Below are 60,948 nucleotides of genomic sequence, written 5' to 3' on the forward strand. Positions count from 1 at the left end.
TTTCTTTTTAGACACTCCTAACATTGTGAAAGAGTACAATCTTCTCCTAAAAATGACATCTCCCTGAGGTGGCTTCACCCACAAGTGGAAAAAGTAGCATCACCTCGAGACGTGATGTTGGAAAGTTGAGTGAATATGTTGGACCTTCACTCAATCAGTCAAATTTGATTGTAAAATCCAACTTTTGCGGCTGTTTTGCATCAATTCATGAAGTATTGATGATGCCACATACATAATAGGGTGAATTACCATTTCATGAGCTGAATTTGAAGAATTTACGATTTTGGCTCACTCTTCATTTTAATTATCAAAATGTGAACGGTAACAAAATAGTCACTTTGAACCTGCGAAATTGTCATCTTTAAACCTTCAAATTCATTGCCGTTCATGTTTTTGTAATTAAAATGAACAGTGAATTGGAATCATAAATTCTTCAAAAGTTGATCACTTTTTCGTAAATATCCTTACGTAATACATTTGAGTGTTGTGATTTAGACCCATGTAGAACAATCAAAATACTTGGTAAATCTTTGGAATACAGTGCCAACAATTTGTGTCAAACTATATGGCCCATATACTTTGACATGTCTCTAAAGCTATCATTGCTCGTGTTTAGGGCTAAGCCCCCACGACTAATTTTCATTGACTGCGGAATTAAGAGGAGTGGTAAGTTCAATTATGCCAAGTTCCCTTGTTATAAGGTCATGGGGCGACGCATCACTAGTAGTGGTTCCACATAAAAGGGGCATTGGGTTAAGTTCCGAGCAGTCCCTATTGGCACTCAACAAATTCTTGGGCACGAGCAGTCCTCTGCCTCCTTATGCACCAGTTAATTTCTGGAGTAAATCCCTAAGAGTGGTTCCTACGGGGCAATTCAAACTCAAGTTGATGTGGTTATGTTAACCCTTCGCGGTTTATTAGCACTCATGTTGATGTGGTTATGGGCATTCTTACAAAGGGCTTGAGGGATTGTCTTTAGGAACGAAGTGTCCATTTTCTTGGATACATTATGGTGGACTGTAAATATTGAAATACGAAAGTTCTAAAAGAGAGCACGTTACGTTTTTTTGGCACTAAAATAGCTATGTACTTTCCGTAAGGCAAGACTAGGCCAGTCGTGTAATCCATGGAGATGTACAAAGGAAAACTTTTAGTACAACATGTTGTGCCCAGTTGATGGGGGACTTAGAAAGATGTTCTCGAGCATTCCACTTACCCTTGATGAGGGAAAGGATTGGAGATATGAACCCTCATGGGTATAGTTGTCGTTCTAACTCGAGCAGATAAGGTGGGATGTCGCGGACTTATACCTTGGTGACATCCTGAGTAAGATGCCTCCCCTCATGGATTCAATATTTTAGGTCTTCAAATCTAGGCCAAGGGACTGTTTACGTACCCCGGCCTCTTTTGTTATCTTATGTTTATACGAATAATGAAGATCTGAATATTATAGTTCTTCAATTCTAGATCTAATGCTTAATCTTAAAGTGAGTACACAATATACCAATATCCCATCTCATAGAAACTTGAAGATTGTGCTAGGGATTTGATTTCAATGAATCGGGTCATTTTGTAGATAAACTAATGCTAAAGATGAGATCTTTGATTTTTATAAAACAAATGGATTGATGAAAAGATCTATTATTTTGGGATCAATCAAATTCTAAAATCAAATCTTAACTATTGAAATGGATAAAACACTAGGGAGCTCATGGTTTTAAAGCTTGGTTACATGTCTCGTCTCGTTCCTACCTGATACCGAGTTGTCTTGTTCACCAATGAGACAATGGTTTTAGACCATTTAAAAAATCTAAATTTTTTTTTTGAAAACCTTCTTCGATTTCATCTTGATTTAGAGGAGGAAGATGAAGTTTTTTATTAAATCCTTTTGTTTTCTGTTTCACTTGGTTAAGAAGAGGATAAAAAATTGATTTGGAGGTGAAAATGATAGGTTTTGAAGATGAAAATTGATATATTTCGTTTATCTCGCGAGATCCTGCAAAAATCAAAAAACACGTCCGTTCGTCTTGTTGTTGGGCAATACCAAGATGACTTGAGCGATACGTCTTGGTCTCGGATGAGTTTTGAAACCATGAAGGAGCTGGATTTGACTAGAACATGGCCTTAGACATGAATGAAAATTATTTTTGTTGTTTGAATAGCATAAAAATAAATATAGAAAAACAAAATTATTTTTATTCGAACTTGGTGATAATTATATTAAAATAATGATAAAATCTTTTTTTTTGGAAAAAATTTGAATTATTACACCTCAATTTCTTAAATTATTAGAGAACTATCATTGGCACCACAAATTTTTAGAGAGCTACTATTAGCACCATACAATTTAATTATTCCACCCTAGTTTCTTAAAATATTTATCACCCCAATTAAATATTAAAACATATTCTTCAAACATTACAAAGGATTTGTCTCAAATTATAATCTCAATATTATAACACTCGTTCAAAGAATTTTAATAGTTATATAATCATAAACTTAAAAAATAGATCAAATCTTGTAAATAATGAAATAGTTTCTTTTGATATCCCAATTTTTACTTATTATTTCCGTTTTTTATTTGGGGTGTATACAATCAAATTTGGGATGCCAATAGCAACTCTCTAATTTTATTTATAAAATAAATATTGATGTAATTTAAAATTAATAAGAAATTAGAAATTTACATACAAAAAAAAAGGATTGATTTAGATAATTAATTTTTTTGATAAAATAATTATTTTTTAATAATTTAAATATTTATTTTAGAGAGCTACAATTGACACACCACCTTTTACTAATGCCACACCAATTCTTTTATTATAAATCACCAAATTTCACACAATTGGTGTGGCGTTAGTAAAAATTGGTGTGGTAATAGCAACTATCTTATTTAATAAAAAAATTACTATTTTGTTTATTTTATTTTTTGTGTGCATTTTTTTATTTTTAAACTTTATTTATAAAATAAATATTGATTTTTTTGATTTGACGTGTCCAAGCAAATCATTTTCCAAGGTAAGGGGTAAGAAAATGATTTGTCGAAGAAAAATCAAAGGTGTTGACAAATCGTTTCTTATGCAAATTTAAAGTTTTTTATGCATTAAATATTGGAAAATTATTATTTTTCCCAGAATTTTAATTTTCTCCTAATTTTCTGTGCAATCAAATATACTGTATACGATTCAAATATGAAAATTCTTTGTTCTTCAATAGTCTTGATGAATCAGGATCACCTTATTTCGTCAATCTAAGGTTCTACTTGAGACAAATTATTGTCGCAATAACAAATAAGCTGATTAGTGATTAAATATCAGAAAATTCTTTTAACACCCCTTCAATCATAGGTTTTTCAATATGAAAAAAATGGAAAATAGATATTTCAGCATTTTAGAATTGATTTGTTGGTAAATTACACTTTGGCCCCCCTGTGATTTGGCATAATTTCATCTTGACCTCTTAACATTTTAACAATTACACTTACCTCTCCTCTCACACATGAATTAAAGTTCAAATGTTATTTTACTATTTTACCCTCTTATTTTATATAAAATAAGTAAATTTATTTGATACAGAGTATTTTTATTTATAAAAAAATAACATTTAAAAAAGATAAAATGATTTTTATTAAAATTTTAAAAAAATCATTTCTTTAACCGTTTGATTGACGGCAAGTTGATGGAAGAGGGTTAATTAAACTCATTAGATAACTATATGGGAGGTAAGTATAATTGTCAAAAAGTAAGGGGGTCAGCTTAGAATTATGCCAAATAGAAAGGGGTGAACGTATAATTTAACCTTCTTTTTTTTTTTTCATAAATCCATTTCTTTGCTAATTACAAAAATGTCTCTCTAAAAAATTATATTAATCATTAAAAAAAAAAAACTGATATTTAAGAAAATTTTCTCTCTTTTTGTTTTGGTCAGAATCGTGGATTAACTCTATAACAAGACAGCTGACAACAACTACACTCTCCCGGAATTAATGGACCTCCATATCCTTCGTCTTTCTCTAACGTGTCTCTTTCTTTTCCAACTTATTTGGTGGAAGATACTATTCAGGGTAATTCCGTAATTTCAAATAATGTAACGCAAGTGTCAGATTCCGTCATTGGTGACTCCGTTCTAACGGGAGTAGTAATTACGAAATAGGGAGGAACTGTGTAGGGTTGGGCCCACACCAACCTCCTCGTTCTCTGTTTATCGATCAAATGGATTAGTCAAGTGTGTCGGCCTATGCCACCAACTCAGAATCTTCCCCCATATATATATATATGAACTCCCTCATTCCTCCAAAAGCCAGCATTCCAAAGCTCGCTCTCTCTCTCTCTCTCTCTCTCTACTTCCAGGAATTTGAGAAAGAAAAAAAAAAAAAAGAGAGCCTTTTTAAGAGATTTTCTGAAGAATTGAGCTTTGTTATTTGAGTCTCCAACAACCCAATCTCTCTCTCTCTCTCTCTCTCTAGTTCTACACAAAGAGAAGTATGTCTCTTATGTTCACCTATCTATTTTTCATAATTGTGTTTTATCTCTAAGAGTTCTATGAACATGTAATTGGTGCATAGTTTTAAAACTCGGGTCGATTCAAAGTCGACTAGAATGAGTCAGAATGGGCTCATGAGGGCACCATATATGCAAGTTTGCCAAGGTGAATTAGGCCAAAACTCGATTCAAATCCACCATACACATATGTATGTGGTTTGGATTAGTTTTGGTGCCATATAATAGATATGGCACCTAACAATCAAATTTGCCAAAAATGTGAATCAATATCAATTTTCACTAGGCCAAAACTTGATTCAAATTCATCATTTTTTTTGCATAACGACTCAGTTAGCACGCTGAGTCAACCGGTTCAGATTGGGTTCTTAAAATTGTTTTATTTTTATTTTTTTCAGTTTTATTTAGAGAAAAAAGATGGAGGTATCAGAGAAAGTGTGGGATTCAGCAAGGCGAACGAGTCGGAATTTGGGTAAAAGTATAAGCAGGAATATGAGCAAGAGCAATTGGGGCATTGAGGATGCATTGCAGAGGTCCATGGCATCGAGGCGAAGTGCTAGTGTCCATGAAGATGAAGAAGCTCTTATATGGGCTGCTTTGGAGAAATTACCAACTTATGATCGGTTAAGGACTGGTATTATGAAATCTTTTGGGGAAATGGAGAATCAGGAAAATCGATTCTTGCACAAAGAAGTCGATGTAAGGAAGCTCGATACGAATGATCGACAAGAATTCATCGATAGAATATTTAAGGTTGCAGAAGAAGATATTGAGAAGTTCTTGAGAAAGTTTAGAAAAAGAGTTGACAAGTAAGTTATCTACTCTTTTCTTCATTTAGTTGTTTTTTTTCAGAGTTTGCTAGTTAAAAATATTACTTGGAAATTATTTTTATAAAATATCATTTTATCTATTTTGATTTTCTCAAGTCCACCCAAAGAACAAATCTTTGTATTAGTTTTTTTAATTGAGCAAATGGGCACAATTAATCTACTTTAAGTTGAGATTAATTTATTATCATTGCTTGCATTAGTGGATTTGCTTGATTTGTTGTGGTCCTTGTTTTTAAATGTTATCTCACTTATTGGACTTGGTACTTTTTAGATATATAATTACGAAAAAATAATCAACTTTTGACAAATTTACAATTCCGGCTCATTATTCATTTTAATTACCAAAACGTTAACAAATTTAGAGGTTTTTAAAGTGACTATTTCATAGGTTTAAAATGATAATTTCAATTTAAACCTATAAAATAGTCACTTTGTTCTAATTTTTTTTATACATAATGAAAACGTGATTATTCACATTTTGATAAATAAAAGGAACAGTGAGCCGGAATTAAAAATAACTTATTTTCATTTCATGAAATAGTAATTCATCTTACTTTTTATTGTCACTGCATGCCTAATTTTGTGAGTCATTCTTTTGACTCATTTGAAAGTCGAGTCTACTCAACTCATTTGATATGTATTTTTATTTTTTAATAAGTAAGCAAGTTAGTGACTGGTAATTAATAGGTGAAGGCAGGTTTTAAACTGGATCATGATATCAACACTCATAAACTTTAATACAAGTAATTAACATAAAACATAATTCTATTTTGTATAACTCATATTAAGAGACGATGAAATTTTTGAATCGAATATCAACCTAATGTAATCGTGAATATTTTTTGATTTTAGGGTCGGGATTACCCTTCCAACGGTAGAAGTTAGGTTTGAGCATCTAAAAGTTGAAGCAGATTGCTATATTGGTACTAGAGCTCTTCCATCCCTTCTCAACAGTGCAAGAAACATTGGAGAATCAGTCTTGGGCTTGATAGGACTCAGATTGGCTAAAAGAACAAATCTTACCATCCTCAAAGATGCCTCTGGGATCATAAAACCATCAAGGTAACTTCATAGATTCTCCTATGTAATTCTCTTGTTAAAATTAAAATTACATAAAACAATGTTAATTTATCTAATTTTTTGAGGATTTTGTTTTTAGAATGACACTCCTATTAGGTCCTCCATCGTCCGGGAAGACATCTTTATTGCTCGCTTTGGCAGGGAAGCTAGACCCGAGCTTGAAGGTTTGTAGCTATATATGCTCCATGTCTAAGACCCCTCGTCCGATGTAGGTTGAGTTTGAGTCCCACTCGATTGTCACTAATTATGACTCGAGCGAGTCAAACTCCTCTACGTCACTTCTAGTTAAAACCCAAAATTGACCCAATGGTATAACAATTTTATTCATGACTTGATTTTTGTTTTATATAAAATTTATATGGATCAGGTTAAAGGAGAAATCACATATAATGGACATAAACTCAACGAATTTGTACCCCAGAAGACATCAGCGTACATTAGTCAGAACGATGTTCATATAGGAGAAATGACAGTGAAAGAAACCCTAGATTTCTCAGCGAGGTGCCAAGGGGTTGGGCCAAGATACGGTAATTAATTAACTTAAATTTCATCATAATTTTTCACTATTAATTTTTTATTTTTTATAATAAATATTTAAGAAATTATTTCTCAGATCTTTTGGCCGAGCTTGCAAGGAGAGAAAAGGATGCCGGGATATTCCCTGAGGCAGAAGTCGATCTTTTCATGAAGGTGAGTAAAAAAAAAAAAAAAAAAAAATTCTACAATTCTTGGAACAAAATAAACATATATTTCTATTGTCATATTATTTATTCATTTATTTTATGGAACTTTTATTTTCAGGCAACTGCAATGGAAGGGGTTGAAAGCAATCTTATTACTGATTATACTCTAAGGGTGAGTTTGATTTTAAATTACCATACATTTAGTTAAAAAGAAAATTTTAATGTAAAATGATTTAAAAGATAGAAAGTAAAATTAAATAAAGGGTGGTAATGTGGACATAAGAATTAATAGAAGATACAATTTTAGATAAAATAGATTCTATATTCCATGTAAAGTGGAACTCTAGACTCCCAAACTCGATCATTTCCATATTATAAGAAATTCATATAAATTTATTATTAATAATTGAAAAAAATACGAGCCAAGTCGATGCCCTTGGGCCCTTCATTGAGCGACCTTTGTTTGTTAGGCCGAAGACTTTGTAAGTGGAGTTTCGTCATGTTCTGTTTCATAACCAAAATAAATTAGTTTGTATTGTTCATCTAACGTATGTTAAATTTTTTTAGATAAGATTTTGATGACGAAGATGATGATGATGTGTCACAATGATTTAAATTATTTTTTAATTTTTTTAAAAAGTATCCTTGTTAGAGCATCTTTCCGAGTTTGGAACCATAGTAGGTTTTGACAATTTCACAACTAGTTGGTAGAATTTTGTCCAAATCACACCAACCAATTCTCCCATAAGACTTCCATGATTCCACCTACCACCAATATATGTACCGAAAGTGAGTTGTTGAAAGGGCCCTATTTATGTCGGCTTAAGCTGGTGAACATCTTTATCTTTCTTAAATAATTTTTGTAAAAAAATTATAAACTTAGTTAATAGAAATTTGATTAAAATATTAAAATCCATTAATTGATTAAAGCCTTTTATGTTTTAATATGGAGCAGATACTTGGGCTTGATGTGTGTAAGGACACAATCGTCGGAAATCCCATGCTACGAGGAATATCGGGTGGTCAGAAAAAGCGCGTGACCACAGGTTAAATCATTTTCTTTTGTTTAGTGTACAATTGGTTTTCCTTCTCACAATTCTTGAATTTTGTAAGGGTAATTTGGTCTTAAAAAATTGAATTTTATAATATAAATTAATCTTAATTAATTGATTTATTTTTCATTTGCGACCTCTTCTATTGATTTGATTGTCTAATTGTTTAAAAAAGAAATTAAAATAAACAAAGGAGTGAGTGAGAAGTGATCATTATTTTAGTGTAATAGAAAAGGGAGAAAAATTCAACATTTTCAAACTCCAATTTGAGATCGAAATGTATCTTCTTTTTTTTTTGTATAAAAAAATAAACAAATCTTTCTCCACTCATTGAATCACAATTCACACACAAAACATTTTTATTCCTTCAAAAGTCAGGGCCGCCTTTTATTAATATTTAATTATTTATGGTCAATCACCAAACCATTGTACCTATTCCCACTTCACCTAAATGAGACCAATCCCACCATCAAGAGTTAGTTATCATGAATAGGACAGTCTATGGGCCGGGTCGGCCAAGAAATCTTAGCCCAAACGCAGACCCCATCTACTAGTTGAGTGGGGCCAAATAAAAAAGATTAATAATTTTCTAACATACGCTCCCATACGCCTCGGGATATGCAGAATCATAAATCTTTTATTGTGTATGCCGAGGAAAATGATCTATGGTTCTGTGGTGGGGGCGTATGTAAGAGGGGGGCTTCAGATTATCACGATTCATAAAAATAAAAATAAAAATAAATAACCTTTTCCAAGCTTGGCCTTGCCTGAAATTTTCTTATATATGGGCCTGATCGGGAAACATAAATTGGGCCTATTTTGGCCCATCTCCATAACTAAATGCTCCACAGTCCTAATCGTGGGCCCACCTAAAGACCCTTTTAAGTAGAAGTGATATTTTTGGGGGTGACGGTGAGTTTTAGTGTTTGGTGAGATCATCCTCACGAAAAGATGAGCTCTTTTTATCTTCACGTGGGCCTTATGCAAAAATTCAAAACAAATGATCCAGTAGTTCACTGTTGTTCTGTGTGTCATCCACTTGTCACCATCTAATCATATCCAATTATTTTTATTCATGCAGGAGAGATGATTGTTGGGCCTACAAAGACACTGTTTATGGATGAGATATCAACGGGCCTAGATAGCTCTACAACATTTCAGATAGTAAAGTGTTTACAACAAATTGTCCATCTGACTGAAGCCACTATATTGATGTCCCTACTCCAGCCAGCTCCTGAGACGTTCGATCTTTTCGATGACATCATCCTCCTCTCTGATGGCCAGATCATATACCAGGGTCCACGAGAACACGTCCTCGAATTCTTTGAGAGCTGTGGTTTTCGATGTCCCGAGAGGAAGGGCACCGCTGATTTCTTACAAGAGGTATGTATTATTTTAGTTTTGCTAGCTCATAATGTACCAAATCATACCTCAAAAGCCGCTTTTGAGCCATGCACTGTTGATATAGTCCATGGGCTTTTGTTTCTAATAGTGGTCTTTACTTGGGCTCATCCTGATCTGAACCTGGCCCATTAACATGTTTGATTGCTATAAAAGAAAAGAAAACCCATGGTTTAAAACTCGAAATTTTACTGAGTCAAGATTCAACTCGGGCCAGTCAAATAATATAAATTTTAAAATTTTAAAATTAGAATTAACGTTCATATTTTTCCACTCCAGTTGACTTCAAGGAAGGATCAAGAGCAATACTGGGCAGACAAGAACATACCGTACCGTTACATGTCGGTAACAGAATTCGCAAACCGATTCAAGAGGTTCCATGTCGGACTACGTATCGAGAACGAGCTATCGATCCCATACAACAAGAACGAAAGCCACAAAGCAGCTCTAGTCTACACCAAAAACTCAGTCCCAACAATGGAGCTCCTTAAGGCGAATTTCGCTAAGGAATGGCTCCTCATCAAAAGAAACTCGTTCGTATACATATTCAAGACAGTTCAAATCATCATCGTAGCTATTATCACGTGCACCATGTTCTTGAGGACGGAAATGCACACTAGAAATGAACAAGATGGTGCACTTTACATTGGTGCACTTCTCTTTGCCATGATCATCAACATGTTTAATGGTTTTGCGGAGCTTTCGCTAACCATCGTAAGGCTTCCCGTGTTTTATAAGCAAAGAGACCTATTGTTCTATCCGACTTGGACTTATACTCTACCAAATTTCCTACTTCGGATTCCGATTTCAGTTGTTGAATCACTAGTTTGGATGGTCATGACTTATTACACCATCGGATTCGCTCCACAAGCTAGCAGGTAATTTTAGTTAATTACAATGCATTTTGAGCTTAATTTTTGTGCAATTCGAACGAGTTGGTTGAAATTCAAGAAAATATGAATCTTTGTAGCACATTTCTCATGTCTCTACCATTGTTCTTGCTTCTTATTTATAGACTTTGTGGGTAGACAACTAGGGGTCAATGTAGAAATACTATACATCTTAAGTTTAGGAAGTGTGTTTCTTTACTTATTAATTGTGTGAATTCTTCTTGGAGAGGAGGTGTTCATGGATATATGAGACTTCTGAGAAAGTTGAGTTTCGGGTTTTTGGGGTGTGGATTGGAAAAAGAAAAAAAGGACTAATATTCTGTTGTGTTTTCCTCTTTGCAGGTTTTTCAAGCAATTCTTGTTGATATTCTTGATCCAACAAATGGCTGCTGGGATATTTAGGGTCAGCGCTGGTGTGTGTAGATCTATGATCGTTGCCAACACTGGTGGATCTCTCACTGTCCTTATGTTGTTCATGCTTGGTGGTTTCCTCCTTCCTCGAGGTGAAATTCCAAAATGGTGGATATGGGGTTATTGGGTTTCGCCTCTGTCATATGGTTTCAATGCCATGGCCGTTAATGAGATGTTCGATCCAAGATGGATGAACCGACTGGTACGTTGCATTTATTATTATTATTCTTTTTATTAATGATGAACATTCTTGCTATCTTCATTACAAGAAACAGAGTGGCCCTGTTTTTGTGATGCTTAGAATTAAAGGAGCCCATTTTCTTGATATAATAAGTGAGTTTCTAACAAAGATTTCCATTGAATTTTCAGGCATCAGATAATGTTACGAAGTTGGGTGTTGCAGTTCTAAAGAACTTTGATGTCTACCCAAAGAGTTACTGGTTTTGGATTGGTTGTGCGGCCCTTTTGGGTTTCACCGTACTCTTCAATGTCTTCTTCACCCTCTCACTCATGTTCCTAAATCGTAAGTGTATCGATTTTATTTCTTGATCTAGATGGAAACTACACTTATTTGTTTGATTTGGAGCATAAATCATTAAAATTTTATCTTATTTCCAACTTTTATAATAGCTCTTGGAAATCGACAAGCAATTATGTCCGAAGAAACAGCGAATGAGATAGATGCCGACCAGGAAGAAACAAAGGAAGAACCAAGGCTCAAAACATTTGGGTCGAAGAGAGATACTATCCCTCAATCTTTATCAGCTGCTGATGGAAACAATACTAGTAAGAATTTTGACAATATACCCATTTTCAATCTTGTCCGAATGATGAAAAAAATATAGATTTTCTAATACAATGATTCGAATTGAAATCTTCTAGGAGAGATGGAAATCCGAAGAATTAGTAGTCGAGCTAATTCGAATGGACTTAGCCGAGCTGATTCGGTTCTAGAGGTAGCAAACGGTGTTGCTCCAAGGCGAGGAATGGTCCTTCCGTTTTCGCCTCTAGCCATGTCCTTTAACGACGTAAATTACTATGTCGACATGCCTCCCGTAAGTTCTCTTACCCACATCTTACTCATTTAAAGTGAAACACTTATTGAAAATTTATAATAATTTAGGACTAAAGAAAATTTATTGGAAATTTAACAGGAAATGAAGGCTCAAGGGGTGCCAGAGGACAGACTCCAGTTGTTAAGGGAAGTGACTGGATCCTTCAGGCCTGGAGTTCTAACTGCATTGATGGGAGTCAGTGGAGCCGGAAAAACGACTCTTATGGATGTTCTTGCAGGAAGAAAGACGGGAGGATACATCGAAGGAGATATTAGAATATCCGGGTTCCCAAAAATCCAAGAGACCTTTGCGAGAATTTCAGGCTACTGTGAACAGACTGATATCCACTCACCACAAGTCACTATTAGAGAATCTTTGATCTACTCGGCCTTCCTCCGTCTTCCTAAGGAAGTCGGCAAAGAAGAAAAGATGGTATAATTATGATGATCCTTTATATTACTCACTTCTACCGTTCTACATGCTTTGAAACTGGTTTGTGAGTGTTATATATAACATATTGTATTGATCTGTTCTACAGATTTTTGTTGATGAAGTGATGGACCTAGTAGAGCTTGATAACCTCAAAGATGCTATAGTTGGTCTTCCGGGGATTACGGGGCTATCAACTGAACAAAGAAAGAGGTTGACGATAGCCGTGGAGCTTGTCGCTAATCCTTCAATCATTTTCATGGATGAACCGACATCAGGTCTTGATGCAAGGGCAGCTGCCATTGTCATGAGGACTGTGAGGAACACTGTCGATACAGGAAGAACAGTTGTCTGCACAATTCATCAACCTAGCATAGATATATTCGAAGCTTTTGATGAGGTAATTAGTCCCTCTATCTCTCTCTCTAATTATATATATAATTCTAATGGCGGAAGTTATATATTAATATGATTTTGATAACCAGCTTCTACTGATGAAAAGAGGAGGACAAGTTATCTACTCGGGACCCTTGGGTCGTAATTCTCACAAGATCATTGAATACTTTGAGGTACAATTTTTTTTTTTTCATTTTGGTTAATAAGGATTTATAGAAGTAGGGCTTGTGGCTTACTAAGAAAAGGAGAAACAATTTTTTAGGGAATCCCTGGTGTCACGAAAATCAAAGAAAAATACAACCCAGCAACGTGGATGCTGGAAGCTAGTTCAATTTCTTCAGAAGTTCGACTTGGAATTGATTTTGCAGAGGCCTACAAATCATCACATTTGCTTCAGTAAGTCAAAATAGTTAATAATAGTTATTTCCGTGAGTGAGTTTGATTGGCTTGAGTTGACATATGGTTTGTTTTGATCAAAATCAGGCGAAACAAGGCACTTGTTAAGGAGCTGAGCACACCGGCCACAGGAGCGAAAGATCTCTATTTCGATACACAATACTCTCAATCATTATGGGGGCAATTTAAATCTTGCCTTTGGAAACAATGGTGGACTTATTGGAGAAGCCCCGATTACAACCTCGTTAGATATTTCTTCACCTTAGCTGCCGCGCTCATGCTCGGGACAATTTTTTGGAAGGTTGGCACTAAGAGGTCAGTTTCAATTCTCCTACTCAAGTGATAAAATTTCAATATTCAGTTTTGATATAATTTGATCTAAAAGCATGTTGTTGTCTATGATTCAGAGAATCCGCAAGCGATTTGTCGATCATAATTGGAGCCATGTATGCTTCTGTCCTGTTTGTTGGTATCAACAACTGCTCGACCGTGCAACCGATTGTTTCAGTTGAAAGAACAGTGTTTTATCGAGAAAGAGCTGCTGGGATGTATTCAGCCTTGCCATATGCCATTGCACAGGTGAGAAGAATGGGTTTTACCAAGTAATATATATAGATAATGAAAGCTAATGTTTATTAGTAATTAAATTTGGTTTGTAAAGCTTTAGTTATTAAACATTTTTTGGTGCAATGTAGGTGGTAACTGAAATACCATATGTATTTGTCCAAACTACATATTACACACTTATCGTGTATGCCATGGTGAGCTTCCAATGGACAGTAGTGAAGTTCTTTTGGTTCTTCTTCGTCACCTTCTTTTCCTTCCTCTACTTCACATACTATGGAATGATGACCGTCTCCATAACACCGAATCACCAAGTTGCAGCTATCTTTGCCGCTGCTTTCTACTCACTCTTCAACCTCTTCTCGGGCTTCTTCATCCCCAGACCAGTAAGTACTTCATCTCCATGAAACTAACCAATAAGTTTTAAGAATGCAAACTAGTTGTGTTTGGTGGGCTAATTGGTTTTAAAATCTTGCAATATTTGCAGAGAATGCCAAAGTGGTGGGTCTGGTATTATTGGATTTGCCCGGTGGCATGGACAGTGTATGGGTTAATAGTGTCACAATATGGAGACGTTAACGACATGATCAAGGTACCCGGATCAGAAGACCAGACTATTAAATTTTACATTGAAAATCACTTTGGGTATGAAAGTAATTTCATGGGGCCTGTCGCTGGGGTTTTAGTTGGTTTCGCAGTCTTCTTCGCATTCATGTATGCTTATTGCATAAAGGTGTTGAACTTCCAACAGCGATAGAGACAAATGTGGATCAAAATTCATTTGTCGAACGACATCATAAACACTTCCTAACACCCGTATCACTTCTTATCAAAGTGATTGTTGTATCTAAAGATATATGAAGCTGTTGAAAGAAATAGGCGGCAATTCGGATTCGAATTTGCTTATAAGAAACTAAGAAGCTGTTGTTTTGGATTGACAAGTATGCTTCTTATCATTATATATAGATTAAAGATGGATTATAGGTGTTTGAATGATGAGGTTCGAAGGGAACATTTTGTATATGTTTATTTCTTTGAATTTTTTTTTTTTTTAAACGAAATGTTCATTTACTACAAATACATGTTCTAGAAATACTCTCTCTCTTCTCTCATCTCAAGCTTCATCAATGTTTTGGTACATGAATGTCATCAATCTTTTTTTCTTTTTTTTTAAGAAAACAAAATCCAAAATCACTGATTGATTAAATAAGACTGGGTCTGAATCAATTGGGCGTATGATTTGATCCTTGTCAATATATGTAATAATTTGAAAGTGTTGTACAGAAGTGTAACAAGATTAAAGAAAAATAATAAAACGAAGACACAAGAATTACGTGGTTCAAAAAATTATCTACGTCCATGGAGGAGAGGGAGAAAAATCCACTATCAACGATAAAGATTACAGACTCTCGGTCCAAAGTCACAAGGAACCTCACAGAGCAAAAAACACTTAAGAAACCCTACTTGAAAATATAATATATATACCCAAAAAAAATCGTCTCGGGAGTGTTGTCCCCGAACCCCCACATCGGCCCAATGGAGTAACTTGACCTGGGACCTTTCTCTCTTGGTCCTTCGAGCCCACTATGCATCAAGAAAGATACCTTTTGATACTTCCTTGTCTCTTGAAATCCAAATCTAATAAAAATACTAGACATCTCACAACAACAGAAAGCTATACAAACCATTGGAATATTTGACTCATTGACATTAATCATTCGGTATAATTTGTGAAGGGAAATGTGATACAAGTAAAATATCAAATCCAAGTAAAGGGGATGAGGGACTTTTGGCATGGGGGGCTCTTCAGCGGGTACCACATTGATGCCCTAATTTCAGTTAGCAAACAAACAAGGAGACAAGGAAAATTTGTTTGTTTGTGAGTGAAATCCAGGAAGAAATAATATCTAAATGATGATGAGGGGGAGGAGGACATTGATTTTTCTTAGCCACTTTTACTTTGAGAAATTAAGTTTTAATTTTTCATGTGCTATTTATATATATATAAATATGGGAAATGTTCAGCAACAAATATTTTGGCAAAACATTTTTCAAAATATGGGTTAGAGGTTTTGGAATGGGCTGATTTTTGGCGAGGATGATCTCTACGGTGAGGAGATCATCATCACCAAAAATCAGCCCATTCCAAAACTTCTAACCCATCAAAAATGGTTTACAAAAAATGGTCGGTCCACGATTTTTCAACTTGTAAACATGGGGCTATAAGTTTTGGAATGGGCTGATTTTTGGTGAGGATGATCTCCTCACCGTAGAGATCATCCTCACCAAAAATCAGCCCATTCCAAAACCTCTAACCCATGTTTTGAAAAATGTTTTGCCAAAATGTTTGTTGCTGAACGGGATCCTATATATATAGGGTCGGGTTCCTACGACCCTTATTACAACTCACATTGCGACATCGTGTTTTGTCTTATATGGGCAAAAATATTTCGAATGGGCTGATTTTTTGTGCGGATGATCTCCATGGTGAGGAGATCATCCTTGCCAAAAACTAGCTCATTATGAAACTTCTAGCCCCATGTTTACAAGTTGAAAAATTTTAGACCATCCAATTTTTGTAAATCAATTTTGATGGGGTTAGAAGTTTTGGAATGGGATGATTTTTTGCAAAGATGATCCCCTCATCACAGAGATCATCCTCACAAAAAATCAGCCCATTCCAAACCTTTTTGCTCATATAAGACAAAAATTGTGTCACAATGTAAGTCGTAATAAGGGTCGTAGGAACGTCACCCATATATATATATATATATATATATATATATATCAATTTCAGTTTTGGGACAATTGTTCATGATTTCTCTCCAATTTTAGTTACATATTAGAATCGTTGTTCTTATTATTTCTGATCAATGGTCTCTAATTGAAATAGGTTTGATAAAATATTGGGTGAATTACGATTTGGTGAGCTGAAAATGAGTTGTTTACGATTTTGGCTCATTGTTCATTTTAATTATCAAAACGTGAACAATCACATTTTCGTTAAAAAAAATTCAGAACAAAGTGACCATTTCACAGGTTTAAAATGAAATAGTCACTTTAAAAACCTCCAAATTCGTTATCGTTCACGTTTTGATAATTAAATGAACAGTGTGCTAGAATCATAAATTCGTCAAAAGTTGATCACTTTTTCGTAAATATTTTTAAAATATTCATGTCTAGTTTGTCTAATTTATTTTTACTTGTCATTTGAACAGCATATACTCTACTTGGGATAAAATTGTTTTTGATAACCGGGTGTCGTTGTAGGCAGAGGACCAGGCCTGAATCTGGGCTTCGTCCAGTCCATAAACCATTTTTTGTGTGTGTGTGTGTGTGTGTGTGTGTGTGTTTCCCTTTACAACCAAGCACTCAAAAAGTTTTGCAATAGTTTACGCTTATAACTACAAAGCATTTTAACTGCAAAATGACGAAAATTCTTGTAAACTCAAATGCAAAGTTTTGAGTTGTGAGATTTTGCATAAACAAGCAAGGCCATATGCTTAAACCTTAGACATGGATCAAATTAAGAAAAATACTCTTATAGTTATTAAATAAAGCTATTATGTTTTATGATGGAGCAGATAATGGGCCCAATACATGTAACGATACTATCACGGGAGACGAAATGAAATGAGAAATATTAGGCGGTAAAAAAAAAAAAAGGTGAATTACCATTTTCATGAGCTGAAAATGAGTTATTTACGATTCCGGCTAATTATTCATTTTAATTACCAAAACATGAATGATCACGTTTTCATTAAAAAAAAATTCAGAACGATAATGAATTCGATAGTTTTAAAGTGACAATTTTGCAGGTTTAAAAACTCCAAATTCGTTATCGTTCACATTTTGGTAATTAAATGAACAGTGAGTCGGAATCGTAAATTCGTCAAAAGATTGATCACTTTTTCGTATCCCTAATTCATTTTCTTTTGTTTAGTATACAATTGGTTTTCCTTATTCTTGAATTTTGTAAAAAATGTATTTTGATCTTAAAATGTTATCTTTTACAAGATCAATTTACCTTAATTAATTACTTTTTAAATATGGGACCTCTCAATTGATTTCGTTATCAAATTGAGAAAAAAATGAAAATGGAGTTGTAGAGAAATGATTATTTGGTCAAAGAAAAGGAAGAAAAACTCAAAATTTCAAACTTCAATCGGCGGCTCAAATGCATCTTTTCAAAACAAATCTTTGTCTACTTAGTGAATCACAAATGTTTTTTTTTGACATTGTTTTTCACAGTCAACAATCAAAGCCTTCTTTTACTAATGTTTATGGTCAAAATCATCAAACCGTTGCACCTCTTCCACACTTCCACAAGTTCGTCCTCGACCCTTAACATGAATCGGGCTTAGCCCAATAACTAAATGGATCTGACAATACTACAAAAACCCGATTTATGAAGGGACCAGGCCAAGCCCACATTAAGGCCCTTTTTAAGTGAAAGTGATATCTTTTATATGATGAGTAATCATCACGTGGGCCTTGTACCGAAATAAATCATTTTATTTATGCAGGAGAGATGGTAGTTGGGCCTACAAAGAAACTGTTCATGGATGAGATATCAATGGGCCTCGATAGTTCGACCGATCTTTTCGATGACATCATCCTCCTCTCTGATTCATGGACGAGATCATGTCCTGGAGTTCTTTGAGAACTGTCGTTTCCGATGTCCTGAGAAGAAATGCACCGCTATTTCACTATTTGTAGATCATAATGTACCAAATCATACCTCTAAAGCCTTTGATGAGCTTGATCATCTGTTGACCCATGGGCTTTAATTTGGCTTCTGTTATTGGGCTGGACTTGGGCTGTATGATTAGGCCCAACATTATTTTATGAAGCATTATTCATGAAATCATAACCAACTTAACGGTCCAGAACTGTGAATTTGTTCCAGGTGACTTCAAGGAAGGATCAAGAGCAATATAGGGCAGAGAGGAGCGAACCATACCGTTACATATTGGCCACAAAGTTTGCAAACCGGTTCAAGAAATTCCATGTCGGACTACACCTTGAGAACGAGCTATCCATCCCATATGACAAGAGCAAAAGCCACAAAGCGGCTCTAGTCTTCAACAAATACTCAATCCCTCCAATGGAACTCCTTAAGGCTAATTTCACTAAAGAGTGGCCCATCATCAAGAGAAACTCATTTGTCTACATCTTCAAGAACGTTCAGATCATCATGGTCGCCATCATCATATCCACATTGTTCTTGAAGACTGAAATGCACACTAGGACTGAAGTAGATGGTGCACTTTACATCGGTGCGCTTCTCTTCGCCATGATCATCAGCATGTTCAATGGTTTCCTCTGAGATTGCGTTAACCATTATAAGGCTTCCCGTGTTTTATAAGCAAAGAGACCTCCTCTTCTATATAGCTTGGACTTTCACACTCCCGAACTTCTTACTTAGGATCCCAATTTCAGTCCTCGAGTCGCTAGTTTGGATGATCATGTAGTATTACATCACTGGATTTGTGCCAGAAGTTAGTAGGTAATTTTTTTTGTTTCCTCACACCTTGAGATTTTTTCCATGAATTGGTGTCTTACCTATCGATCTCCATTGTACCTGCCCATTGCACACCAACGCTCAAGTCAAAAACAAGCTATCGAAATAGCTAATAGCTCGTTTCACTCTCTCTATCTCTGGTTCTTGCCTCTTATTTATGGACTTCGTGGGCAGAAAACCCACAGATGTTTCCATTATATTCATCTTAATTTTTAGACAAACTTCCTTTTTGGCTTAGTAGTGTTAATCATCATGGAGAGAATCTGTGATTCTAGGGGTTGAAGTTAATCTCCTTCTATATCTGAATTTTAGTAAATCTGTATGTCTTAAGTTTGTAGCATTTTTTTTCTGACTTAGACAAGGGATCTTCATGGATATATAGATTTTCGAGTGAGATATGAGCCTTTTGAGCAATGGGTTTTGAGTTTTAAAACACATTGCTCTTGTTACTTAAATTCAATAAAGATTCTTCTCTTTGGGGTGTAGATTTCTTTTTCTTTTTTTTTTTTCCAAAAATGAGACTTATGCTCTCTATGGTGTTCCCCTTTTTTCAGGTTTTTCAAGCAGTTTTTGTTTAGATTTTTTATCCAACAAATGGCTGCCGGGATCTTTAGGCTCAGTGCTGGTGTATGCACGACCATGATCATTGCCAACACTGGTGGATCTCTCACTCTTCTCATGTTGTTCTTGCTTGGTGGTATCCTCCTCCCTCGAGGTTAGTTACCATAATATTTTGTAACTCAACAAAATTTATAATCAATTTATGCTCTCAATCATCACAATTTGTATTTTTATTCGCAAATAAGGAAAATTCGAAAATGGTGGATATGGGCTTATTGGATTTCATCCCTATCGTATGGTTTCAATGTCATTTCTGTTAATGAGAAGTTTGCTCCAAGGTGGATGAACCAATCGATACATTTCATTTACAATTTCTTTTTATCCATTTTTAATTCACGACAAACTTTCGTACCATCGTCGTAAAATGAAACAGAGTGACCCTGTCTTTTTGCAATACATTCTAGCATAGATGTTGTTTGTGTATTGGAATTGAGTTTCTGACAAGACTTCAATTGAATTTACAGGCATCGGATAATGTTACAAGGTTGGGTGTTGCAGTGCTAGAGAATCTTGAAGTCTTCCCAAGGAGTTACTGGTTTTGGATTGGGTCCATGGCCCTTTTGGGTTTCACTGTGCTCTTTAATGTCCTCTTCACTCTTGCACTCGTACCTAAATCGAAAGTATCGATTTTATTTCTTGATCTACATGGAACTATAGTTTCTTCTTTACAATTTAATAAAACTTGAAATTCTACATTTTTTCCATAATTCTTTGAGTTGGAGCATAAACCATTAACTTATACTTTTATTTTCAACTTATATAATAGCTATTGGAAAGCCACAAGCAATTATATCTGAATAAGCGGCGAATGAGATAAAGGCCTATCAAGAAGAAACGAGGGAAGAAACAAGGCTCGAAACATCAAGGTTGAAGAGAGATACCCTCCCTCGATCTTTATCATCTGCCGAAGGAAACAAAACTAGTAAGAATTATGACAATGTATCTATTTTCAATCTTGTCTGAATGGCCAAAATATGTACTCAATGACGAAATTCCTGAATGGAGTCGGAATCATATAGGGGAGATGACAGTCCTTAGCAGTCGCAGCAATTCAAATGGACTAAACAAAGAGACGGCAAATGGTGTTGTTGCAAGGCGGGGAATGATTCTTCCGTTTATGCCTCTATCCATGTCATTTAATGACTTAAATTACTATGTCAACATGCCTCCAGTAAATTTCTCTTTTCGACTTTCATTTTCTTTCTCCTTTCATGGTTAATTCGATCTTGAATCTTGCTACACTTTTATTCGTGTAAATATTTGTACGAAGGACTAAAGAAAATTTTACTGGAATTTAACAGGAAATGAAGGCTCAAGGGGTGGCTGAGGACAGACTCCAATTACTAAAGGAAGTGACGGGGTCCTTCAGGCCGGGAGTTCTAACAGCATTGATGGGAGTCAGCGGAGCAGGAAAAACAACGCGTATGGATGTTCTTGCAGGAAGAAGGACAGGAGGATACATCGAAAAATCCAATAAACCTTTGCAAGAATTTCAGGCTACTGTGAACAGAACGATATCCACTCGCCGCATGTCACTATTAAAGAATCTTTGATCTACTCGACCTTACTTCGTCTTCCTAAGGAAGTCAGCAAAGAAGAAAAGATGTTATAAATATAATAGTGATGATTCTCTATGTTTCTTACTATTAAGCACTTTGAAACTGAGAGATGAGTGTTTTTCAGATATTTGTTGATGAAGTGAGGTAACTAGTAGAGCTTGATTACCTTAAAGATGCAATAGTGGGTCTTCCAGGGCTTACGGGGCTATCAACCAAACAAAGAAAGAGGTTAACGATAGCTGTGGAACTTGTCGCTAATCCTTCAATCATTTTCATGGATGAACCGACATCGGGTCTTGATGCAAGGGCAGCTGCCATTGTCATGAGGACTGTGAGGAGCACCGTTTATACTGGAACAACAGTTGTCTGCACGATTCATCAACCTAGCATCGATATCTTCGAAGTAAATTTTCATTAATTGGAGTTGAGAGTAATTTTCATTATGTAAATTACTTAACGAAAATTACTCTAAATCATTTGCCATAAGTAAATTTTATCGATTTGAGTTGGTAAATGGTAAGGTTTCATCATAACTAGGCCAAACAAGGCACTTGTTAAGGAACTGAGCACCCCAGCCACACGAGCGAAAGATCTCTATTTCCCTACACAATACTCTCAATCAACATGGGGGCAATTTAAATCTTGCCTTTGGAAGCAAAGGTGGACTTATTGGAGAAGCCCCGATTACAACCCCGTTAGAAACTGCTACACCATAGTTGCCGCTCTCTTCCTCAGGACAATTTTTTTGGAAGGTTGACACTAAGAGGTCAGTTTCAATTTTAGCTCAATAGTCAATAAAAGATCAATCTTCACTTTCAATATAATTTGATCTAAAACAATGTAGTTGTCTATGATTCAGAGAGTCCTCAAATGATCTGATGATCGTAATTGGAGCCATGTTACTGCTGTCCTGTTTGTTCGTATCAACAGCAGCTCAACCATGCAACCAATCGTTGTGGTTGAAAGAACAGTGTTTTGTCAAGAAAGAGCGGCCGGGATGTATTTAGCCTTACCATGTGCTATTGCACAGAGTAATATAGATAATGAAAGCTAATGTTAATTGGTGCAATGTAGGTGGCAACTGAAATACCGTATGTATTTTTCTAAACTACGTATTACACGATTCTCATATATTCAATGATGAGCTTCCAATGGACAGTCGTGAAATTCTTATGGTTCTTTCTCATCTTCTTTTCCTTCCTATACTTCACTTACTATGGAATGATGACTGTCTCCATAACACCAAATCACCAACTTGCATCTATCTTGGCCGCTGCTTTCTACAAACTCTTCAACCTCTTCTCGGGCTTCTATATCCCTAGACCAGGAAGTTCATCGTCTCCATGAAACTAACCAACATGTTTTCACAACTTTCTTTGTGAAACATTAGAATTTATGCATTTGTGGCCTAATTGGTTGTATAATCTTACTATATTTGCAGAGAATTCCCAAGTGGTGGGTCTGGTATTATTGGATTTGCCCGGTGGCGTGGACAGTGTACGGGTAAATAGTGTCACAATATGGAGACATTGACGACATGATCAAGATACCTGGATCAGAAGATCAAAGTATTAAATTTTACATTGAAAACCACTTTGGGTTCGGCAGTAATTTCATGAAGGTTGTCACTGGAGTTTTAGTTGGTTTCACAGTCTTCTTGGCATTCATGTACTCTTATTGCATCAAGTTTATAAACTTCCAACACCAATAGAGATAAATGCATCAGATCCAACTCCATTCGTTGAACAACAGATACACATTCCTTCTTATCAAAGCGATATATATATATATACACGAAGCTGTGGAAAGAAATAGGCAGCAACTCGGGTTCAAATTTTTTGTAGACTAAGAAGCTGTTGTTTTGGGTTGAAAGTTGTAGTTCTTACTATCAAATATGGATTAAAAGGGGATTATAGGAGTTTGAATGATGAGATTAGAAGGGAATATTTTGTATATAAATTTATTTCTTCGATTTTTTTTTTTTTTTACAAAGAAAGGTCCATTTACTACAAATTCAAGCCCAAGAAATATAATCTATTGCTCTCCCTATTTTTACTTATCTTTGCTCCTAGTCCCTTGTATGTGATTCCCTTTTAACTTCCTAATTTTTACTTAGATTTTTTAAAATGAATCTTGAAGTAAGTCGTGTCTTCACGAGTCTACCCTTCTATCGTGGTTGTTCTATCGATATCGAAACACTTTTCCTTAATCCTATAAAAAGAAATTAAATACCAAAATTGAAGGATAGAAAAAAAAAATGAATTTGAACTTTTTAGATTAAGGAAAATAACATAATTAAGTACTTCACACAACTTAGGGAAACCAAACTACAAAAGTAATTCTGGGGATGCAAGACTCCATAAGAAGAAACAAAAAAACAACTCTCTTTTTGACATTTTTCTTAGGTGCTATGCAAACATTTTATCAAGAAATCCATTTCACAGGATTACTTTTCAAGAAAATTGATTTCTCCACAAAAACAAAAACAAAAAACAAAAAACAAAAAAACACTTTCTTTGTTATATTATACACACCCTTAATGTATATAAATAAAATAGGAGATAAAAATTGTCCAAAAAAAAAACATGTATATAGTAGGACCTTAGAACCAAACTCAAAATCAATGACATGTGCTCTGAAGTTTATATGTAAGCTTCCAAAAGTTATTGTAGATAAAAGATTTCAAGAAGGCTTCCAAAATGTCCAAATAGCTGTTAAGACAGACTCAAACCCTAGAATGCCTTAAAAATTTCCTGCACTAAGTTTTGGAAAAACTTAAAGAGAAACAATGGAACTGAAAAGTCCCAAGAAAAGGGAGAAATGCAAGTATCCTTCAAGGTGAAAATCAAGATTTACAAATAAAACGTTAAAAAATGGTTTGATTTCAATGTGAACGTGGATTAAGATAGTGAAAGTGAATATGAACACACTTTCCATAACAAAAGACGTGGCTCTAGACATAATAGGTGAAAATCAAGTTTTGCGAATAAAACATTAGAAAATGATTTCAATGTGAACGTGAATTCAGATAGTGTAAGTGAATATAAGCACGCTTTCAATAACAAAAGACGTGGCTCTAGACATGGTGGACTAGAGGAACATGATTCATTTAACTTGACCTCAAATCCTTAGGATAAAGTTTTGTGCCACTTGGTTATGCTTCTACAATAGGTTTGGCTCCATATCTTCGGACAAATTGATTTTTAATTGGTGAAATGTTTCAGTCTTTGTGCAAATAAGCTTAATTGCATCCCCCTTAGATAGCACATGATACACATGGAATGACAAGCAAATATGAACTTAACTAATACATCAAATGCACCTATAAGTTGCACACCACTCACTACCAATTGCACTCCACCACTTGAAAATTTTCCTTTGCACCTCATTTTGGATTATTGCCCTTCCAAAATAATAAAGAAAAATATTGCACTCCTTTGTTCTTCAATCATGCCCACAAAATTATTGTTGATTCAATAAGTTTTATAAGAAATTATTGGTCTTATAGTAAGCATATTTACCACTTATAGATTTGAGAAAATGAAGCCACGGGAAGGTGAATAAGCCATTTACCTTAGGTTACCATAATGAAGTGCATTTAGTAGGTTAACATAGAGATTAATGTTAAAAAAAAGTTATTTTTAAAGGTTCATGTGCAACAAGCAACTAGTGGTGGGCAACTAGTCAGTCCCAAAATATAGAAATCTCTAAACAAAATATAGGGTAAATTACACTTTCACCCCCTTTGGCTTGGTATAATTTTGTATTGATCCCCTAACGTTTTTGACAATTGCATTTACATCAGTTTAAAAGCACAAGGATAACCCAAATATTCATGATTGTAGTGGAATTTTTTAAGAGTTGTGCTGGAGTGACATTAAAATTGACATCGATTCACACATTGCCAACGTGGAGGTGCACGTAGAGCCAAATATACATGATTGTAATGAAATTTTTTAAAAGTCGTGTTAAAGTCACACTAAAATTGCTGTCGATTCACACATTACTGACATGGAGGTGCACACAGAGCCAAATATTCATGATTGTAATGAAAATTTTTAAAAGTCGTGCTAGAGTGACACTAAAAATGCCGTCGATTCGCACATTACTGACACGGAAGTGCAAACATATGACAGAACCATAGATGATTTTCACTAATCTCAATGAAAGGTATCTATGGCTCCATACACACATCCACATCAGCCATGTGTGAATCAATGTCAATTGTAATGCCACTCCAGCATTTCCAATTTTTAAAGCTAAAATAATAAGAGATAACTAAATAATAACTCAATTTTTATGATATTTTAGAATCAATATCCCAACCAAAATTAATAAATCTAAATAAGAAAATAGAACGAACTTACTGATTTTGGTACTACAAGGCTCTTATGTCTTTTGGGATGTCCTAAAGGAGTTGACAAGCTGTCACTCAATGAAATTGATTTTAAATAGTTCACGGTCATCTCTTATCGAAATTCAATGATCTTATTCATACCAAGGCTTTGCGCCAAGAAATCTTGGAACTCATGTTTTATTTTTTGAATAATGCCGAAGTACATTGTGGAGGACATCACTCGATCTCAATGAAAAGCATCTATGATTCCTATACACTTCCATGTCATAAATATACCTCATGATGTCTCCCCCCCCCCCTCCTATACACTTCCATGTCATAAATATACCTCATGATGTCCCCCCCCCCCCCCCCCAAAAAAAAAAAAAAAATTGTTGCTCTAGCACGACTACTTTTTTAACTTTAAAGGGTAAGAAAAAAAAAAAGAAGTAGAAGAAATTATGGAATTATTGAATTGGACCATGAGATAGCGATGTAGTTGTCTTCTTTCTAGTGCAAGGTTTTGGTTACGTATAACAAAAATAAAGCATCCAAAAAAGAGAATTTAAAAAAAAAAAAATTCCAAAACACTTTGGACGGTTGTAAATAAACATTAAATTTTAATAAAAATTTCCACGACTTGTGCATGATACTGTCTAAAATCTTAACATGACGTGACATGCTTTGCTATATAGGCCATTTTATTTGCACACACCTTCTGGCTAATTGCACCCACTTTCTTTTATACATTCCACTCTAAAATGTAAAATGTGGTCGAGGTGGGTGCAATTAGTCATCTGTTCTGTGCAAATAGAGGGGACTCTCTATAATTTAAAATTTAATCATTGGTTTTAAGAGTTTGACTATTATTATTTTTTTAAATAAAAATATAAATGATAAACCAAGACCAAGTATTAAACTCTCAAGCATGCCAATATTATTGTAAAAATGATCAATAATTGTACGAAAGATAACTACTATTGCAATTTTTTTTTTTTTTGTTATTAATCGAGTGTCCGGGTCACTTTGCACGCACCGCAACTAATCTCGGAAAGGACTACCACAGCAATCCACTACCATGGTCCCCCAGTTAAATCATGAAAAAAACCTAAGAGGAGAATCAAACCCGTGACGTGTGCCTAACCCACACTTCACTTGCTCACCCTTACCACACTTTTGCAATTTTATATTTGAAGAAAAATTATTTTCAATCACAAATAACAACATTAGTTGAGTAATTTTGACAATAAAGCTGTTACTTTGGTGTATTTTTTTATTTTTATTTCTTTGGATTAAAAAAAGATTCTCAATGCGAATTTATTTGGTCAAAGAGTTGTCGATAATTGGCCATAAATTACTATGACCGGGTGGTGTTCTCGAGTCTGTGCACCCTTGTTTCTATCCACCCCATTAAGACAAGTCGAAGGATTTACAGCACCTACAGCTGTCTCAATCCAATATCTTTGGATTTGGATCCGATCCAATTTAAAACGCTATATTATTGATTTTAAACATGTGTTATTATGTCCTACTAGAACGAATTATTAACTGGTATCTGTAAGCAAATAGTTCTTGACTTCATGTATGATTTATAATGTATTTGTATTATATAACCAACGACTAATCAATTTGAGAATCCATCTACTCGTACTTCTTGAATTTTGTCTCTGAGTTCGATAAATCAAACTGTGAAGATACAACATTTTTCAAGAATTTTAATTATACTTTTTCATACATATAGAGATGATCCTCACCATAAATGTATAACATCTTGTGTTGGGATTTTATGCGTTTCTATATAATACAGATACCCATGATATTGTTGCAAAAAAGATTCTTGTTAAGGGAAATCTAGAGTACTCAACTCTAAATGTTCAAATATTTGATATAAACAAGTAAATCAATTATTTGTACTATATCCTCAATAAAAAATACCACATACAATTTAAAGAAGAAAATAATATTTTTTTAAAGTAAAAATCACAACTTTTACAAATACTCACACTTTCTACAACCTCTCAAGACCTCTTACTTGTTGTTTTACTACTATTTAATTTTTCTCACAACTTATTACAAAATGAGACAACTCACCCCTATTTATACTCGAAGCACCTCCTTAACCAATGACTAAGATTGTGCCAATCAGCTTTTTATCAATAGTTACAATTTGTCATCTAAATCTTTTCACCAAAATATCTATTATTTTAGAATTTTCTACTTTTCTCTTATCTAAAAACATCTAGAGTTTTCTCTAGGAAGATTCTAGAAATTGGGATCTAAATTACCACTGGGCATGGACAATAAATGTGGGCTTTCCCCACTTGGACTAGTATTGAATTTTAACACTCTCCTTTAACACCAGCTCTCACTCTTTGCATTATGCCAAGTTGATAACGAAGATTTTCGAACTTGCCAGTACCCAATCCTTTCGCAATTAGATCATCTGTTTTGATTTTTCTCATTTCAATTTCTTCTTGAAGAACATTATCTCTTTCATAGCTTTAATCTACTCATATCTTTGCGATGCTTCTTTAAATATCTCAGGTTCTTTAATAGTTGTTTCTTCAGTTATAGCTGCATTGGCATATTTGGGATTTGGTTTGCGAATTCTAGTTGACCTTCTCAGTCGTGATTATGGAGTTGATACTTCTGCTTCATCAAAATGATCTGATTGTTGATACATACCAGTTTTCGAAGGATTTTGAGCCAACTCTTGATCACCATCACTGTCATGCAAATCTCCGACTTCATTTGAACTTGGTTGAATTTTGACAGTGTGCTCATCCATCTTTTGTTGTAGCTTGTCTTCGGATTCTCTTGAGTCTGGCAATACATCTTTTCTTGAGAACCATCAAAAGATGCTTCGTCGAATACTACATCTCGCGATGTATAACATCTTCCAGTTGTAGGATCACAACATTTTTACCCCTTTCTCTGATTGTTGTATCCTATAAAGATACATTTAACTGCTTTCTTGTCAAACTTGCTACGTAAATGATCAGGAACAAATATGTATCATACACATTTGAATACTCGAAAGTAGCTAAGTGTAGATTTTATTTCCCACAGTTTCTCAAAGGGTGAAACAAACTCTAACCTTGGTTGAGGAAGTTTGTTGATCACATGGGCTACTGTTCTCATAGATTCGGCCCAAAACCTTCTAGGTACATTATTCGCACGTAAGATACTCCGACAAATTTTTGTAAGATGCCAATTCTTTCTCTCTGCTACACCATTCTGTTGTGGTGTATTGGCATATGTATACTGATGAAGAATTTTGCATTCTAGTAAGTATAAAAAAAACTCGCCCGAATTATATTCTCCCCTGTTGTCTATGCATAAGTAATGAATCTTTTTTTCCTTCAACTATCTTTTTGAACTCTTTAAACTTTGAGAATATTTTAGATTTTTCTTTCATAAGAAAAAACCCACACAAACCTAGTGAAATCATCAATGAAAGTCACCATGTACCGCATTCCGCCAACCGATGGTTGCTTAATTGGCCCGAACACATTAGAGTGAACTAACTTTAAAGGTTCCTTTGCTTTAAACTTCAATTTCTCATATGACAATTGATGTGCTTTACCATATTGGCATCCTGCACAGATCGTGTCTGTTCTTACATCAAGCTGAGGAAGTCCCTTAAGCATTGACTTTTTTACCATCACACTTAGCTTGGAATAGCTAACATGACTCAACCGTATGTGCCACAAATCTGTTGTCTCGTTCCTTCTTATCTTATCTACATATGTAAACTCTGCTGACATTACATAAATTAACTCCAATCGTCATCTCTCCATTGTTGACTTTTATGAGATTTTGAGGTCACGATACACCTTTACTTCTTGGGGACCAAACAAGACATAATATCCTGATGATGTTAGTTGAGCTACGGATAATAAATTTTTCTTCATTCTTGGAACATGATAGACATCTTGAAGTGACACTTGGTTAGAAATATAACAAGGTGTGACTATCGTCTTACCGATATGAGCTATTGGTAACATTGAGTTATCGGCCGTCACCACCACACGACTTCCATTCTACTCAGACAGGTTTTGTAACTTCTGTTTATCACCTATCATATGATTTGAGCACCCCGAGTCTACGATTCAATCATTTTTGTAGTTAATTTGTTCAAATGTAGCTGTAAGAGTTATTTCTTCTTCTTCTTTTACAAACAACGTTTCAGCATCCTAATCATCTTCGATTTTCTCTTTATAATCAAAAGTAGCAACATTACTCTCAGCATGCTCTTTCTTGGACCAACAGTCTTTTATCATATGACATTTCTTCCCGCAATTATAATAATTGCCATTGAATCTTCTATTATTACCGCGATTCTTTGAAACTCCCCCTAGACGAGAGCCTCCCTCTCTTTGATGACATTTTACCTTGTCACCATTCATTTTAGATTCGCCTCTGACGTGCTGCTTGAAGTTGCATTTGCTTTTGTTTGTGTATAGTGCTTCTTCTTCACCCTTCAACAAGACTCCTCCCATTTGCTTAGCCAAAACTTCTTGACCAACAAGCAAATTTTCAAACTCAACAAGTGATGGTTGTGTCGGCCATCCTTGTACTGCAACAACAAAGCCTCAATATTCGGGTTGCAAACCATGGATAATTATTATTTTTATCATGATTTTCCTAATAGCAGCATCTGGATCTAACTCTGAAATTTCGTGGCATATCGACTTCACCTTGTAAAAGTATTGAGCAATCGTCATGTCGCATTGCGCCATTGATAACAACTCATTCTCGAAAAGTTGTAGCTTTATATCGTTCTTCTTTGAAAAGAATGTAACGAAAGTATCCCATGCTTTTTTCAGTGTTTTGACATCCTGAATATACTCCAACATTTTTCTTCAATCATGGTCTTTAAAGTAAACATCGACTTGCCTACTTTAATCTTCCATTTTTGTAAGATATCATTGGCATCTTCTGCTGCTAGTTGTGTAACTTCACTACTGCCTACAATCTCTCAAAGGTTTTAACCTTGTAGGTAGGACTCCACGCATGTTGCCCATGTGTTGTAATTTTGGTTGTTGAGCTTCTTGATTCCTCTAACTACTTGAAGGTCACCTATCGTGTCGACAAAACTTCGACTATATCGAAAAAGATTGACTAACGATCCTGTAGAGTAGTAAACTCCTCATGACTCAAGATAACTCCATCAAAATCAATCATTGACCGTCTGACTCTGATACCAATTGTTGAGAAAAATGTAGAGTACTCAACTCTAAATGTTCAAATATTGGCTATAAACAAGTAAACCAATTACTTGTACTATACCCTTAATAAAAAATATCACTCACAATTTGAAGAAGAAAATAACACTCTTTAAAAAAAAAAAAAAACACAAATTTTACAAATACCCACACTTTCTACAACTTCTCAAGACCTATTATTTATTGTTTTACTACTACTTGATTTTTCTCATAACTTATTACAAAATGAGACAACTCACCCTTATTTATACTAGAAGCACTTCTTTAACTAATGATTATGATTGTATTTACACACTTTTAATCTAATGTTATAATTTATCATCTAAATCTTTCCACTAAAATATCTACTATTCTAGAATTTTCTACTATTCTTTTATTTAAAACATATAGAGTTTTCTTTAAAAGATTCTAGAAATTGGACTCTAAATTGCCATTGGGTTTGGACAATAAATGTGAGTTTTTCCCAATTGGGCTGGTGTTGAATTTTAACAATTCCTTCGATCGATCAAGATTAATATATTACAAAGGTAAAAATAGGAGAAATAAATAATACGGAGATTTAAGTGATTCGACAAAATTATCTATGTACATTAATGGCGATGATAATTCTTTATTAATGAAAACTACGAAAATATAATACAACTTCCTAGGACAAAGCACACGATTTTTAATTACGAAAGTGCTCTCAAAAGTTGTTTGGACGTTCCCAAAAATTCAAATTTGGGCCTTCAACCCATAATTTTGGAGGAACTTCAAGGGCTTATCGACCCTTGAACTCCTGTCATGGGGGTGGCCTCCACACCCTCAACTACAAGACACTCCAAAAAAATTCAAGTTAGGGTCATAAACCAATATATATTTATCTCTACAATTACTTTCAATCATAGGATTTTATGTTTATATTTATTTTAATTATCTAATGTGTGTGATGTGTGGACGTTGCACGTGCCTTGAACAAGACCATCATCTATGGATCGAGCCAAAACCCAAATACGATCCCAGTCCGTTGTCTACATGTTAATCGTCCATTTTTTCTATATAATTTTTGTCTTGAAAAACATGTTCCAACATTTATCTTTTAAAATTTTTAATATTATAATTGTACTGTTAAGTCGCACGGGCTAGAATTATCATTTGATCCAAACATTGCGATGTGATGTCATATTGGAATTGAAACCAGAATCAACCATGGTCCAATTCCAATCAATTGGCACACCACTAGGTTGAACCGCGTGAAACTCGTGAGATCGTTTGGTCGAATAAGGTATTCGGGTTGATCTAACCCGATAGTGAGCCCAATTGAATCTGGCCCAACCTAACCTAACCAGGGTTCTACTAACCAGAGCAAAGTCAAACCGATAAAATGGTTGGGTAGTTGAGTGGGAGGTGGGGTTTTCCCACCCATTCTACCACAAAATTGAGGTTATTTTGGTAATTTCATTCTGAATCAATACTGAGGCAACGTCCAAACGTTACAGGTGTCATTATATATGTAGGTAAAGATAATAGTATCCACCTTAGAACACACTGTGTAGCTCTGTCGTCCTGGGATCTAAACCGTCCAATTTTCCTCGAAAACTATATTGTGAGCAATATAAACGGTGTAGACTAGGGCCAATAAATTATTTCTTTTTTGTTTGAGTTGAACAAGACAGCTCAGCTGGTCCCCGAGAGCAGTAAAGGAAACAAGGAAAATGTTTTTGTCCTCCCTAATATCTACTCCATTGGATAATATAAAGATCTGCATCTCACAGATATCGATGAAAAATATGCAGTGTAGATCCAAGGAACACATTCTCCTTCCACAGTGACAGGATGACATCAACCTTCGAGAATCAGCTGATTCGCTCATAAGATCCATTCCGTTGTATGATCTAGAGATCTAAGAATGAGCATCTCGAGGATAATTCATAATAGTGTAGACTCGAGGAAGACATCTACCTTATATTGTCCAGCACAGATCAGAGAAATTGCCAAGTAACATGCAATTGTCATTTTCCTCCTTATATATATATATATATATATATAAGAGGTGTCTCTTAGAAACACGTACAGAGAAAGAGAGAGAGAGAAACCGAAGGAGAGCTTGAGAGGCGACTTAAGAGTCTCTCTCTCTTTCTCGCTCTCGCTCTCTTTTTCTGTAGTTTTCTTTCTCTTTCTACAGGTTTCGCCGAACAGAGACAAAACAAGGGAGAGAAACTCTGGTTTAATTCTGACCCACAAAACTCATCACCATGATTTCATTGAATCGAACCAGTTTCCTGGTAATTAAAACTAAACCCATTTTATAATTCTTAATTCTAAACACCCCCATTTTCCCAAAAGATAATCTTTAATATTTGGCTGGTGGATTCAATTTTTTGTTTATTTAATGGGCATTATTTTCGGGTCTTTGACGTTTGAAATCGTGATATTACTTTGATATTTGGGGTATAAAAAAGGGGGGTTTTTGTTGATTGGTTTAAGCAGAAAAGCTCTTCTACGAGTATTCCTTCTAGCTTCTCTCATTCGCAGAGAAAAGCTTCATCTGTGGTGGTTTTGGCTGTGAATTCGAACGGTCGAGGAGGTGAGAGAAAGGTTGGGGTTGTGATGGAGAGTACTTTCAAGGAGATCCAAAATGGCGCTTCTGTGCTGGACATGGACCCAAAATCAACTGTCGGTGGTGGAGTCGAGGACGCGTACGGTGAGGATCAGGCATCTGAAGATCAGCTCATGACCCCATGGACCATCTCCGTTGCGAGGTGAGAGAGTAGTAGTAGAGATCAAGTTCTTATTGTTTTATTCTTGATTTTCTGTTAAATTCAATGGGTTTTCAATTTCATCTTGTTTTGTTCTTTATTTTTTGTTATAGTTAATGGGTTTTCGATGATGGTTGTTCTTTTTAATTTTCCCCGTTTCGTTTGGGTTTCTTTTCTTTAAGCTAATTTTATTTATGTTTTTTCTTTAATTTTTCTCATTTGTTGTTGTTGTTTTTTTTATTAAATTGATTTAATTATGCGATCTGATGTTCTCTGAGGTATTTTAATTCTTTCTATCATTCAGTGTGTCTGAAAAAGCATATTTAAAGGGTTTCTTGGTTTTCAGCTAGAAGTTTGGTTGGTAGGAGTTCTTGATTTATAAGAGATTTTAAAATTTTTCAATATTTTACCAATATTTCTTTTTTTACTTTTATAATCATTTGTTTCTGAGAAGCCAATATATTTCGCTTAGTGGCCCATAATTTCAATCAGAGTTTAAGTTTGATTCATTGGGTTGATCTGAGTCGAGATCCAACAGTGGAATTGCGATGTTCTTGTAAAATGGGTATTTATATATTTTTTGTGGAATAAACCGTCACTTGAATCATTGCTTTGTAGCTTACAAGTTCATTATATTATTCAGAAGGTGAAATTTTTTCTCTTGTGATGTAGTGGGTATACATTGTTGAGGGATCCACACCACAACAAAGGGCTTGCCTTCACTGAAAAGGAGAGAGATGCGCATTACATGCGAGGTCTTCTTCCTCCAGCTGTCGTTTCTCAAGATCTTCAGGTTGAATTTAAATGGCATAGCTTTGTAATTCAGACCATTTTGTTTGATCATTTAACTAGAACCAGATTGTGATCCTGAAACAAGATTTGTGTGGTTCGGCAAGGCTAATGTCCTCCGATGAGATGAGAGTGATCACTTTCTTAACCTTCAGAACCGGTGGAACCCTTGTTTCTTTCATTTGATTTCATTCTCCCATATCCTAAAACGAGTTCTCTCAAATAACTCAGATCTAGTTGTCAACTACACTAGAATTCCAATAGAATGGCCCAGGGTTTAATAAGTGACTTTAAGCTGCATTAATCAAATCTCTAAAGGAATAAAAAATATACTGATGAAGTTAAAAGTGTACTCTTTTTATTCAAGTACAAATAGGAATTGGAACTGCCTCTCAGGATTCAATGACTGACCCCCATGTATATATATACATATACATATACATATAGGAGCCAAAATTTTCACAAAAACTCAGCCCATTCCGAAACTTCTAACCCTAGTTTACAAGTTGAAGAATCGTGGACCTTTAATTTGTAAACCACTTTTGATGGGGTTAAAAGTTTTGGAATGGGCTGATTTTTTGTGAGGATGATGGGATGATCTCTATGGTGAGATCATCCTCACAAAAAATCAACCAATTCCGAAACTTCTAACCCATATAAGACAATTTTGGCTGCCAAACGGGATCCTCTCTCTCTCTTCTCTCTCTCTCTCTCTATATATATATATATATATATATACTGGCTAACTTTTTGGCAAAACATTTTTCAAAACATGAGTTAGAAGTTTTGAAATGGGCTGATTTTTTGTGAGGATGATCTCTATGGTGAGGAGATCATCATCACCAAAAATCAGCCCATTCCAAAACTTCTAACCCCATCAAAAAGAGTTTACAAAAAATGGAATGGTCCATGATTTTTCAACTTGTAAACATGGGTTAGAAGTTTTGGAATGGACTGATTTTTGGTGAGGATGATCTCCTCACCGTAGAGATCATCCTCACCAAAAATCAGCCCATTCCAAAACTTCTAACTCATGTTTTGAAAAATGTTTTGCCAAAATGTTAGCCATTGAACGCTAACCTATATATATATATATATATATATGGGATATGCTAAGCACCCAACATTTTACCCAACAATTTGCCCAACATGTTTTGTCCTACATGGGTTAGAAGTTTTGGAATGGACTGATTTTTGGTGAGGATGATTTCTGTGGTGAGGAGATCATCCTCACCAAAAATCAGCCCATTCCAAAACTTCTAACTCCATGTTTACAAGTTGAAAATTTGTGGACCGTCCATTTTTTGTAAATCATTTGTGATGGGGTTAGAAGTTTTGGAATGGGCTGATTTTTGGTGAGGATGATCTCCTCACCATAGAGATCATCCTCACCAAAAATCAGCTTATTCTAAAACTTCTAACCCATGTAGGACAAAACATGTTGAGCAAAGTGTTGGGTGCCGAACGGGACCCATATATATATGGATTAGGATCCGTATACACATAAAGCTATTTATAAAGCTACAACGTGTTTTGTCTTATATGGGCAAAAATGTTTGGAATGGGCTGATTTTTTGTGAGGATGATCTCTATGGTGAGGAGATTATCCTTGCCAAAAATCAGCCCATTATGAAACTTCTAGCCCCATCTTTACAAGTTGAAAAATTTTAGATCGTCCAATTTTTGTAAATCACTTTTGATGGGGTTAGAAGTTTTTGAATGTAATGATTTTTTGCAAGGATGATCCCCTCACCACAGAGATCATCCTCACAAAAAATCAGTGCATTCCGAACCTTTTTAATCATATAAGACAAAAGCATTGTAGCTTTATGGGTAGCTTTATGTGTCTACGGAACCCGACCCTATATATATATATATATATATATATATATATGGGTGGGGATTTGGTAGACTCGTGGGAAATGAACCCATATATTCGTTCACTATCCCAACCATGTAAACATGAAATCCAACTATGAGGCAAGATATGTATCTCGAGAATCCATCACATATCCCTAAAATTTATCTTGACGGTTGGATTTCATGGATAACACCTTATTGTTATAAACACAAAATCCAACGGTTGGGAATTATCCTCGAGATACATGAAATACCAAAATTTCCAATGACTCCTTATGTGTGTATAAAGTGTACAGTAGATCCCTTGTGATAATTAATTACCAAGTAGATTCAATACATCTCTCACAAACATGGATAATTCTTGTTAACTCTTTCCACAATTCTGCTCACCAGGATAAGAAAATTATGCGCAATCTCCGCCAATATCAAGTTCCATTGCAAAGATATGTGGCAATGATGGATCTTCAGGTATCCCCATTTACAGAAACTGATCCCATTTTAGTGGAATTTGATTATTGGATGTCTACCTAACTTAATTGTTTTCTGGTGTTTTTTTCCCTGGTATACAGGAGAGGAATGAAAGGCTGTTCTACAAGGTTCTCGTTAACAATGTTGAGGAATTGCTCCCAGTTGTGTACACTCCTACTGTTGGTGAAGCTTGTCAGAAATATGGAAGCATCTTCAGGCGCCCTCAGGGTCTTTACATTAGTTTGAAGGAGAAGTATGACAAGTTGATTATATTTTTTTTCTCTCTCTCGTTACAGTGCATTAGTAGTTACTTATTCTCTAATTTGTAGGGGGAGGATTCTTGAAGTATTGAAAAACTGGCCTGAGAAGAGTATCCAAGTTATTGTGGTCACTGATGGTGAGCGAATTTTGGGGCTTGGGGATCTTGGTTGCCAGGTAACAAATCATGGATTGATTTCTGATTGAATTCATGCCCATAAATATTTCAAGTAACAGTTTGTATTGCTGATTGATTGATGGCGATTTCTGAATTATTATTCACAGGGGATGGGAATACCTGTAGGGAAACTTGCTCTCTATACCGCACTTGGAGGCATTCGTCCATCATCCGTAAGCATTTCCATAATTGATGGTACCCGTTTTACTTGATTGATTAGTTTCTTAGAAACACCAATCTAGAACTATGAAGTTAAAATTGATCAGAAGTTTACTCATGACTTTTCAAGTATTAATTCTGTAGTAGAGATGGCTTGGCCAATGCACCTAATTTGGCCAACATTGGAAACCTGAGATACCATCAATTTTGTTGTTATTTGAAGAAAGTTGCTGAGTTATTGGTTATCATTTACAGTGCTTGCCTATAACCATCGATGTGGGGACAAACAATGAGCAGTTGTTGAAGGATGAGTTCTACATTGGGTTAAGGCAGAGAAGGGCAACTGGCCAGGTCTTGTAACTTTATTAGTGTAGCATTCTTAATTTTATTCCATCTATGGAAGCTTAGACTTTTATTTTTATTCTTATTTAAGAGGTAGTTTCTACTATTTTGGAAAAAACTGCATATTAGAAATTTCTTTTTAAAAAGAATATTGAGCACAAATTTCCAAGGAAAATTTTCTAAGCTTTCATACAGGATCGTAGATTATGTTATTTTTCTGTAATACTGAAAGTGTTTTTTGTTTTTTGTTTTTTTTGAAAATTTCGGACTTTAGGAATACGCTGAACTTCTTCATGAGTTCATGCGTGCAGTTAAACAGAACTATGGGGAGAAAGTCCTCATACAGGTTAGTCATCAAAACCAATCTTCTCAGGTTCATTAGTAAATTTTTATGAGTCCCAGGATTTAAGGGTTTTTTTTTTTTTTCCTTTGTGGTTGCGATGATTTTTGAATCTTTTAAACCAAATTCTCCAGTTTGAAGACTTTGCAAACCACAATGCCTTTGAGCTTCTTGCAAAATACCGCACAACTCATCTCGTCTTCAATGATGATATACAGGTAACTTGTTGGGCAAGCATTTGTTCATGATGTTGAATTTTGGTTTCTTCAGGAAGCATACCTCTAATCACTAATCAGTGGGTTTTTGACATTTTATTGTAGGGGACAGCGTCAGTGGTCCTTGCAGGGCTTGTTGCAGCACTGAAGTTAGTTGGTGGGACCTTAGCTGAGCACACATTCTTATTCCTTGGTGCTGGAGAGGTGATCCTATATTCTGCTTTGCTTTTCATGGTCGCTATTTCATTTTCCTCTTTCCACATTTGAAAAAAAAAAAAAAAAAAAAAAAAAAAAAAAGAGGAAAAAAGAACACATGGGAAAGGAGATAAGAAATAAGAGAGCCGATATTGGCACCCTAACTTTTACTTATTGTACTTCAATTAAAACAAAAAAATATGTAAGTCAATGGTTGAGAAACAGTAAACGTTGGGTTGCCAATAGAAACTCTCTATTTTGTATAGATTTCTATTTGAATGTGTTATAATTCTTTGTACTGTTGAGGTAATTATTTGAAACATACTTTTGTAATGTTTTGAATGGTGTGTTTTAATCTCATGCTATATCTATATAGTTTCAATTTTATTATTTGTTCATCACTTCTGTTTCTTGGTGCTTGCAGGCTGGGACAGGTATAGCTGAACTCATAGCTCTTGAGATGTCAAAACAGGTATTGACATTCTAGCTATATATTGATGTATTTTGTCCTTTTATTCATCAATAATAAGAATTTTTTTATGTTAAAATGACTATTATTAAGTCATGAGAGTGGTATTGCTATCTTGGTGCAGACTAAAGCTCCATTGCAAGAGACTCGCAAGAAGATTTGGCTTGTAGATTCAAAGGTACTAAAAATCTTAAGTTCTCCACTCACTCCTCAGTGACGGAGCAAAGATGTCCTTAGCATTCCCTCCTTATTTGTTCTTGTTTACACATTAATCAAAATGTATGCTAAAATCTGTTGCAGGGATTGATTGTCAGCTCTCGCAAAGAGTCGCTCCAACACTTCAAGAAGCCTTGGGCTCATGAGCATGAACCTGTTAACAATCTCTTAGATGCCGTGAAGGTGTGGGAAATCTCTCTCTCTCTCTCTCTCCCTCACACACACACACACACACGCACTGCTGGTGCACAAAAATGTGTTATAATGACGGGTTTCTTAACATCAATTCTGTTTGAGCATCCCAGGCAATCAAACCGACAGTATTGATTGGTTCATCTGGAGTTGGAAGAACATTTACAAAGGAGGTGGTTGAGGCCATGGCCTCCTTTAATGAGGTACTCCTTCCCTCCCTCCCTCTCTCCATCTCTCTCTCCTCTCTCTCTCTCTCTCTCTCTCTATATATATATATATATATATATATATATATATAGACATCGTTCTAGACAACATGTTTTGTCCTATATGGGCAAAAAGTTTTAGAATGGGCTGATTTTTGTGAGGATGACCTCTATGGTGAGGGGATCATCCTCACAAAAAATCAGCCCATTCTGAAATTGCTAGCCCCAGTTTTACATGTTGAAGAATTGTGGACAGTTCATTTTACCGCTAGTTTGTAACCACATCCTCACAAAAAATCAGTCCATTACGAAACTTTTTTGCCAAATAAGACAAAACGTTGTCTAGAATGTTGTCTACGGAACACTATCTATATTATGTATACTTCCAAGTAGGATAATTTTATTCTGACATAAACGGATGATATGCAGAAACCTATTATCTTTGCTTTATCAAACCCGACCTCGCAATCTGAGTGTACAGCTGAAGAAGCATACACATGGAGTAAGGTATATAAACAAAACAGTATCTATTTTCTCCCATTTGTTAGTTTGCTCAAAATGCATCATTTTAATAATCTGAACAGGTAGGAATGTAACTTATTTCCAATATTTTTCAGGGGCGTGCAATTTTTGCTAGTGGGAGCCCATTTGACCCTGTTGAGTGTAACGGGAAAGTGTTCATGCCTGGCCAGGTTTGACTTGTTCTTTTCCCTTTCTTTTTTTGTAAATAAATATATAAATGAACACTTTCTTCTTACCCAAGATTGTATGATTGTGTGACACCAATAACTGATTTTTGCACTTTAATATTCTTTTCCCTTCTTGTTAATTCAGGCAAATAATGCTTACATTTTCCCTGGATTTGGTCTGGGTTTGATAATCTCGGGTGCTATTCGCGTGCATGATGACATGCTTCTTGCAGCCTGTAAGTGATTGAATGAAACTTGCTCACAACTCGCAGTGCAACATGCAATATATACATACTGTGTAGATCTATCTTATAGGTTGTGGGTCTTTGATCACTTGATGGATGTTAGTTAGGCTCACATATTATATTTAAGCCTTTTTCAGTCCATTTTCATAGGGTATATAATACGTTTTGTTAGACCCAATATCTTAGCTAGGCACACCCAGTACATTATCACGTCTTCAGATTAATCCATGGCGGGGGTATACCTGTGTTAAATATGACAAACCCGGGATCAAAACCATGCCTTCACCCTTATTGTATTAGTTGAGTAATAACTTAATGTACCTTTTTTTTTCCATTGAACAGCCGAAGCTTTGGCAGCACAGGTGACACAGGAGAACTTTAGTAATGGAATGATTTACCCACCATTCTCTAATATCAGAAAGATATCAGCACATATTGCTGCTGATGTAGCTGCTAAAGCATATGAACTCGGTGAGTCCTATTTTCTAAAAAGTTCAGTTGAAACAAGATGTGTAATCCAATCAGCTGATCTATTCTGGTTTGGTAGGTTTGGCTACCCGTCTTCCGCGCCCCGAGAATCTGGTGAAGTATGCGGAGAGCTGCATGTACAGCCCTAACTACCGCAGCTACCGATAAAGCAGTGCTACAATTTTGTTTTTGTTTTTTTGTTTTTATTTTTAAAACCTTTTCAGCTTGGTACTTAGTCAGTCTTGGTGTGTTGCTACTATGGGTTCTTTTTTTAGTCTGAAGATGTTGTGTATTTCTATAGATATACATGAAATGATAAGTGTGATTGTCAATGGTTTTTGTCTTTGTGATTTACTGACTTTTTCTTTTAAAATAATGTTTCGGTCCATTCTAGCACATATGACCTTTTTGTCAAATTTCTGACTTAGCAAATGGTGGGGCCATTGACCCATCAATGGATCCGATTGGTACTGATCCAATAAGAAATTTATTATGTATTGGATTGGTTCCTTATTGTGTCTCAAGATTTGGATTGATATCTGATCCGACAACTTATTATGAAAATCCAGATTTAAATAAAATATTCCAACAAAATTTATACTATAATTGCACTCTCATGTATAGGGTCTGAATATTGATTAAGATTAAGTACTTGTTGGATTTGAAATCTGATTCCATTGGCTCTGATTGGACTCATTGACATGTCCTAATTATGTTCGAGTTTAGTCCATATTTTTCCTATTTGTGGTCAGATTATAGGGGTCCATACCAATAACATTTTAATGGGCAATCCAAATGAACGACTAGTTTTTCTAACTATGATTGTGATCATCAGAAGAGTCAGTAATTTCAAAATTATTGACTAGATGGGAAGTTCGACCTTAATTTAATGGTCGAAACGAAGAGTTGAGATTTTTTCAATTGTAAGTTAAATTTTTATAAATAGATTTTAGTTTTGATTTTTGGAAATCTCCAAATAATTTGCCTTGTGGAAGCGCTCTCAAATTTGGTCAATAGCTTTTATGCTAAAACTCTAATTAAGAGGTATGGTTGAGGATTGTTATTGGTGTAAAATGAGTTGAGTTGCTCCACATGTTCGTAAAGTGGATTGATTGGTTGTAAACAAAAAGATCATAAATTTGGAGGTCAAGAGATCATTAGAATTGCAAATACTACAACAACTTTCTCTTAAGAAATTTGCCACTTTATGGATCATTGGAGAGGGACATTTCAACCCTCATTTATCTAAGAAATTTGCTCATTGGAGAGGACATTTGCCCGTACAGCCATCTCATTGGCTTACTAAGCGGGGGGTGTCGGATCCAACTCACTCACACTCAAGCTTAAAAAACGTCTTATCTGCACTTCCACCCTAAGGTGGGTACGGCAAAGAGGCACTTTAAAAAAAAAAAAAAAAAAAGGAGAAAGGAAAAATTACTTAAAGAACCCTAACAGAAAGATTTTTTTCTAAATAATCCTCAAGTAGTCTCTTATAATCTATTTAGTAAAGTTTTCTTTTCTTAATAGTCCTTGAATCTTAACTCACGTGTATAATGTCTTTGAAATATTCAAACTATCACTTTATCATCTTCTTCAAATAATTTGATTTTTTAATAGTAATTGCGATCATTTTTTACTATCTTTTGATCACGAACAACTAATGGAGAATGACATTCATTTATTTTTTAATATATAGATGTATTTTATTTATTTATTTCAATGCTTCATTAAAAAAAATGAAGAGCTGGATTAAGATTTAAATTAATTTTTATGATTAAACTATATATTTTTTTAATTGCAACTATGATTTATGCATTTTAGGTGTTTCGAGGAGATTTATCCAATTATTTGAATTAAAAAAAAATGAAAAGAAATGAAAAATCTGATTCACGTTTAAAGTGTCAAATTCATCACTTTTTATTGTCTAGTTCACCATTTTATTATTGTCGAACTCAAGTAATTAAATGTTGAATTACACAGTAGAAAGTAGTGAACTCGATACTAAATAATAAAATGTTGAATTAGACAATAAAAAGTGATGAACTTGGCACTAAGTGTTGAGTTCAATAATAAAAATGTTGAACTAGACAATAAAAAATGTGAACCAAATTTTTTTGTTTTTTTAACTTTGATACTTGATAAATCTCCTTAAAATATCCAAAATGCATAAATCAATAATTACAATGTAATCATAAAAAAAAATTACAGTCTCAACTTCAATCTTCATTTTTCTTAATGAAACATTGAAATAAATAAATAAAAATGCATATAGCTGTTCAAATGTAAGATTATATCATTTTCCATTCATCAGTTATGATCCAAGATCTTCAGAGATGAATGCAATCGTCATTGCGAAACTTAACAATGTGAAGAAGATGATAAAATGGTAGTTTGGGTATTTCAAAGACTTTATAAGAATATAAAATAAAAAAAACTGTTAAGAAAAGAAAAGTTTACTAAATAAACTATTAAGAGACTATCCAAACCTTAGAGATTATTTAGAAAAAAAGTCCCTCATTTAATTGGTTCACTCCACACTCAAGCTTAAAAAAGTCTTATCTGCACTTCTACCCTAAAACAATGATTAAAATCTTGACTTGGGGCAATGTTTTGTTGATAGGAAAAAAAATTCAGTATTATCTTGACTGAAATATTTTGAGACAAATTGGAATATGTTCATCACACTTTCCAAAATATTCATTGGTTCACGAGTCAAAATCGAAATTTTCCATCAAAATATTTTGTAACCCAACAAAGGAAAAAAAACATCTTTTACCCATGAACTTGGGATAAGACAATGGGTTTTGAGCTCGCTCACCCACCCAATAGCCTTTTCACAAATGGAATGTTTTTTCCAAAATATGATTTATGGTGTTGATACAACAAAAGACACGTTAAAAAAAAGGTAAATTACTTAAAGGACCTAACAGAGGGATTTTTTTCTAAATAATCCCCAAGTTTTGGCTGGTCTCTTATAGTCCATTTAGTAAACTTTTCTTTTCTTAATAGTCCTCACGTGTATAATGTCTTTGAAATACCTAAACTACCATTTTATCATCTTCTTCTAATAGTTAGGATTTCTAACAACGATTGTGATCATTTCTAATAATCTTTGATTATGAACAACTAATGGAGAATGATATTCACTTACTTTTGAATATATAGACGTTGTAGACACCTAAATTTGGAGGGCCCTTGATACAAAATGTCCCGAAATCTATAAAAATTGGAATGTGCCCCAAAGCCTAAAACCTTCAAAAATCTAATATCTTTTATTGTTTTCTTTCAATAAATGGCCTAAAACCCTTCCCACAAGGTCCATAGACCAAAAACCTACCTCACCACTCCTCTACACTTCTCAAACCCAACCCAATTCAACTCAACCCATTACTATACATAAGCCCAACCATCTCACCCAAGCCCATTGGACTCAACCTATCACCTTACATATTCGACCAAGTACCCAATCATTCTACCTAAGCCTAATTCTCAACTCAAGCCTTAAAAGCACAACCAATCACCTAAGATCATCAAGTTAGGGCATATGTCATCACCTCAACTCACCTCCATCATCCAACTACCTACTCTCATCGCCTTTCTCTAAAAAATCATTTACCCATATCTCAACCTATATATTTTTCTAACCTATCTTCATCATTCCCTACAAACCCATCTTTACAAATCAAACTCACACCCCTCTTCTCCAATCAAATACTCATTCTCTGCAATCAATCCATCTAAACATTCCATCCCCATATCTTTGGGACACATGTCACCACATCCCTCATCCTCCCAAAACTTAACCAATTAATCCATTACACAATCCATTCTTCTAACCTAAACTCACTCCATTCAACTTACTTAACACTCAATCAACAAATCACTCACTTATACCTCAATTCTTTCAATCAAACACCACTCCTCTTCATCTCACCTAATACTCCACCCAAATGGATTGAAGGATCCAACCCATTTGGGTCACAAACAACCCATTTAAACCCCCTTCCACAACTGCCCTCCTACCACCTTTAATTTACACACACCCCTCTCACAAACCTTAAACCATTTTATTCATCTTCTTCACTTCATCCCATTTTACCCCTAAAAATAACTTTTAAAATCTTGTAAAATCCCTTTCATTCTCAACACAATCAACCAATGAAAAAAATACCCTCACTCTCAACTTTCTCTATTCTCAACTCATTACTCACTCTAAACTCTCTACTATCTCTCAAGTAAATCAAGAAAAATTAAGGAAGCACATCTCTTGAAGTTCAAGAAGATCAATGTGGGTTTTAAACAAAAATAAAAAAAACAAATAATCTCCTTTCTCTCCTCTCCATTTCTCCTATTCTATTTCTTCATTTTTTTTTACACTTATGCACACACCACGAAAAGTTTGAATCATAAAAAAGAACCTCCTTTTTCAATAAGGAGGCCCTCAACGGTTTAAACCAAAATCAAAGTCCTTTGCCCTCGAGGGCACACATCGGATCTTTCCGACTTTTCTTTTTAAAATCAACTGAATCCGATATTACCATTAACAATGGAAGAGGTAGGGTGCTTAAGACCTTCCCTACTTCCTAATATGTACCACTTTACCTAAATCCAAGGTTGGACCAATAGATACTATCCGTATGAGTTACTAGATACCAAAAAATGATTTTTCAAAAAATACATCACGGGTGACCATTTACACCATTTTGCAAAAAGATTGGTGGTGACTCCAAACCCCAAAGTGGAAAAGATATTTGGAAACGAAAATCTCATATCCATAACTTGACGACTCCACTAGGGAGCACATTAGTGGGTCCGACACCCCTTTTTTTAGATTCGGTTATTTTTTTTCTTTAAAAAAAAAAAGTATGTTTCCATTTGTTTGCATTTATGCTTATTTACTAATGTTTGTTATGTCTTTCTTTAGTTTTTTATTTTTGTGGAAGAATGCATATAATATTTACTTATTTTATACTTTTTATTTTTCGTTGGACGAATGATGTGTAAAATGGATACATGCGCTTCATACCTCGATGCATAACCCCCCCCCCCCCCCCCTCCCTTGTTAAAATCTTAATCCCGGATGTCAGTACTCTCAAACCCTCTGAGATCATTATTTTGAGTGGCAGGGAGAAGAACATCCACCCTATTCACCAACCTAAGATGTGGACACTTCGGTATACATCGAGGTTTGAAGAATGAATATCCGAAAAATCACCTATAACCCTCTCATGTATCAAAGCGCGATTAATAGACGTATGGACTATTTAGAAAAAAATCCCTCCACCAGGAAAAAAAAAATGGAGAACATGAGGTCGTGCACACTAATGCCATTAACTTTGGCCACCACATTAATCAGCTTTTAAGATGCTTTGTAACCAAAAGAAAGCATAGGCAAAAATCAACCACAGAAAATGCTTCATTACAAATGCAAAAGCACTCGAACATACACCCCACCACGATAACCAAACATTGCTGCCCTCAGCAGAAACCACTTGAACAAAATCAACCTATAGTTATGTTTCGTTCAAATTATTTCTAACTCAACATAAATGGGCAAACAGATCATTCAGGGATTGAGCCCTCTATACATGGCAACGAAATGAGACCAATTCTTTATTTAAATATTCATCACTATTTTTTCTACGGATAATAATAATCAATTGACGCATAGCTTTTGGTGAAGAAATCTGAATTTAATTGAAAATTCGTGGATGAATATTACATAAACCCTATCAACTAAGATGTATGAAAACTAACCTAATATAATATTCTAGAATACCCTAATTGATATATTCTAAATGTTCTAGAATATCCTCCATCACAACCTTCCATTTGTGATGAGATACAGAGCATCTCATGCATCTTATTCTCTAACATTTTGATTGGTAGCCATACAAATATATAGGCCTGGGAATAGGATGCAGTTGCAACCATATAATTACAGATATTTTCATCTCAACTCTAAATTTTTATATTACTGGTATGAGCTCAGGTCGGCATGTGTGTCCTTGTATCGCTGGCTAAGGTAAGTTTCACACTTCACAGGAGGGAACCTAATAGAAATAACAGAAATAAAAAAAAATTAATAAAGGTTTCATTTAAATAATAAGGGTCATATGTGATAATTTTCAGATCAAACATGAATAAAATTGTCTCTTCTTGTATCAAACCCAGAAACTGATCCCAAGAGCTAGTGAGAACTTATATACTAAAACCCCAACTTACAAGCCACCCTGATAGATCTCAAACCTCTACCTCACAAAAATACACATTGTCAAAGATTTTGAAGACATTGGAATGGTCAATTAATCTCTTGAAGTCAATTAAGCAACCATTGATTTGACTGACCAAGGGACTTAACTTTTGATTTATTCTAGATATAAAACAATTCCAATTGTTGATTTACATCTCCTCTAAAGAATTAGAATACCTCTGGTTAAGAAACGAAGGAAACAACATTGAAAATATGTAGTTAGAACAGTCTCATACATTCGTGCCTCTTTTGATGGGCCTTCCAATTAGAAGAATTATCCCCTATATTGGTTAGTTAAACTAGAATCATACCTTTCTAAGAATTACACTCATAGAAAGAGCCTTGTCATTCTTTAATGTGAGGGAATGTCGTATGTCCTGATTTACTAAGACAAATTATTTAGTATGACACTCTGAAGAACTACCTAAGATTGCTAACAATCCCATTGATCAAAGAGATTGTTTCTGTAAACAATTCAAGTAATTATTTCCTCAAGAAGAGAACCAAGTTCCAATGATCTTCAAACAGGTTGTCCACCATTAGAATTATTTAAGGTGTGGAACCAACAAAAGCAAGGGGTAGAAATATAAGGACAGTTTCTTTCCCATGTTATGTGTTTTGTACTATTTTTCATCGAGAGATAGATTATGGAATGGCAGTACCATAATAAGGAAACACGATTCATGTTAGGAGGTGGTGAAGTTTTTAACATCAGCAACCAATCTGACATAACCCTTGTATATCCGGGTTTGGACCAGCAATTTTAGGTATTGGAATACCACACAAGTGGAGTTGTGAAATAATAAATTCGAACAAAATTTCAGATTCATGCAAGTAGTAGATCTTACTTGGGAGGGTTTGTTTCCGACGTGCAAGAAGGCAAGCACTCCACAACACAATCATGACTAGGCTCCACAAAGAATGCAATCTGTCCCAATAAGATAAGAAATCCAGATAAATAATCATGATATCTCATTTTTCTTTTATAGGAGACAAATAATGAAAAACCATAAGTATGCTAAGTAAAATGAATAAAAGAAAAAGAAAGAAAAGGGCATAAAGTAGCCAAAAATCATAATGCAATGTGGAAGGCAGCTCCTGAAAATGAAGCAATGCTTTAGTCTTAACTAGTATTGATAAAAAAAAAATAATAATAATATTTGTTTGCTGAGCTGGGGTTGGGCAGCTTTGATCAGATATATTAAACTGAATCAGTTTCTGAAATACATACTCCCTAAATGCCAGAAGGAGAGTACAAAATGACGATTAAGATGTACAAAAGGAGGAAAGAGTGTTAACAGCCTTATTTATTTCATTCACATGATGGGAGATAGAAATCATCAGCCAATCTGAGTGGACTAACGTTAGAGACTGGACTGAGTTCTGAAATATCAACTAATCTGAGTTAGCTTAGCCAAGTTCCAAATGGATAAATCTGTAGTCTCCCAATCTGGTAGACTTACCAAATGCTTAATAATTTCTACCAAGCCACATGTCGTTTATCAAAACATTGGAACAATCCTTATATTAGTAACACCGAATTTGCAGTTAGTTGGAAGCCATTTTCTGACATCTAACTCCTAGCTTTTACATCTCTAAAGATGTTATCAGTGGCACCACAAAACAATATGATCATAGCTGTGGGAGCAAATTTCAAGGTGCCATGGATTTCAAGATATTTCACCCATGATGCACACAAGATCGTACCCACACGGTCACACTAAATAAAACATAGAAAATGAAAAAAGAGAAACAACACACAAGATTTGTTAACGCAGTTCATTGCAAATCCCTCAACTACATCCCCAGACTCAATAATCATTCCACTAGATTCCCCAAACATGTTACAAGTCTTTCCAATCTATAGCCCTTAGGCCTTGTTTCCCTTAGAAAGTATCTTGAATAGAGAAGAAACAAAAATCAAATCCCACCCGAATATGTAACTGCCTCCATCAATTAAAGAACATCATAGCTTTCCCATTAATCAGTTTTTTTTTCTTTGGCTTATCATGGGTATCCCCACCCTTTGGGTGAGACTAATCCCACCCTCGGAAAGTCCTACATTCAACTGGTTGAGTCGAAGGTCAACCGGACCTGGAGGGTGACCCCAAGGAATTCATTGCTTCGTGGGGTCCCTTCCTGAGGAGCTTATGAAGGCTCAGTTTTCCCATTAATCAGTTAAGGGATTAAAAAAAATCTCTATTAAGATCAACTCCTATTTAATCTTACCTCACATGGCATCTTGGTAAAAAGTGTACACATCCACCTTGGGATATGTGCTAGATTAGTCTTGGAATATCTAACCACCTAGGGATCTGTGCCAGATGAATATTGGGATGTGTGTCAATCACCCCCTCAAGATACATGTCAAACTTTAGGATAAATCATCAAGATATGTGTATTTAGTGCCACGTGTACTATTTTCTGCTCAAACAATAACTACCAGTCTGTATCAGATGCTAACGGACGTTGAAAAACAAATGTTCTTACCATCTAATGGATTCCACAAGCAAACAAGGTTGAAAGTTCATGTAAAAAAATTTTCATTTAGGAGAAAGCAAATAATATCAACTCCTACTAGATGGTATAACTAAACGCCCTTCACCTAAAGAATCCGATGTTAAACTCTTCACAGAATCTTGCAATTAGAAATATCCTAAAGCTTGTGAAGAATCTTACAGAATATCGCCCTTGATTGCTCCCTAGAACCCGGTGCATCGTGGACCTGAAAACAAATGAGATGAACCCTAGCTTACTGGATTTTCAATAGAATATCCCAAAGGTATGCACAATAAAATAACAAATTTTGCCATAGTAATGATGACGATGACAGCAATTTAAACTCTCCAACACATTTTTCATGGAATCTACTCAAATACATAAAACTACCACTTCACATTGACAACAGTAACCATACGAAATTGAAAATTATATAGAAAGAAATTTGGGAAAAACTTCATGGGCAACATTTTGGTCAGGAGAATAACAAATGAAACCAGAATGTACTGCCAAAACAGCACCAAATTTTGAATCATGGGCAATAAGATCAAGTAATATTTGTGTACAGGTTATTAGAACTTAGAAAGTAATTAAGTTAAAAATGAATATACGCTGAAAGAAATCGGCCAGTGTCTTACAAAAACATAATGAATGCAATGGTGCATCCTTCATTCACAACTGGAACAAACTGCAACTTAGTCTATTGTTATCACGAGACTGAGAGCTAGGAATACCTGAAAATACAATTGCTCCAACGCTCCAACATGTCCCCAAGATTTACTATTAACGCTCTAAAAGATAAAATTAAATGTTAATATGGTGCTAACATTTATATTACCATATAATCAATAGTGTGCTATTTTGTATTCTGCACTTCTTTTAATACTTTATTCTATTTCATCTGTGAGTTCTAAATTAGTACAAACAGAAGAGTAAAGAGAAACAGTATAGTCTTGAGTAATGGAAAGTTACCAATAAGGAATCCATACAGGGTGGGGAAGGGAGATTTTATGCCTTCAATATAAGTGTGCATGATAAAGATGGATGATCCACGAAAGAGTGTATATAGGGTAATCAGTGATCTTCTTGAGTAATGGAAAGTTACCAACAAGGAATCCTTACCCATGCAAGTGGGGGAATATCCATGATTGGGGAAAGAGATTATTAAATACCCAAATCCTTCCGGGGGTTTTTAGTCTAATAATTTTCGAAATATTATTTTATATAATAAAATAATTTTTACTATTTATGTTTGTAAAACAGTTAAAGTGAGAAAGATTTTCTCAAAGTATTTAACAGGCATCCAAGAGCCCCAATGATAAGTGTTTAGGCCATGGGTTAGATAGTAGACTTTAATTCCAATTTCCCATACAAGCGATATTGTGATATGCAAAGAATTAACTGATCATATGGGAGAATTTGGTGCAAGCTCGATAGAATTCTGATGAACTCTGAGTGGGTGGACTCTTTCAATGAGGCTGACGGGTTATTTCTTCTGAGTGGTCTCTCAGATCACAGCCAGTGTGTTGTTACTTTGAGCTCTAACTGCCTGGGAAGGAAAACTCCTTTCAGATTCTTCAACCACTGGGCCTTAGACAGGGAATTTTCTGATGTGGTTAGAGAGGCTTGGACCTTGAGGTCTCAGGGTCATCCTTTGTTCAGATTCACTATGAAGCTCAAGGCTATCAAGGATAGACTGAGAGCTTGGAATACGGAGAAAGATTTAACAATAACTATGCCCCAAGGGAAGCTCGTAGTAGGTTTGCCTTGGTCCAACTCACTGCTTTGGCTAATCCTAGATTGAACTCTATTGCTATCGAGGAAAGGAGGATAGCGAGAGGATATGCTCAAACACTAAGGATTCAAGAGTCTGAACTTCAACAAAAGTCTAGAGTCAACTGGCTTAAGCGGGGAGACAAGAACAATACCTTCTTTCACCATGCTCATAAAGCTAGGAGATCAAGGAATTTGATCGGGACTATCTCTGGAAAGGATAGGAGGGTTCTCACCGAATTTGAGGAAGAAGTGGTCAGTTACTTTAAGAGTTCCTTGGGGGCTACCAACCACTTCAACCCGCCTAGCAGTTGGGAAAACCTCTCTTTTGCCAACCAACTTGACAGAGGTGACCAGGATTTTCTCTCAGCTGAAGTCCAAGATAGTGAAATTCAAAGTGCTCTTTTCAGCATGGATCCTTTCAAAGCCTCGGGGCCTGATGGATTTAATGCGTGCTTCTATCAGAAGGACTGGGATATTATCAAAGTTGATTTGCTGGAGGCTGTTAAGTATTTTTTTCAGGAGTGGCAACCTCCTCAAGGAGTGTAATACCACGGCTATATCTTTGATCCCTAAGGTGGACATGCCTTTAGGGTTAATTGACTTTAGACTGATTTCCTATTGTATGTTATCTATAAGATTATTTCTAAAGTCTTACTAATAAAATCAGATAGGTGACGCACAAGTTGGTAGGCTTGAACCAATCAGCCTTCATCAAAGGCCGAAGCATTGCGGACAACATCCTCCTAACTCATGAATTGGTCAGAAACTACCATAGGAAGAATTCTAGCCCGAAAGAAGCTGTCAAAGTTGATCTGAGGAAGGCTTATGACACTGTGGACTGGGAAGCTATTGTTGAAAGTCTAAATGCATTCAAATTTCCCCAAAGGTTCATAGATTGGATCTTCAAGTACATCTCGAGTTTAAATTACACGATCTCACTCAATGGCTCCTTTGTTGGCTGGTTTGAGGGTAAGAGAGGTATTACCAAGGGGACCCTCTGTCCCCTTACCTCTTTGTTCTCATAATGGGGGCCTTAAATCCATTGTTTCAAGAGAAGGTGAAGGAAGGGTTGTTTCTTTTCCATCCTAGGTGCAAGAGCAAGAATATCACCCATATTTGCTTCGCCAATGACCTCTTGATTTTCTCCAAAGGAAATCGTTCTAACAACCTGGCCATTCAGGATTCAGGCAGTGCTAGCAGAGTTCTCTGTCCTTACTAGATTGGAGGTCAATCTGGAAAAAGCTCTATCTTTATGGTAGGCCAAGACCGAGTGTTCCTTGATGAAGTTGATGCCATCCTTGGTGTTAGGATAGGCAACTTGTTCGTGAGGTACTTGGGTCTCCCATTGCTATCTTCGAAATTCTCACAGAGCTAGCCTCCCTCTTGTAGAGAAGATGTCCAAGAGAATTCTGTTATGGAAGGGAAGGTTCCTTTCCTACGCCGGGAAACTAGAACTTGTCAAATCAGTCCTTCTAAGCATCAAAGTGTATTGTTGTAACTGTTTTGTTCTCCCATCCAAGGCTGTGAAGGAGGTGGAAAGGTGTGTGCTCAATTTCTATGGTCTGGACCAGATAAGCCAAGTAGTAACAGAGTTGTTAGCTAGGATGAAGTGTGCAAGCCTTTCAAGATGGGTGGATTGGGTTGGGCTTGGTGAGCATTTCCACTTGGAACTCTTCTGCCATTGCCTGATTTGAGTGGAAGATTGCTTCGAACGCGAGCTCTCTATGGCTGAATTGGGTCAGCAAGCATTTAATTAAGGGAAATAATTTTTTGTTGATGAAGATCCCGAGAGAGGCTTCATGGAGCTGGAGAAAGATCCTGAAGGTTAGGCAATTAGCCTTGAGTAACACAGTCCATCTAATTGGGAATGGCTCGTCTACTTCGTTATGGAATGATCCGTGGCACCCATTGGGGATTCTTAATGCTACTTTCCCCGTAGAGCTCCTCAATGACTCTAGAGTTGGACCGAGTGCGAAGGTTTCAACCATCATCAGAAATGGTGAATGGAGGCTACCAGGTGGTAGAGGTGATCTTTTGCACGACATTCTCCAGCTCCTTCCCCAAGTCCCCATTATGTGGGGCTCCTCAGACAAGGTTGTCTAGAAAGGCAGATCTGATCGTACATTTTTGGTGAGTTCAGCAATGAAGTCCTCGATAGCCCCTTCACCTTCTCCTAGTTGGGTCCACATTGTATGGAGCAAGAACAAAATTCCTAGGCATAGCTTCATTGTGTGGTTAGCGATCAAGGGGAGGCTCAATACATTGATCAAGCTCAAGGAGTGGGGTCTCATCAATGAAGCTAAATGTAGCCTGTGTAGAATGCATGATAAGGATATTAATCATCTATTTGGGGGATGCCTTTTTTCGAGATGGGTATGGGCTGATATTCTTAAATGGTGCTTGTTTCGAAGAGTTATCGATAGTTGGGCTGCCGAAAATTTTAAGGGGGAGTCGAGCATCCAAAGGGTGAAGCAAGTGGCTATATGTGCGTTTATTAACCACATTTGGAGGAGCGATAATAAAATCTATCTAAATAAATGCCTTAATCCGGAGTTGATTATTCGCAAGATTGTTGAGATATTTGGATCAATTTCGAGGGATTGCTAGACAACATTGAAAACTCTGACTTTAATTGTGCTTTCACTCATGCTTGGGGCCTTCAAGCTAGCTTTATCCATAAGCCGAGAAGGTTTTGCTCTTGGCTTAAACCAGATCATGGAGTTTGGGTTATTAACTCTGATGGTTTGTCCTTTACGAGAAGAGGTGGTTTTGGAGCCATTATTAGAAACCATGAAGGAGAGGTGTTGGCAGCTGAGCTCTGGGGCATTCTTCATGGGAGCAAGTTGGCCATCTCTAAAGGATGCTCTAAGATTCAGATCCAATCCGATTCTTTGCTAGCAATCCAAGTCCTGAAGGACAGTTGGAGCCCCCCTTGGAGTGTCCTTCATGTGGTCCTTTCCATAAGGAATTTGCTTGACAGGTTCATCGAAGGTTCCTTCTCCCACGTTTTCAGAGAGGCCAACAAGGCTATCGACTTACTTGCTTCCTACAAGGTTAGTTTGGGTTGTACTGAGTTAGATTGTGAGTTGCTCTCTAGCAACCTTATCTCTATTTTATTTTAGGATGCCCGTGGTGTCCCGTTTCTTCGGTTGTAGCTGGTCTGGGTCTGCCTTAACCCTGTTGAACTTTCAAAAAAACAAAAAAAAAAAAAAAAAACTATCCAGGATCAGTTTACACCAGACAGAAAAATAGGGCTCCTGAGTTTTTTGGTCAGTAGACAGATTCTCAAGTAATCAATACTTGGATCCTGATAAAGTTTTGAATGAGGTTTCCATGTTTTTGAACAATGGCTTATGTTGGTCAAACTAGTAGTAGGATCTAACTATAAGATAAGCATATCAGAACTTAAATATTACGTTCTAACGGGAAAAATGATATTCAATAAATATGAATGAGGTAACTAATCTTTAAGAAGAATGAAAGAAAAACTAGTAAAATATAATCTAAAAAGAACTTGAGAAAATGGAAATTAGAAAGTTCGCAAAATGTGATTCTCAAAAAAGCTCACCCTTTTAGTGGCGCAACATATTCCCATATCTGAGGTTTAGCATCCCTATCCTTGCAGATCTGCAGAATATTAAAGAAGGGGCAACCCCTATATTCTAGTTATTCAAAACATAATGGTAAATATGAACATTATCTGGATTCTTCTCATCATACTTGAAGTCCTAAGATGTCATCTGTTGCCAAGAGGGTAATCAATCCAAAATCTGAATGTGCACCTGCTCCATATATTCCCTTCTCAGGATTAGAAACTTGACCTAAAGAAAAAAAAAACAGCACCCATCACAATAAAGTTATATCAAGCACAAAAGAGAAGAAACATTATAAAAGAATTCCATAACCAGTACTTTGCATTATACCATCATAGTACAGTAGGCGCAAAGTTGCAATAGGCTTGCCTAGCATCTCTGGCTTAGCAAAGAAATCACCATCTAGGTCAAGTGAAAGAGCTATCAGCCTAGCAATTTCTCTTGCAACCCTACTGAATGAAAATAAAAGATGGGTGAGACATGGACTTAATGAACCAAGTAAAAAAATAGAGATCCTTCAAAAGTGAAACCCCATTATGCCATTCCAATAAAGTTTCAAGCCCAATGAAACTAAAAACAACCGAAGCTGAGGTGCAAAATTCAAAAACAAAAAAAAAAAATGGTAAAAGAACATAACAACTCATAAAACAATGAAGAGAACAGAATCCTTTAAGATATACTAAAATTGTTCAAATAAAGTAAGTACATTTTGGACATTGCATCATCCCAGGGAGTTTGTACCAGAAACAATTAGATGTAAACACTAACAGGACCATGGTTCAAGCTCTGTTCCATTTCCATATGTTTCAGCCAAAGCATTTTGGCATTTCGAGATACTAAACAAAACATTGCAATTTGTTCTGAAATTTCAAAATGTATCAGAATGCTTTAGTTTTTGTATCAGAATGTTTCAATATGTTTCGTGATACAATTCAATGCACACCAGTACATACCAACATAGGCCATGCACAGGTCATATATACATTTGCTAAAAAAAATGCTCAAAACAAGCACGTTGTGTTTTATATTTATACATAAAAAAAATGTTGTGAGTGTATGACACTGTTTTAAGGTATGTAATGTTTGTTTTGGAATTTTTCAAAATATTTCTATATATATATATACGTATATAAAAAGTGAAACTTAATTCATTTAATCACTTAAAACACATTTTTCTAAATTTATATCTGGATAAAATTAATTTTTGAAAATTAACACGATTGTTTTAGAATGCACTTGGATATTCAGAATGGTTCAGAATGTATTGATAGGTCTCTGTTTCATTTCAATTTTTCAAATGACTGAAACACCGAAACAAAATGGATTTCCAAAAGTGCCATTTCTTTCTTGTCTCTTAGTACAAAAAAGTAAGGACATTTGAGTATTGTGCAATGGTATTTTTGTAAATATCAAAAATCTTATTTGCATTCTTCAAAAAACACAAGAACCAAAATACCACTGGGGTTTTTGATATTTATAAAATGATCATTCTCTAAGTACCAAGTGCTCTAACCTTTTTGTACTAAAGAAAAAAAATGTCATTTTTTGAAAATGCAAAGTTGTAGAGGACACCAACGTCCCCATGAGGTCTTGCCCTAGTGCCCTCATAGCAAATTGAATCCAAATGAGAAAAAATAAATAAAGATCAGAAAAGAGAGGGCAAAGGTGATTCAAACCAAACCAGCAATGACCTAGATTGACTGCATGTCCTCATCAAGGACAGCCGTATGACTAAGTTGACATCAGCAAGGGTGTGGTAAAATTTGTTTTGGATGGTACCCAAATGTAGAGGTTGAATTAGGAATGAAGTCCCCCTAACCTTTTTTTTTTTGGATGATTATTCAAGAAGCAACCAGGCCTGGAGACTCCAATAACACAAGCAAAATAAACACCACAATGGCAACTACACTACCACATTCTCCTACAAAACAGAAGCATGATCCAAAAAAATAAATAAATAAAGTACCATGATCCGAGGCACCTGCTGTCACATCTTACACATAAAGATGCAGGAATGAGGAAACTTATACATTAGAAAAACAAGCATACATGTACATTAGAGAGAGAGAGCATGAATTTATTTGATAAATAATGTTTTTTAAAAGAAACTCACAGTGCCTCGTGGTGATATTTCTCCATAGTCTCCCTCCATCCAGTTAACAGATCTGAAGGACAACAAAAAATTTAATACGTTAATTAAATTTTTCAATCACCAGTACCCATTCTTCTAAAATAGGTCAAAGAAAAAGAAATATCCGCACACCAAAAAAAAAAGGGAAATACACATGTTGTTACATCTCCTAAGCTAATGCAAAGTTCCCAATAGCATTTCAAGAATACACCGATTGGATATTAGTGCAAGAAATTGATGCAGAAAGGAAACATAAAATTTGTTGATTTAGAGCCACCACTGAAAGCTTAAAGTCTTTGACCACCACTAGTTTCTTTTAGTTTTTGGTTGCTTTTATTTGTACATGGTAAAAGGGTAAGGATGGTTAACTAAGATACCTGTAGAAGGCCACACATTTGGCCCATAAAATGGTTTATGTGATTCAGGATCATCTTCCGGTACCTCAACGCCAATATAATATCCTTCCTTGTAATCTCCTAAGGATGGAAGAGAGAATTACAATTTTAGTTCAGTACTTCGGTTTAATACAAATTCACTATGGAAATGAAAACCAATTGAGTGAATTAAAATGAAAATATATCTGTGCAGTATCATATAATTGAAAGCCAAGCAAAACAATCATCGATAGCCACAATATCCAAAAAAAAAGCTACCACCGAACAAAAAATGCTCAACAAGGCTCTATTAAACCTAAATTTTCAAATCATTGTTCTTTAGGTAATAAATGAAAGAAATTGGTTCTAAAACTAACCATTAATTTGATTTTCAGGATCCAAAAGTTCATCCAGAACAGGTGTGTAGCCGCGATTTTTCTCATTCCTGAGAAGTTTCATTTTCTCATCTAATGATAGATCAAAAAACCTCTTGCTTTTGGCGAAAACTTGGTCCATAAATTCCTGGCTGATTCCATGATTAATTACATAGAAAAAACCAGAATCCAAGCATGCCTGCACGACAAGATATCCAAGAAAATTAAACTTATAAAATATGAAAAAAAAACTACATTTTTTTTATAAATATTTTTAATATTTTTTAAGTTACAGAACTTAAAAAATAGGGTGAATTACCATTTCGTGGGCTGAATTTGAAGAATTTACAATTCCGGCCCACTGTTCATTTGAATTACCAAAACGTAAACGATAATGAATTCGGAGGTTTTAAAGTGACTATTTCGTTATCGTTCACGTCTTGGTAATTAAAATGAACAGTGAGCTGGAATCCTAAATTCGCCAAAGGTGATCACTTTTTCGTAAATATCCCTAAAAAATATGAAAAATTACAGAAAAAGAGGGACAAAATGTAACCTACCAAAAAACAAAAGAAACAATATGTAGGAAAAAATAAATAAATAAATAACCGAAAAACCCAAAATTTCACCCTCAAACCATTGGCAACTGTAGAGAAAATCTCTTAAGTAAGATAAGCAGAACTGGAGAACGAAAATCTAACGCTAAAAGAATTAAAACGATCAAAAAAAGACATTGAAATATCACAAAAATTCAATATTATTTTATCTTCTTTATAGCTTTCTTACCTAATTCACTCCAATTTTGAGGGGGGAAAAACCTCATATATAGAAAAATTGAAGGATCGATCAAGGAGAAGGAGGAGAAGAAGAGATTCAAGTGCACCTGCTTTAGTAATGAAACAGAATTTTGAATATCTGGACTGGAGAGATCAATACAGTTAAGATCAGAGAGCTTTGAATTGGCGGGAAGAGCTTCATCTGTTCTTCTGTTCGATTTCTCCATTTCGAAGAAGAACAAACTGAAACCGCAAGTTTTCGAATTTCAAGAGAGATTGAAAAATGAACAATTCAGGTAAGTTCATACACACGGGGTATATAATAATGTATATGTGCAGATTATAGAGAGAGGTGATCGAACGAAATGACCAATATGACCTTGTTGATGAAATAATTACCACATTGTCACATCCTTAACATGCTTATGTGGCGCTCCGAAATCGCTTGATTGAATGATTGGTGGTGATCGCCTAACGCCCCCCCACTGACATACATCCCCTGACGTGGCATGAAATGAAATCATAAATTTTTCTCCAGATACACAATTGTATATTTCATAAATATTTACAATTGTGCATCTCAAAAAAAAAAAAAAAATATATATATATATATATATATATATATGATTCTAGCACATGCCACGTCAAGAGTATGTCTTAATGGAGAGTAAAAAAATAATAATTTTTTAACTCTCCACGTGGGATGAAATATTCAAAATACTCTCCTAACATGACATGCAACATGTTGCAAAAGAAAAATTGAAAAGGTCATTATTGTGCCAAACTTTTTTCATGTCTCTTTCAATTGTAGAAGACAAAAGGACCTAGAATTCCAAAAATTCGTAATAAAAAAGCTTTCAAAGGAAAAACAAAGTACCACAATCCCAAGAATTCAAAAGAGATGATGCGTGTGAAATAAAAGAAGGAAGTGTTGTTGGTGATTCAAATAAGCCCTCCCTAGATAGATCAATTTGGGCTTGAGTTGTGTATTATTGTGAATTGCCTTAAGTCACCATTTATTAATTGGCTTTGACTTTGAATATAAAGTTAAGATCGAGGGATCCAATAGGTGTTAGCCGTTGGGCAACATTTCCTACCAACTAAAGTTGATCATGAACCTTTTTTTGGTCGAGCCAATTGACTTCAATTCTAGGACAATTGGGTGTGGATGAGATAAAGCGGTGCTGCAATGTAAGGCCAAGTAGAGAGAGAGAGAGAGAGAGAGTTTATTGCCACCTCATCTGTTGTTAATGCCACCCCAATTCATTTACATACCACTCAAAGATAATTATGAAAAAGTGATCAACTTTTGAAGAATTCATTTTAATTATTAAAACATGAATGATAACAAATTTGGAGTTTTTTAAAGTGATTATTTTGCAGGTTTAAAATGACAATTTTGAAAGTTTAAAGTGACTACTCACGAAATTATCACTTTAAACCTATGAAGTAGGCACCTCAAAATCGTTGAATTCGTTATTATTCGGATTTTTTTTTTTTTATAACAAAAACTTGATCATTCATGTCTTGATAATTAAAATGAACAATCAGTCAGAATTGTAAATAACTCATTTTCAACTCATGAAATGGTAATTCACCCAACACCTTAGGGTGGCATTAGCAAAAGTTGATGTAGTAATAGCAGTTTTCAATTAAAACCACCCACCCAACAAATTTATCGCTTTCTTTCATGGTTTTTAAACTCGGTATCGCGTCTCGTCTCGTTCAGCTCCGATACCGAGTCGTCTCGGACGAGTTTTCCGATACGTTTGAGACGTCTCACGAGATAACTCGAAAATTTATACATAAGATGTAAAACTCGGTCAAAAAAATCACTTTGTGAGTTGGTCTCGTTCAGCTCTGATACCGAGTTAACTCGGGTGATACGTCTCGGTCTCGGACGAGTTTAAAAACCATGCTTTCTTTTGGATTCTTCTGATCTAAAACCTCATTCACTTGCAGAGAACATGTAAATGTTAAGGTGTGGGTAGTTTTGAAATCCAAATTTTGGGGTTGAACTACTTCTACTCTGCTAGTCTGCCTTCTATCATTATAATAAGATGTCAAGTGTGTCTACGTCTACAAGACCAAAGAAAACTAATCAGCCTTGTAATCATTGGCGTCAAAAACTAGGGCTGCAACCTGGGTGGGCTGGCCCGAACTCAACCTGATAGATGGGTGAATCTGGGTT

At 35.3% G+C, this 60,948-nt stretch overlaps 3 protein-coding genes and 1 pseudogene across 10 annotated transcripts; 3 read left to right on the top strand and 1 right to left on the bottom strand.

Moving 5' to 3' along the window:
- The first annotated feature begins 4,318 nt into the window (after window positions 1–4,318).
- LOC147397183 (ABC transporter G family member 35-like) lies at window positions 4,319–14,795 on the top strand. The gene is made up of 22 exons (XM_086452687.1): window positions 4,319–4,481; window positions 4,898–5,308; window positions 6,182–6,391; window positions 6,489–6,573; window positions 6,777–6,936; window positions 7,023–7,099; window positions 7,211–7,264; window positions 8,048–8,138; window positions 9,226–9,527; window positions 9,825–10,423; window positions 10,778–11,048; window positions 11,216–11,369; window positions 11,477–11,632; window positions 11,729–11,901; window positions 12,001–12,333; window positions 12,440–12,730; window positions 12,816–12,899; window positions 12,989–13,122; window positions 13,210–13,437; window positions 13,530–13,701; window positions 13,818–14,072; window positions 14,174–14,795. The coding sequence occupies exons 2-22, from the start codon at window positions 4,917–4,919 to the stop codon at window positions 14,441–14,443; spliced, it is 4,491 nt and encodes a 1,496-aa protein (XP_086308813.1). The 5' UTR covers window positions 4,319–4,481; window positions 4,898–4,916; the 3' UTR covers window positions 14,444–14,795.
- A 2,456-nt stretch (window positions 14,796–17,251) lies between these two features.
- LOC147397184 (ABC transporter G family member 42-like) lies at window positions 17,252–23,101 on the top strand (annotated as a pseudogene).
- Window positions 23,102–32,992: 9,891 nt separating this feature from the next.
- On the top strand, window positions 32,993–41,313 carry LOC147397185 (NADP-dependent malic enzyme). 3 transcript variants are annotated; one of them, XM_086452692.1, is made up of 20 exons: window positions 32,993–33,218; window positions 33,421–33,695; window positions 34,365–34,485; window positions 36,735–36,809; window positions 36,911–37,062; window positions 37,139–37,244; window positions 37,353–37,418; window positions 37,660–37,755; window positions 38,021–38,092; window positions 38,221–38,304; window positions 38,407–38,505; window positions 38,921–38,968; window positions 39,090–39,143; window positions 39,266–39,364; window positions 39,487–39,576; window positions 40,009–40,086; window positions 40,197–40,271; window positions 40,414–40,504; window positions 40,856–40,984; window positions 41,061–41,313. In XM_086452692.1, exons 1-20 carry the CDS (start codon window positions 33,189–33,191, stop codon window positions 41,147–41,149), a joined length of 1,929 nt encoding a protein of 642 aa, XP_086308818.1. In that variant the 5' UTR covers window positions 32,993–33,188; the 3' UTR covers window positions 41,150–41,313. The 3 variants fall into 3 exon arrangements, with proteins under 3 accessions (XP_086308818.1, XP_086308819.1, XP_086308820.1); XM_086452693.1 differs by having other exon boundaries at window positions 33,424–33,695; XM_086452694.1 differs by having other exon boundaries at window positions 33,469–33,695.
- Window positions 41,314–46,653: 5,340 nt separating this feature from the next.
- LOC147397186 (2-oxoglutarate (2OG) and Fe(II)-dependent oxygenase superfamily protein) lies at window positions 46,654–59,080 on the bottom strand. Of its 6 annotated transcripts, none has more exons than XR_015181186.1 (11): window positions 58,865–59,079; window positions 57,985–58,180; window positions 57,611–57,709; window positions 57,216–57,267; window positions 55,421–55,554; window positions 55,230–55,330; window positions 55,078–55,136; window positions 50,468–50,513; window positions 49,914–49,959; window positions 48,083–48,162; window positions 46,654–47,034 (listed from the first exon to the last, which is right to left on the bottom strand). XR_015181186.1 is itself a non-coding variant. In XM_086452695.1 (11 exons), the coding sequence occupies exons 1-11, from the start codon at window positions 58,982–58,984 to the stop codon at window positions 46,956–46,958; spliced, it is 1,023 nt and encodes a 340-aa protein (XP_086308821.1). In that variant the 5' UTR covers window positions 58,985–59,076; the 3' UTR covers window positions 46,654–46,955. The 6 variants fall into 6 exon arrangements, 5 of the variants coding, with proteins under 5 accessions (XP_086308821.1, XP_086308822.1, XP_086308824.1 ...); XM_086452695.1 differs by having other exon boundaries at window positions 50,468–50,524; window positions 58,865–59,076; XM_086452696.1 differs by having other exon boundaries at window positions 50,468–50,524; window positions 55,433–55,554; window positions 58,865–59,075.
- Window positions 59,081–60,948: the final 1,868 nt, after the last annotated feature.

This window comes from Akebia trifoliata, chromosome 8 (assembly GCF_017979445.1).
Source record: "Akebia trifoliata isolate Shusen 1 chromosome 8, ASM1797944v1, whole genome shotgun sequence".
Classification (NCBI taxonomy): domain Eukaryota; kingdom Viridiplantae; phylum Streptophyta; class Magnoliopsida; order Ranunculales; family Lardizabalaceae; genus Akebia; species Akebia trifoliata.

Coding starts and splice junctions, on each gene's coding strand:
- LOC147397183 (XM_086452687.1), top strand. CDS start 4,917: ATGGAGGTATCAGAGAAAGTGTGGGATTCAGCAAGGCGAACGAGTCGG. Junction 11,633..11,728: donor TGCTGATGGAAACAATACTA/GTAAGAATTTTG, acceptor GAAATCTTCTAG/GAGAGATGGAAATCCGAAGA. Junction 13,702..13,817: donor TGCCATATGCCATTGCACAG/GTGAGAAGAATG, acceptor GGTGCAATGTAG/GTGGTAACTGAAATACCATA.
- LOC147397185 (XM_086452692.1), top strand. CDS start 33,189: ATGATTTCATTGAATCGAACCAGTTTCCTG. Junction 36,810..36,910: donor TGGCAATGATGGATCTTCAG/GTATCCCCATTT, acceptor CCTGGTATACAG/GAGAGGAATGAAAGGCTGTT. Junction 40,505..40,855: donor TGACATGCTTCTTGCAGCCT/GTAAGTGATTGA, acceptor TCCATTGAACAG/CCGAAGCTTTGGCAGCACAG.
- LOC147397186 (XM_086452695.1), bottom strand. CDS start 58,984: ATGGAGAAATCGAACAGAAGAACAGATGAAGCTCTTCCCGCCAATTCA. Junction 57,710..57,984: donor TCCTGAAAATCAAATTAATG/GTTAGTTTTAGA, acceptor TTCCATCCTTAG/GAGATTACAAGGAAGGATAT. Junction 55,137..55,229: donor ATGACATCTTAGGACTTCAA/GTATGATGAGAA, acceptor AATATTCTGCAG/ATCTGCAAGGATAGGGATGC.